This window comes from Physcomitrium patens, chromosome 25 (assembly GCF_059467195.1).
Source record: "Physcomitrium patens ecotype Gransden chromosome 25, ASM5946719v1, whole genome shotgun sequence".
In the NCBI taxonomy this organism is placed as follows: Eukaryota; Viridiplantae; Streptophyta; class Bryopsida; order Funariales; family Funariaceae; genus Physcomitrium; species Physcomitrium patens.
Genome location: NC_143434.1, coordinates 7,642,901 through 7,714,829, shown reverse-complemented (window position 1 = coordinate 7,714,829; position 71,929 = coordinate 7,642,901). Strand labels below are relative to the sequence as shown.

At 34.8% G+C, this 71,929-nt stretch overlaps 6 protein-coding genes across 25 annotated transcripts in view; 4 read left to right on the top strand and 2 right to left on the bottom strand.

Moving 5' to 3' along the window:
• Positions 1-28,849: 28,849 nt before the first annotated feature.
• Positions 28,850-32,870, top strand: LOC112277502 (uncharacterized). 4 transcript variants are annotated; one of them, XM_024509929.3, is made up of 5 exons: positions 28,850-29,179; positions 30,053-30,695; positions 31,000-31,356; positions 31,608-31,920; positions 32,112-32,870. In XM_024509929.3, exons 2-5 carry the CDS (start codon positions 30,318-30,320, stop codon positions 32,279-32,281), a joined length of 1,218 nt encoding a protein of 405 aa, XP_024365697.1. In that variant the 5' UTR covers positions 28,850-29,179; positions 30,053-30,317; the 3' UTR covers positions 32,282-32,870. The 4 variants fall into 4 exon arrangements, with proteins under 4 accessions (XP_024365697.1, XP_024365696.1, XP_024365698.1 ...); XM_024509928.3 differs by having other exon boundaries at positions 28,850-29,283; XM_024509930.3 differs by having other exon boundaries at positions 28,850-29,333.
• Positions 32,871-36,806: 3,936 nt separating this feature from the next.
• Positions 36,807-41,200, top strand: LOC112277501 (uncharacterized). The gene is made up of 7 exons (XM_024509926.3): positions 36,807-37,811; positions 38,434-38,693; positions 39,063-39,168; positions 39,296-39,426; positions 39,665-39,756; positions 40,193-40,290; positions 40,643-41,200. Exons 1-7 carry the CDS (start codon positions 37,350-37,352, stop codon positions 40,811-40,813), a joined length of 1,320 nt encoding a protein of 439 aa, XP_024365694.1. The 5' UTR covers positions 36,807-37,349; the 3' UTR covers positions 40,814-41,200.
• Positions 41,201-41,531: 331 nt separating this feature from the next.
• LOC112277499 (uncharacterized) lies at positions 41,532-49,823 on the top strand. 9 transcript variants are annotated; one of them, XM_090247669.1, is made up of 18 exons: positions 41,532-41,972; positions 42,270-42,375; positions 42,580-42,751; positions 43,049-43,183; positions 43,406-43,700; positions 43,818-43,974; positions 44,280-44,510; positions 44,904-45,240; positions 45,493-45,740; positions 45,850-46,141; positions 46,340-46,359; positions 46,908-46,923; positions 47,143-47,176; positions 47,360-47,685; positions 48,016-48,029; positions 48,173-48,275; positions 48,481-49,219; positions 49,454-49,823. In XM_090247669.1, the coding sequence occupies exons 2-18, from the start codon at positions 42,334-42,336 to the stop codon at positions 49,593-49,595; spliced, it is 3,303 nt and encodes a 1,100-aa protein (XP_090103795.1). In that variant the 5' UTR covers positions 41,532-41,972; positions 42,270-42,333; the 3' UTR covers positions 49,596-49,823. The 9 variants fall into 9 exon arrangements, with proteins under 9 accessions (XP_090103795.1, XP_090103802.1, XP_090103794.1 ...); XM_090247676.1 differs by lacking the exon at positions 42,270-42,375 and adding an exon at positions 42,394-42,444 and having other exon boundaries at positions 41,533-41,972; XM_090247668.1 differs by having other exon boundaries at positions 41,533-41,972; positions 42,334-42,375.
• Positions 49,824-52,012: 2,189 nt separating this feature from the next.
• Positions 52,013-54,747, top strand: LOC112277284 (uncharacterized). 2 transcript variants are annotated; one of them, XM_024509416.3, is made up of 2 exons: positions 52,013-53,952; positions 54,064-54,747. In XM_024509416.3, the coding sequence occupies exon 1, from the start codon at positions 53,052-53,054 to the stop codon at positions 53,940-53,942; it is 891 nt and encodes a 296-aa protein (XP_024365184.1). In that variant the 5' UTR covers positions 52,013-53,051; the 3' UTR covers positions 53,943-53,952; positions 54,064-54,747. The 2 variants fall into 2 exon arrangements, with proteins under 2 accessions (XP_024365184.1, XP_024365185.1); XM_024509417.3 differs by having other exon boundaries at positions 54,054-54,747.
• A 9,055-nt stretch (positions 54,748-63,802) lies between these two features.
• LOC112277377 (RNA-binding motif protein 25) lies at positions 63,803-70,421 on the bottom strand. 5 transcript variants are annotated; one of them, XM_073531339.2, is made up of 9 exons: positions 69,370-70,421; positions 69,167-69,210; positions 68,347-68,657; positions 67,910-68,062; positions 67,001-67,284; positions 66,619-66,752; positions 65,642-66,337; positions 64,739-65,409; positions 63,803-64,379 (listed from the first exon to the last, which is right to left on the bottom strand). In XM_073531339.2, exons 3-9 carry the CDS (start codon positions 68,599-68,601, stop codon positions 64,119-64,121), a joined length of 2,454 nt encoding a protein of 817 aa, XP_073387440.1. In that variant the 5' UTR covers positions 68,602-68,657; positions 69,167-69,210; positions 69,370-70,421; the 3' UTR covers positions 63,803-64,118. The 5 variants fall into 5 exon arrangements, with proteins under 5 accessions (XP_073387440.1, XP_024365355.1, XP_024365356.1 ...); XM_024509587.2 differs by having other exon boundaries at positions 69,141-69,210; positions 69,370-69,475; XM_024509588.2 differs by having other exon boundaries at positions 68,347-68,636; positions 69,141-69,210; positions 69,370-69,475.
• A 1,256-nt stretch (positions 70,422-71,677) lies between these two features.
• LOC112277145 (uncharacterized) overlaps positions 71,678-71,929 on the bottom strand; it is a 4,349-nt gene continuing 4,097 nt past the window's right edge. For all 4 annotated transcript variants that reach the window (XM_090247576.1, XM_024509166.3, XM_024509167.3 and 1 more), the window contains exon 9: positions 71,678-71,929. This exon is cut by the window's right edge and continues 666 nt beyond it. The gene's annotated coding sequence lies outside the window, so the exon portion shown is untranslated.

The window sequence follows — 71,929 nt, the reverse complement described above, 5'->3', positions numbered from 1 at the left end:
ATTTACATGGGATCTACCATGGATCCTTCTAAAAAGCTTAGGATAGTTATTTAGGTAGAGCCTACCATAAAACCTTTTAGAAGGAATTTAAGGCAGTTATCTAAGTAAGGTCCATTATCTATAAACATTCTAGAAAGTCCATGGTAGTAGAACAAAGTACAAATAACACTGGCCAGGGCCTTTTGGAGCATTTAGTTAGATATGTCTTTAGAACATTTTTCTTAATACAATTGGATTTTTTATTAATCTTCCTATTTTTTTCTATTTTGTTCTAATTTTGATTACTTAGTTTTATCTTGTGTTTCCTAATCAATTTAATTTTATTCAATTTTTTTCTAATTTAGTTTGTCATACCTTGTGATGAGATTTTATGTTGCTGTAGATTAGAAAGATTTTAGACACTTAAAATAGACCGGTCCTATTTCACCATAGAAGATAATAAATATCTAATAAATCTTAATTTAATTACATCAAGATCAAAAAAATAAAATATATATATACATATATATATATATATATATATATACATATATATATATATATATATATATCAAGAACATAAATAATAATAAAATTCTAAAAAAATAATATACTTTAGCAGCATTAAAAATAAATAAATAAATAAAATAATGATAAGATAGAAACTATAATGACTTTTTTGAAATAAAAGAATACTTGAGATTTTTAAACAAAGACAACATAAGAAAATCATTGATAAAAATAAGAAAGGCCTTATTTCTTTGCTCTATATATACTATCTAAATAAAAAGCTATATTACAATATTTTATAAATCATTTGGTATATGTTTAATTTAAAAGATATTTTTTTAACTTGCAAATTAATTTTTTTTTACTTATGCACCATATAGCCAATTTCTAGTATAAATGACTAATATGTATAATATATTACTCAACATGTAAAAAAATTAATCAACATAGGCAATACATGGCAAATTTATTAGCTAAGTTTTTAACCTATCAATCACTTATTAATACTTATAAAATCAAATCCACATCTATGAAGCTTTTAAGAGGATTTTCTATAAGATGTTATCAAATTTAATTAGTTTTATTTCTATCTAATTTTCTTATTATTTTAATTACTAATACTAATTTTTATATTTGTAACATTATTTTTTCTTATAGGAACAAATTCCATGAACATCAATAACTACATGTTGAAAAAGTCTAAGATACAATAAATTATATTAGATACATATTTTTATTTTTATTTTCTTTAAAAGTATTTGATAGATATTTTAATTATTTATAATATTATATATTAATATAATAAGACCACCATATTATTTAATCATTGTTGAAGCCTTTATAACTTCCTTCAAATAAAAAATTTAGAACACCATTAATAATAATTTATACCTCTAATAATATCACATAATATTAAAAATCTCTTCTAAAGTTGTGATACCAAATTTTTTGTACCTTGCCATTTATTTAAAGATGAATAAGTTATTCTTAAAGATCTTCATTCTTAATATAATATCTTGAAGATTGTGACAATCTTAATACCTCATCATATAACTTCAAAAAATAATAATTCTTAAGTTAAATCTACCAGATATTATTTTTTTATCCTTTTAATGCTACGAATATAAAAAAAAAATCACAAATAAAGATAAAATATAGAATATAATCTTCATTGAACGAACTTTTCTTTATAGCAAAAGAATTTTTGACTCTTCATCTTTGTATGATGGATATTCTTGATGTCAAGCATTAATTTTCTTTATTGTATTTATAAGATTCATAGATGGCTTCTTTGTATATTAAATAATATCATATTTGTACTAATATATAAAATATTTTAACCTATTTTGACATTGCCTTGAATCTAAGATCTCTTCTATCTTAATTTCTTAATTAGTATGTAGTTTTGTTGAATGAAGTAGCATCTATCTTCTTTTTGATATATCAACTATCTTGTATGGCTTAAAAAGAACTTATACTTTTAAAAAGTCAAGAGTATGAAATTGTGAATGATAATTATAATTAACATAAAAAGATGATTGTTGAATAGAAGAATGTATTGTGTTATTATAGGCAAACTTTGCCAATGGTAAAAAAATTTCAATTATTATAATAATAATTGATGGTATATCTCAAATATTACTTTAATATTTTATTTATATATTTTATTTTTCAATTAATTTTTAAATGGTAATTAATGGTGTATCTCAAATACTACTCTAATAATTAATTCATATATTTTGTTTGTTAATCAATTTGGAAATAAAAGTCCAAAGATAATTTTACATCCACCTTCAATATCTTTAAAAGTATTTTTCAAAACCTTGATATAAATTAAATCCTTTTATTCAATATAATATTCTTTGACAATCTATAATAACAATAATTATTATTTAAAAAGAATTTAGTTATTTTTTTACTTATAATAGTTTTTATACATGGTACAAGATATATTATTTTAATAAAATAATCTATTATTACAAACATGCAATCATAAAAGAAGTCTATTAGGTCAATGACAACAAATTTTTTATCTTAAATATTACATGATGGTACAAAGTCTTTGATTATTTTTTAAGTTTAAAGCCACTAAAAATCTCTTGATATTAAATTCAAGGTTATATTATATCAAAAATATTTGCTATGTAGAAAAATAAGATAAGCTTTAAGAGCTTATAATTATACTTTATATTTAGAAAATCATTTTTTTAAATAAATAATATGTTCTTTGAATTCATACTTAAAAATATCATGAAGTTTAAAAGATTTATTTTTGATATTATATATAAGAAGTTTTAAAGGATTATTTGATTGAATTTTATTGAAAAATATTGAATTAATAGTCAATATTGATTTAATTTCTTGAAGATGAAATAGTTCTAGTTTTAAAAGAATCTTTTGTTATTGATCAAAATTTACATTTTTTTTCTTAAGATTTATCATAAGATCATTATTTAAAATGATATATTCTAAAAATTCAAATTAAGTTATATAAAATATATACTTTTTATTTTGACTTATAATCATATATCTTTAAGTTTTATAACATACAATATATATGAAGTTCATATTCTTTTGTATTTTTAGAATAGATTAAAATATTAAGATAAAAATATAAAAAAAGTCATCTAAAATTTTCAAAAAACATCATTCATTAAATGATGAAAAATAGTTGGGACATTTGTAAGTCCAAAAGTTATGACATTATATTTTAAATTTCCATATATAATTTAAAATATAGTTTATTATTTAACTCCTTCTTTAATGTATATAATGTTGTATACTCCTTAAATATTTGGAAAAATATATGAATTTTTTTCTTCAAAAATTTCTTTATAATTTTAATATTAGCTTAAAAATTTTCTTAAAAGTTTTTTATTATTAAAAATAGATGTGACCTAAATAACAAAAGATAATCATTTTTTTTGTAATATACATAAAAGTTCAAATACCTAAAAATAAGGATTTAATTATACTAGACTTTTGACTTTCTATTTAGTTAGTAATAGTCTTAGATATGCTACAGAAAAAATCAAGATTATAAGAAATCTAATATATCCAAGGATTATAGTTTTTTAGCTACAATAAACCTAAAATAATTAAATTAGAAAGATATCTAATAATCTTAAATATGACTAAGTTATTATAACCATATATTATTATATTTTTATAGATAATATTTTTAAAAGATAATAGACAATCACTTATGATTTTTATATATATAGACTTAGTTTTTTTTATTAAAAATTTACTATGTTTTTTTAACAAATTCTTCATCTAAAAAAAAGTTAGGCTTTTTGAATCTATTAAGCTATAGGTTTTATAATTTTTTATTTTAAATTAATATTTGAAGAAAAAAAAGTTTTTTTATTAGGTATTACTCAATGTTTCAATTACAAGGTCTACATCATAGTTGGGTAAAAATAATTAATATATTATTTTATTGGAATTTAAGTTCTTTATTTTAAAATTAATTTGCATCTCTAGATAATATTGAGCAATGTGTTTAGGCTTTTCATTGTATTAGCATAATTATTTTTAATAAAATTTGGTTTTTTTTGCTTGGTGAAAAGTTTAAAATATATTTCATTAATTTTTATAGGTTTAATATTGATAAATAAAATTTTAAAAACTTAGAAATTATTGTCATAACTTCATTTGTTTTTTTCTAATCAATTTTTTGTTCTTAGTGCCTTTCAAAAAGTCAATGGTTGCATATAATAGTTTAAACAATAAATTGTTTTAATGAGCATACTTTTAATATTGTCAATAATGAATCTTTGATATTATCTTTTAATCTATATTAAAATTGATTGATGAGGGCTTTATCATTCTAATCTATGTTGTAAACAATACTTTGGAATTTAAAAATATAGATGGTAGCTAATTAAGACTCTTATTATAAAAATAAGTGTTTTGTTTCTACTATAATTTTTTAATAATTTTCTTTAAATGTGATTGTAAACATTTTTAGGAATAAATTTAAAACATATAAGAGTTGTAAATATTTTTTTATCAAATGTAAAAACCAAAAAATTCACTTCTAAATAAAAGTGCCTCTATATATCTAACTTGAGGAAATCTATCAAAATATTGAAAAACTTAAAACCTTAAATAAAACTTGACTTGTCGTAGAAAATCCTAAATATTTTGATCTTGCTCCATTGAACTTTTCTTATACACTAATTATTGTTTCTTTCAAACTTGTAGTACTAATATTTTTTGTATTCATTTATGAAGTTGATCTACTTCTTTCAACTATATAATTTTTTGCATAGACACTAAATCTCATTTTTATTCTCTTTTATAGGAGATAAATAATACTTCTATGGTTGAAATTGGTAATATATGAAATTTTTTGTCATAAGAGTGTTGATAAGTTTGTGAAGATTTGCAAAACTTCATCAAGTTTGTAAAGATCTTGTCAAACTTTCAAAGATATGAATTACAACAAAAATTAAAAGAATCAATAAACTTTGAAGTTTTTAAATGATAGAAGTAGACAAATCAAACATAGATATAAGATAGAAAATAGAATGACTATTACTGAATCTATTGATACTAGAGATTTTTTAACTAAAATAAGAACATAAAAAAAACATTGATAAGAGAGAAAATAGCCTTATTTTTTATTTTTTATATGCTATCTAATTAAAGAATTATGTAGAAATATTCTATAGATTATTTGACACATGTACAACTTATAAGACAAATGTCTAACTCAAAAGACAAGTTTTCAACATGTGTTCTATATAGCCAACTTATACTGTCAATATATACAATATGTAGCCAAGTTGTAAAATAAGTGGTCAACATGTGCAACATATAACCAACTTATTAGCCAAGTATTCAACCTACCAATTATCTACAAACACTTCAAAGTCAAATTGCATCAATAAAGCTTCTAAGAAGTTTTTCCACAAGATATAAACAAATTTATCTACTTCTATTAATTTCTATCTAATTCATTTTATCTTACTAGGATTAATGTATTTGTGACAATTAATGACAATAAGAGTCTTAAAGTAGTATTTACTAGCAATATCAATACTAACATATAACATGTAATGCATCAAAGTAATAGAAAATTGAAAAGATCTAGCAATGTTAATAAAAAGACATCTAAAAATAAAGAAGTAAGTATTTGGATCTTAAGGTTTGCCAATCAACATGCCTCATTAAACTAATTTGATAATATTAAGTTGAAAAGGGCTGATGAATCTTTTGTATAATTTACCAAAGCATTTGAAGCTTCAATAGGCTTGGAATTTGTCATTGTGAATTTTTCAAATGTTGTAAAGACAATTCATTCGAAGGCTATTATAGATAAGGAATATTCAGTCTTTATGAAAAATTGGACATGAAATTTGTGTATGTTACTTCCAAAACATCAACTAACAAAGTGTAAGTAGATTTTTTAAAAAATAATCAAATAAAATAAAAATAAATAATTGATAAAAAAATTATAAAATAATATTCATAAGTTATTATTAGTCATTATAATAAGATATTTTTACTTTTTGATAAGCTTGATTTAATATAAAACATAAAAACAAAATTTAATAATAGCTGAAGAAGATATGGAAATAATTTGATTTAACATGAAGACAAAAAATTTAAATAATAATTTAATTGAATCTATTTACATAATTTAACCAAAAAATATATATATATGAAGGTAAAACATTTGGCATGCTTGCAAAAAAAACAAATTATATAGATTAAAATAACCATCTTGAATTTTAAATAAAAATTGTGATGAATTACTTAAAAAATATGGATTATTTTCAACTTTTGTTGATTCTTGTATAAAGTTGTAACATCAATATCATATAATATTTTTTACTAATTTTATCAATAATGATTTGGATTATGTCATTGAACATTCAAATTTATATTTTAAGATAATCTATCTTTAAAAATATTTGGATGTAATTTACAACAAAGAAGATCACTAAAGAGGATTTAAATTTTTTTAAGATAAAACTACAAGAAAAATATTTTTATATCAGTATATATATATATGAGATTATAAAGAAATGTGGACAAAGAAATATTCACCTAATGCATACTCTATGTGATCCAAATGTCAAGATAAGTATAATAAATGTAAAGTATTTTGTATTTGAATAGGTATTATAGCAAGGTGGTAAAATGATTAATATTTGCAATAATCTATTTTCGGCCAAACATTCTATATGCCATGAGTAGTACTACAGATATTTTACTCTAATTTTTTTATTAAACATTAAAAAATTATAAAGTATATTTTTAGATATCTTAAAAGTATTCAAAATTATGGATTGTATTTTGAAGGAGTATACAATTTTCTATTAAATGCCCTTGCAAGATTTTGTCATATAAACTATACCACTATTATTGACAATAAAAAATCAAAGAGTAGATTTGTATTTTTTCTAAATTGTGGCTCAATTATTTAGATCTAATATTATATAAGTATGCATTTTTATTTTTATAATTCAATCAAAATATGTATTAGCTTTCAAAACTATTAAAAATAATTTCTTAAATTTAAATATGAATAAATAAAGTGCAATGAAATTCATTAAGAACATAGTGTTTTATTATTGCATGAAGCTTATTCATGTCCAATATTATTTTTTATATAATAAGTTTTAGACTAGAAAACTCGATCTTTAATATATATATATATATATATATATATATATATATATATATAAGTAATTAAAAAATATATTTATTAAGGCCATTCCTTTTGAAAAGTTTAATAGGATGAGAGTCTTAATAGAATTAATTTGTTGTAAATAGTATGTAGTTTAGATAGACGTATCATTAGTAATAAATTATAATAATTATTGGAAACTAATATAAGATCAAATTTTTACATTAATCAAAATTTATCAATAGCTATAAGTAGATTTATAGTTATTTAACATTTATCATAAAATGCCAAATAAGATCTGACATTAGTCAAATCATATATTAACTCATCAAATTTGAATTTTTGATTCTATTATAAAGAGTCTATTACTAGCTAAGTATTGATTTGTATTTAAGTATAATCTTTTGCTAACTCTATGTGTATACATTTTTCTTGTAGATGAATTTTATGAAGGGTTTTAAAAATCCCATTAATTCAAAGTACAAGTTTTAAAATATATATGTATTAAGATATTTAAAGTATAATATAAGTATATATTGAATATAGATGTCTTATAGATTATGTTTTAAAATATTTAAATTATTGCATTATAAGCAATCATGTTGTTTATAAAGTTATGAACCATATTACTTAATTCTTAAAATATAGTCTAAAAGATGTACATACATATATAAGGAATGTAAAAAATTAATATCAATATTAAACTTTAGAAACAATCTCAAATATCTATTGATTGGAAGGAAATGAAATAAGTCATAAAAGAAATATCATATTACTTAAAATTTATTCAAGTAACATAATTTATATTAGATTTATTTTTTTATCAAACTAGGCTTTAGTACATTAATAAAAGAAGATATTAAATTTTATTTATTAATTTTTAATTTAAGCAAAAAATGTAAGTACTAATACAATAATATGTGATAAATTAAAATTATAAATATCATAATGGAATTCTAAAGACTAAGATAGTATTTTTTATTATTTGGAATCATCTAAAATGTACTTGTATTGCACCAAGAATATATTATTATAAACGTAATATAAAAAAATAAAGACTCAAAATATGTTATTTAGAACTAAAACTATTTACAGTGTGGAAGAGTTTCATTCTAAGTAAAGAGTCTTATATATATATATATATAATTCCACATGTGGATTGATTAAAGCAAGGTTCAGATGGATTTGCAGGTTCATGCGAGGTAGTGTTTCACATTAACCAGTACTGGAAGATCTAAAATACCAAGATTTTTCATTAAAGGTAGCAGACTTATGAAACACGACTTAATCTTATAATTTGAACTTTCCTGTATTGCGAACGCGCACCTCAGTCTATCCCTGCAGTTGTTCTATACCTGTCTGACGGGAATGTTGACATGAAATTTTAGCTGTTGGTGATGTAGGTAGAGCTCAGTTATACTGAGACCAGATCCACGGAGCAGTAAGGTGCATTTCAACTTCCGTTGAGGTCATGATTGGCTGGAATTCGAACGAAAGATAACATGCTGTTGGGTGAAGCAAATATAACGTAAAAGTGCATCATATATCTCCAACTGCAGGTTCAGTGATAAAGATTAAACGAACTTCACCAGATCTGAGATGGATGATGATATATGATATGCTCATGCACACAGACGCTGCACTGTTCAGCTCTGAAATGAGCTTCAAGTCGAGATAAGTGAGGGGTTAGCTCCTCCAACTTGCAAAACAAAGTCGCTGGTTCCATTGTTTACACCAGGGAGAGACACAAGGACCCAAAAGCAGTGTTAACAACACCTTCAAGTGGAGAATCAAGCAACATTCTCAGGGCTCAGCTCCTCATCACGCACACCACCGTCCTCACCAGATCTCTGATGGCCTAAACTTCACGCGTCTAGACAATCCAGAGGTTCCTACGAGGATGTCCAACTTGAATTTTTCACTGCAGCGAACAGTCACAAGTTGAACTCCAGACAGTTCTTGCTTCATTAAGAACCACTCCGATTATCTTCACTAAGATCTGTGGCGAGTAGTAAAAGTATATGATGACCTCAATGAAAGGCAATAATGTGCACAGATTATCTCCCTGATTCTACCACGCATATTCTGGAATGACCCAGCAAAACCTTTGTGTGAGTCGCATGATGTCTCGTGCGTATGGATTCAGTTCGGCATATTGTGATCACACAAAGTCAAGCTCCTCGGTAGGCAAGACAGCTTCTATACTTGGAAGAGGATCCAAAGTCATTGAACCATGCTTACCCAACCCTTTTATTAATCGGATGCCAGTGTGCCGTCATGTCCTTGTCAACTTCCTGGAATCTATGGTGCTAATCCCTCAAGGTAGAAGGGTATCATGTTTACAATATGATTGAAAACCACATGATGTACGGAGAATAAATTGAGAATGGTGATCAACACATAAATTGCATAAGTTTGGATCTATCAACTTTTGCACCAGCCTGTAAAAGGCTGTAAAAATCTGTGTTTAGAGAAGAAATCTCTCTACAATCGACAATGAAGAGTGTAGTTATCACTGATTTTTTCATTTGGTGGCGTATTTGGAAACCCAAAGGAAGTATTGAAGAACTGAATTTTCTATGGAACTCAACCCACAAGATTCCAAATATAGTTCAAGTGTCAAACTAAACGATAGAGTTGCCATATTCTGAACAAATTGTTGATGTTGAATGCAAATAACAGAACTCATCTCAATTCAAAGCTAGGAAATATGTGACACTTTTAGCATTGTTTCAGCACATGATCCCCATGTGTACATAGACCTAGAACATTACAAAGCACAATTGCCTCCCATTCTAGATTTTCTTTTTTCATCTTGAATAAGGCTGCAAAAGGAGGCCATTCAAGTGGAGACCTGTGTGTGTGTACTTTGCTCTTATGAGTGCACTAGGCCTGGAGCTCACAGCCCAGATGTCATAGAAATGAGTTTGGCAGGCAGCCTTTGAGTTGCAAACATTCAGGGTTCAGTCCATGCTGCAGTCCTTGCCATGACCAGCACTGCAGTAATCCAGTTTGACTTCAAGTCAACCTGGCCAAATGTCAGCCCCCTCTTCTAGTACAACAACTAAATATCTTTTTATTATGGACACAATAGGCATGAGCCCATCTGAGCATTGATATTGCATCCAGTGGGATAAGGAGTCTCTGAGTATGTAGAACTAATTCACTGATCAGAGGAGGCCAGAAGTGCTACATTTTGCATGAGCAAAGTGGCCCAGGTGTTGATGTTTGTCCACATCAAACGTGTTGTCTACTACACAAAATTTCCATAAATTTTGTCACAACAGGTAAAGCACAACTAAGCACCATTTACTGGTCAACAATCAGGCTGTCACTGTGCAAAGCAGGGTGGAAAAACAGTCCAAATCCCACTGTATACAGACACTGTGATGGTGAAGGGTGAGCAGAAATGAGGATCTACTGCCACTAGGCTGCTAGTGGAGATTCAATCCCATTGCAAAAAGGGAAGAAAAAACAAAAAACACATGCACATATATATGTATAAATTCTCATAATGTTGCAGACACTTGGCCCATCGCACAACCCATTCCAGCACAATCAATGCAAGCAATGCCTACACCCCAGAGCACAAAAAAGGGCAAAGAGGGGAACAGGGTGAGATAGAAATTGTGCGGAATAGCAGCAATAACATCAACATCAATTTGACCATATTTTTGCTCTCATGTGGAGAGTGATGTATGGTGCTGAGACAAGCAGCAGACAACATGCTGGTAAATCAGAGGAGTTGGGGCTTTTTGGATACCTCAGGGATAACATGTGACTGAGTCACTAAGGGCATGAAGGGGGTGATGTGATGAGGAGAATAGTGGCATGGGGCTCAGGGGGGTGGCTTGGATATTGCCTCTGGGTTGAAAATCCTCCTTGCTTCTCTCCCTCTTCCTCCCCCTCCTCTTCCTCCTCCTCAGTGCCATACAGAATGTTTGAAAATTGACCATGGCTACTTTCAAATTTAAAGCTGTTCAGGAGTGTGTACCCAGTCAGAGCCTACACATGAAACCCTGCTCCCTGTGGATTCAATGCTGGTACCGACAGGTCATCCATCAATCAGATCCATGTGCCAGACTTTTTTGTAAGGCAAAGAAAACAATTGAGAGGAAGACAGGGGGCTTAACCCTTGTGTTCCCTTGGGTGGCAAGTTGGCTATTGGCAAAGGGCTCACCTCCACCTGGCAAAGCAACATACACACTTATGTGCTTATGGGTATTCATGTATGTATGTATGTATGTATGAGACAAAGAGTGTCTCTTTTACAAGTTGGATGAGAGCCATAGGAACATGCCACGAATGAGGACACAGTGTTGTGGCTAATGCTCTTGATGAACCATGGAGGCTTGTGAATCATTTTCTCACACACTTTGTATACAATAGGTCCATGGACCAGATGCCCTCTCAGTGGAGTGCCTGTGGATGGTTAAGCAGAGGTCAATTGCAAACCCTGCCCAGTGGTACCTGAGGATAGTGCACTGGGACACTTCCTGACTCCACCAGGAGCCTCCACAACTATTCCTCCTCCTCCTTTTCCTTTTCCATTTCCAATTTTGCCAGACATGTACCCAACTTGCACTCTGTCCCTTTTTCTTTTTTTTTCCTAACTTTTTATTTTTTATTTTTTACTCCATCTGTTTGTCATCCATGCATGTCTACAAGCAAATATAGGTGTCAGGCAGCTGCCTTAGATTTGAGAACGACTCGAAAATATGTAACCAACTGTTGGGAGTTCTTAAAATACTAGTTGGAAAGATACAGGGTTAGGATTTTGGGGTTTAGAATTTTCTATAAAATCAAAGTAAAATTAAAATAAAAACAAACATATATATATATATATACATATATATAGAATCCGTACCAAGCAATTAAATGGAATTAAGAGTTTGAGATGTATTAAAATGTTATGGTGAAGAGAACCATTTGAAATTTCCATTCATCTAGTAACAGGTATCAGTTGGGTATCTATTTGGCTATGGCCCTCCACCTTCTCCTGGACTTCACTGCCAGCCCTGTTTGTTTGATGACCAGAAAGGAGGAGGAGATGGCAGTGGGGTTGGCACTGGCATGGAAAAATGTAGCATCCATGTGTGAAATCATACTACAACCCACTCAGCTTTTTCGCAAATGGGGCAAATGGTTTTGCCTGTTAGAGGTGAGGGGATATGGCCACTATGGAGCTCCTGAGGTGCTCTTCAATGAGAGCCTCCACAGACAGAAGCTGGAAGAAAACAACTGCCAGTGCCCTTGATCCCTTGATTTTCAACCATAGCATTGAATCTCAACATTGCTGTGATCTTACTTCTTGCAGGTTGTAACATCCTACATTCCAACTGATGAAATTCACACTCATCTTCTTTCTGCTTCTTTTTCCTAACTTTTAACAAAAAGAAAAGAAAAGAAATAATTTATGAATGTGTTAAGAAGGGGGTGTGTAAGTAGACCCATGCTTGTACTAAATAGACCCACCCTTGATAAAGAATATGATCATCATGATGAATGTGGTTGGGTTTTATTGGTTGCAGATCCCATAGTGGAGAAATGAATCTAGAGGTTTTTATTCTTTTCATGATGGTTAGGATGGGTGGGTCAATTTAGTAAAAACTCAGATCTATTTATCAATCCCCATTGATAATTACTTTAATTGAAAGTAATATATGTCACACCCCATGCTGGAGTCTATCAACAAGATTGGAATTTCATAGCTGGGATTTCAACTCTGATCTGGTAGTTGAAGATCATTCCCAACTCCAAACCCTAATATTTCAAGTGCAGCATCCATCTATTTTTTGAATTTTGTGCAAGTTCATAAAGAGGGGATCCAATTAGCAGCAGCTGTTTGAGAAGTTCAGATTTGGCCTGGAATTGGATATTTTGCATGTATGCTGCTAAGATATTTCAAACGAGGGTGTGATGATGTGGAGCCATAATGGAATGGTGACGTGGCATATTGGACTGAGCTGGTGGAGTCTTATCTGGTCAGGTCTACTTTGCAGGGTTGCCACTCAATGAAGTGGCATTTCATCATCAATACTTGATATATGCAAAAAAAAAGTCGAATCTGCAATTTGACCATGGTTTCCAGTTTTTGTAGTTATGTGCCAAAGGGCTGCTACATGCTCACAGTTGTGGGTCTTTTATGTAACATTAGCACTGTAGCATATATTTAATATCCATAGTTTTCCATGTCATATTTGTTACATATAATACTTTTGGATTGATAGAAACAAAGAGATTAATTTAAAGTCATCAACAAAACAAGGTTTATTGTAATTTAAAAAATGTCCTTAATTCGACATTGACTGAATCAAATGCTAAAATCGTTTTTGGTTATATTCACTTTCACAATAAATGAGTAGGATCTGTTCTCAAGTTTGCATTTCTAAAATTACTTTTCAAAACACCCTCTGATACTCTACGCAACTTCCTAAGTTTTTTTTACATATCATTCCACATCTTGTATATGATTCCATACATATAATATTAAAAACAAAAAAAACAAAAAAAAAAAACAAAAAACAAAACAAAACACACACACACACGTAATGAAATTGACACTCTTTGGTTGCATAAGAAGGCCACAAATATGACGTGTGCATTAGAAAGAGCATTAATTATTTAATTTTTCAGGAAAAATATCTTTTTGATTAAAGCTTAAATCAAAGTTCATCACACGAGCTTCTAATGTTTTTTTTTTAAATAATGTAATTTCAGTTTAAACATCCAAAGTCTTAGAATTTTGTATCCTTATTGATTTATTGATTTCCTCTCACAAACCTTTTATGATGAATTCTTCTGTATCTTTCTATTTATTTTATGTAGTTTCTTTTTTAATTTTCTACATCATTTAGATAAAATAAAGTTACTCAAACTAATCCTCTAAAACAAATTAAACATATCTTTATAAAATCCTTGTTACTATGTGTGTGTGTATATATATATATATATATATATTTATATATTGTTAGAAATAAAATATAAAATAGGAGAACACTGTGATCTTAGAAAAATCAAATCTATATTTGATATTTTATAAAATTGTAGTACATTGAACTATTTTTAATATATTTCAACTAAAAAACCAATACAATGATAAAAAATTGTTCTAAAATAATATTTTAATATCATATATATATATATATATATATATATGTGTGTGTGTGTGTGTGTGTGTGTGTTGATAAATAATTATATTTAGTGAAAAAACAAATATTTCACGTTTATTGAAAAACATATTTTTATTAAAGTTTAAGAAAATATAAAATATAATAAAATCTTGAAAAAATATTTTAAAAAAGTAATTTTGAATTTTTTGTTACATTTTTTTTTCTTTAAATATATATAATATTTTAGTTGCAATTTTTTATAGAAGTAAAAAATATCTTTTACAAATGACATTAACAACAACTTGTGCAACAAGTTAATGGAGACTTGAAATGAAAATCTGAAGAACTTTATATATAAAATAGAATAAAAAAATAACAAAGTTAAAACAAATAGAACAACAATATGATGCTTTTATCAATATCATTTATAATTTAAAAATTATAATAGCTATTTAATGACTTAAATAAATTTTATTATATTATATTTTTTAATTATATTAAATATATTAGCATTATTTTTTCTCTTTTAGTTTTTACGCAAAACTATTATACTATGTCAATGATCATTTCATAAGTTGCAATATCTTATAAACCATTTATAAAAAAAGATGTGTGAAATAAAATTTGAGATTAAAATTTAAAGAATTCTATTCATTATTCTATATACTACCATATTATAATACGAAATTTAATAATAATACAAGAATTATAAAATTTATTGCGGCTATATATATATATTTATTTATTTATTTATTTATTTAAAGCATAATAGTAATAGATTTTTTGTAAAAAATGTATCTGTTTTTGCAAATATAAAGAAAAACAACATCAATAATCATCATGGAATTTATTGCAAAGTAGAGATTTGATATTAAAGACATACAAAGAAGATTTTAGAACCTTTGAAGAATCTTCAATATCGTCATAGATCTTTCTACAACAATCTAATAATGTTATAATGGTATGTGATAGGTAGCTTAGAAATTAAGCTACATTAGATGGCACTCTAGAAGACTTCTTAAATACCTTAGGAATCAAGCCATGTAATTTAACTTTGACCACAAGTCTTTTGAAGAAGCTTACTGAGAGGTTTCTTGAAACTTAGTTGACAGGTCATCCACTAGCTTGTTTGGTAGTATATAAGAGGCTTGAATTCTAAGCCTTAGGTCTTGCAAGTAATATAAGTAGAGTCAAGAATGAGGTTCATTTTACTCTTGTCAACTTATCTCTTGAGTTCGTTGTTCTTGTGGCCTCTAAACTTTCTTAGTTTTTACATTAACCTTTGAATATTGTATTTTGATATTAATTCCTTTTTTATGTATAAATCTTAGTCTTTAGTATTTAAAACTATTTCTTATCGATTGAGGTTTTAAGTGTGTATCTATTAATAGTTGAAAACATAGATATATAAGATTTTTATGAATAACATGAACTACTATTTGTTTCAGTTGTAATTTTTTTTATATTAGATAGAAAAATATTAGTAAATAAAAATATATCATTTTTTTCTTTTATGTATGTAAAATAATGTTAAATAATAATAAAATTAACTTACTAAGAATATTTTAGTAAAATAACTAATATTTTAAAGTTGCTACAAGATATGTATATATATAAATAGTATCTTTCCATTAACTATAAAAAATTAAAAAATATTTAATTTAATTATATATTATATAAATTTATATATCTATTATTTATAAAATAAAATAATTAAATTAAAATAAACTTATTATAAGATGATAGTAGATTATAATATTATTAAGATTAAATAGGTAATTATTATATAATTTTATGTTAATTTGAATTAATATATAAATCATAAGTAATTTCAATCATAGATATTTTTAAACCATTGAATATGGACTTTTAGAAAAATTATACATATTTTAATATAATTTTTTTAAATATATATATATATATAAACATTTAAAATCTATATCTTAATCATCACATAATATTAAAACAAGGATGTGTATATATAAACATATAAATGTATACATATATATTAGTATAAGTGACAAAGAATTTTATAATAATCATTTGCTATAAAACTTATATTAAAAAAATTAAGACGTTTTTTTTGTAGTATAAAACTAAGGCTCTATTGAAGACTTTAAAAAAAATATAGTATTTTTTAAATCTAATATGTTTTGTATAGAAATTTTCTAAATAGTATATAAAATTTTAGAATCCTATAGAAGTATCCACTATTTTATAAAGCCTTGTAATCTATATAATAAAGAATCTTGGTTATAACATAAAACAAATAGATGAAAAAAAAACCTTTTCATTGGCCAAAATCATGCAAATTCTATGATGTCCTTTCAAAATTGTTTGTTGTCATTTACAGTTATATATTGTATTTTTTTAATACACCTCTTTAAATAGATTTAAGATTCTTTATCTGAAGATAGCAAAGCCAAAAATACCAGAATAAATATAACTTATTATAATATTTTCTCAAATTAGCCATTTAAGTTGTTGAAATATATAAAAATTGTCTTTGCCAACAAAATGGAAGTAATGTACATAATTATTTTTTTTCTTTTTTTATAAAAACATTATTTAGTTATTTTAGATTGATTTTGTTAAGATTTTTCCATTTTTAACTTAGAAGATTAAAATGTGAAAATTGTTTTTCATCTAAAACCATAAATTTTTGCTTATCAGTAATATATATATATATATATATATATATATATATATCTAAGAAGTCTTTAAAAACATTAAAGGGTTTTGTAAGATATTAAAAGTATATACATTTTGTGTATTCAAAACATATATGTTATCTTTCAAAATATACAATACATGATTTTACATATATCTAAAATTTCTTATAGTTCTTGAATTAATTTTAATAAAGAGCTTAACTTTATATAAATCTATGTATGGATTAATTTATTTCCAAAAATCCACAAATATCATTGCATGGTTTTACAAAAATTTCTTAAACATATTATCAAAACGTTTTAAATATTAAATTAATATTTTTGTTTACTACATATTTTATAAATTAACTTTATAATTTATAAAATAACATAAATAAATTTTAGTGGTATAATAAAAGACTTATGTTTGATTCAAAAACTGATAAATAAAATATTTTTAATATTCCTAACAAATTATATATTATAATCACGTTATTTCATTCACAGCAGATCCTGAATATAAACAAAGAATTTTCTATCCGTTTTTTATTTTATTTTATTTTATTTTATTTTTCGTATTAATCTTATTATTCATACTAGTAAAATTTTCTCTTTAAATAAAGTTTTGCTTTAATTTAGTAAAAACACCACAAATTTCATTTTTTTTCAAATTAGACCCAACACTTGATACAAAACTTGTAATAAGTTTCTCTACCTACAAAATGTTAGTAAATATTATTTACTAAAATTTGATGCCAACTTTCTACTTAAAGTTTATAGAAATACAAATAAACTAGAAGTAGAACAATACTAGATAGCATATATGAATATATAAACAATTAAAAATGATATAATGTAATAAAAAAAATTGGTGTACATATTAATATTTTTAAATAATATTATAAAACGAATAAAAATTCTATAAAACTTGGTGTAAATATTATTAACTTCATAGATGTAATAAGTAAAAATATATACTCTCAAGTTATGTTCGAATCAAGTTCATTTTACATAGTCAAAAGAGATGATTTATAATTTATACAGAACATAAACAATCTATTACTCTAAAAACATCAAATTAGAACAATAAAATAAAATAAATATATATATATATATATATATATATATATTGAACAACTAAATTTGTATTTGAATTTATTTTGTGGGATTATGAACTATTCATAATAGCAAAAAAAAAGTGTGTTAAAAGTAAAAGATGGCTGTGATCAGTTTTGCTCTTTATAATTTGTTAAATATTTAAGAAGTTAATTTAAAAAGTACCTGCAACTTTAAATAAGTTTTATTTTTCAACTACTGATATTTTGAGATTTAAAGCAAGTTTAAACATTTCCAATTTATTCAATTGAGATGTAATGATTCAGATTAGTTATTATCTTTAATGAAAAGTAATCATAAATATTTATTCTAAACATCTCTAAATATTGACATAAATGCCAATAAATACTTACACATCTCAAGTAACGAAGTGATATCTTAAAGACAACCATTTTGAGACTAAATTCCAAACAATAGCCAATGCAACTTTGATAAATGATTGTTCATGTAATTTCTAGCAACCAAATAAGGGACATGATTACTAAGTAACCTTTATCATACTGTAATTTTTAACTAATTGTATTTTTGAAAATATATAAACATATATTTTTATTATTCCTTATTATATATAGTTGGAAAATAAATATAAATATTTTTAAATTTTTGTATTTAAAATTTAAATTAGTAAATATTATAAATGTACGTACTAATATTATAAGTACTAGTTAACTTTACTTCATAAATTTTATTTGGAAACCATTAAGAAAAATAAAAATAAAAGTAAAAATCTTAAGATATATTACAAAAAAAGAAAGAAAACTTTTCAAATACAAATTGAATCTTTAGGTGTGCCATGTTGTTATAAAAAATCCAAAAAGTAGGCTTTTACCAGAGAGCTACCATTGAAGAATCTCATAACTCAAGCAAATAAACTATAATCTATATGGTTCTTAAAAAGGTTTTGTATACCTTTATTATTTATGAGTATGCATAGAGGCAAGACGATGATCACACTTAGTCTTGTAAATCTATTTTTTATACTTTAAACTTAGTTCTAAATTATTTATATTTATATGATTCACAATAGCTATTAAATATCTATTTACTCTACAAAGCATATTTCTTTTATTATACATCTTTCATTCCAAACTATATATATATATATATATATATATATATATATATATATACAAATGTGCAAATACATCTCTTTTAGAGATAAAAATTAAAATATGTTTTAAAATAGTTATTTTTTTGGTGCATTGTTCTTGTAAATTAACATAAATTTAAAGAGAGATTGAATTATTTTGTAGATATTCATAATAATATAATCAAATTTATTTACAAAAATATGAGCTAATTCTTTATAAAAATATAGACTTAAATTATCACATTGATTGCTTTATAAATGCAACATTTATAAAATTAGTTCATTATACAATTAAATTTTGATTTATTTAAAATATCTGATGTTGAAATTCAAATTATTAAAATTATTATCTTATAAATTGTGATTTAATATTAAAAAAAAAATATAACTATTATTTGATTGTGATCTTTAAAAGCTAGTATAATTTTATATAAAAAAGTAAAATATTTTTCTATTAACTTGGTAATTATAAAAATTATAGATATTAATACAATATATTGATTTTTAAAATACAAGTTATTTAAAGCTTACTTAGATATGAATAAACTTTTGGATTAAGTTTTAATTTCAAAAAAAAGTACATTTTTGTTGTAGTTTAAATCTAATATTTATACATGTATTCTCTGAAACAAAAATTACACCTTTATACTCTGTTGGTTGTGATAATGAAAAATCTACATAGAGAAAATAATGTACTTGTTAAAATTACTCAAAGAACTGATGTAAACGTATATTTTATGTTAATATAAATTAAATTATTTTTAGTAACTTCATATATATATATATATATATATATACACACACACATATAAACACACAAACCTATATATATATATATATATATATATAGTCTTTTGGGTTTTTTTTTTTTTTTTTTTTTAATGTAATATTAAAAAAAAATGACTATTAACATTTTAAATCAAAGAATATGTATAGAGAGACAGATTTTATATTATTTAACAAAGATAAGTTGGTAAGTATCTTTTATATGTTTAGTTCTGTAAACTACTAACCAGTTATTACATGTTAAAACTATGAATACTAATATGCTTTATTAGTCAAAGTAAAATTAGTTTATTTTATTACATATACCCTCATTTAGCAATTTAGGATGTATGGTATCAATAAAATATTTTAAAAAAATAAGTAAATGATTTCTTTTATTCAATTTTTTTTTAATGGTTTATGTATTCTATAAATTATATAATTTAAAGTAAGTGGTATAGATCTTATATGATAATATGTATAAACTAACAACAAAAAATAAAAAATAATTACAGTGGGAAAAAGGCTATAATAATTTTACTATAATTTTTTATTTTTTTGGTAAAAATTAGATTATAATTTATTTATTTATTATGTCTATATTTTTTAATAAATATTTAATAAAATATTATCAAATTTATAAAATTTAATAGATGTATGTACAACGTATTTAAAAACAAATTAAATAATTACAAAAGCTGTTAAATAGAGAGGCGCTAAATATCTATTGAACATGGTTTGACTATTAAATATTATTACAACTTCTATTAGCTGAAAATTTAATATCAATTACTTAATATTTTGTTTTTTCTTTGAAATCTTTTAGAAGATATTAGCATCTCTTAAAAAGCAATCACTACTTGTTCATACTGATATTTTTTGTAACCTAAACTTAATATATACAAATTCATATACCATTGTATATTTACACAAAGATGATTTTTTAACAAACAGATATTTTTGTTTCATGTTAATATTTGATAAAAAAACGTAGCAAGATTTGATAAGACCAATATAATAATAACATTAGAAATTATTTAAGCACTTTGTCATGGAATTCTAAAAATAACGTTTTAATATTTACAATAGAGTTTTTTAATTTTATAACTATAGAAAATATTTGTGTGAATAGTATATTGACAAAAATATGGTTATTGATTTATTGAATATTTCAAAATGTAAATAAAATGAAATATAATCACAATTATTAAAATATATAATCATAAAATAAAATATTTGTAAAAATAAATATATTTTAAAACCCTCCATATGATATTGTAAAAGTGCATCATACTCAAACATCTTTAATATACTTTTAGATTCAAGGCACCTCGTAGTTTGTAAATATCATATTTATTTTTGGAATACAGCTTTTTGGATGTTTAAAAAAAGTATGCCTTCTAACACACATCTTTTAATGTTCAAAGCAAAAGACTTGTTTTGCAAGCAGCCATAGCAATGCTGCTTCAGCTTTCACTTATGTCAAAATTTCAATATCCCCCAATTTCAAATATTAAATTTACCATGCTCCCATACTGGAATTTCTTAATCTGATGAATGTTGTTATTATCAAAAACACATCTTAATAACCATCTTCTCTACACCCTGATAAACAATCGAATCTCAGTGGGAAGAAGGATAATTCAAATATATATATATATATATATATAAATAAATCTTTAGCAAGGAAATAGATGTAAAATTAAAATTAAAATGGTGTTATTCTCGTCCGCTTGTGTTCGACCAGTAATGTTATTTGACTTTGAAAACACTGCATGTATGTACACGCGTATACATACGTATTTTTTATTTTTAATTGATGTATTGCGTTAACACCACATCGACGACCAGGACCCCAAGCAAAATTGCACTCGCCGCACGAGAAAACCAAACAAAAGGCGAGATCGGAGCGAAGGGTTTTCGCATACAGTGAAGGTGGCGGAATGCTTTGCTTTGTCTGGCCCCTTGGCTCCCAGTGAGATACAGAAGAACTCGCTTTCGGTTTGACTTCCTCCAATTTCCCGCTCACTTTGCGAATCCGGCAGCCGTGCAATTTAGCTTGACTAATGCTGTACTGACTGCTGATACTCGCTCGCTCTCTGTCCACCGAAATTCCTACAGCCGAATGCGACGCACGGAACACTACCAACATGAGCTCTCTACTCAATTTGGCCTGTTCCGCCGGAACCCACAAACGGCGATCGCTCAAACGCGCAGTCGTGACCACGTGTTTTCAAACTGCGTAACAAAAGAAAGTCAAAACCAATATTTGGCCTGGTTCTCGGCGTCTGGCAAGAAATCCACGGCGGAGGTGAGCAACGAGAACGAGAGAGAGGACGAGAAGCGGGCACTCGGAAGGGGGTGGTCTCCGTTCAGCGAAGCCCGAATACAGCAATGCGCACTGAAATCTCCCTTCTCAGCAACAACACTGTACACAAGGCAAACACGGAAATGATCGTGGCGTGGGAGATGCTCCCCCCTGATTCCCTTCCGGTGGAAAAGCTCCCCAGCTAATTTCTCGTCGCTCCCTCCATGATCGACGGTGGAGATGGCCCGGGGCTCGGGCGGAATGTCATGGATTCTGCCACGTGGAGAATTCTGGGGTGGGGCACGCCACAGAGGCCGCCAAGGATGCTCGGAGTGGCTCTCTGTTCCGGATCGCGGATTCGGGGAAGGTGCGACGGGCCGCACGCGCACGCACGAAATTCCGCACCCCACTGCCCGTTTTAGATATCCCCTACCCCACTGGGGGATGCGCGCCTTGTGCTGCCCGTGATTGGCCTGCCCGGGCCCATTTCAACCTGGGCTCGGCTCCGACGAATGTGGATGACAATCGTCAGTAACACCCTGACATTGGTGGTGAAAAGCAATGCTTGAAACAAATGGGTACACAATTCCATGGGAGCACGTCTATGATATTAATGTGAATAATAATATAAAAATATATATATTCTTTGTTCATATTACTTTCATCTCTTTTGTGCTTTTTCAATGGCTGTAATGCAAAATCAACTGTAATGCAGTTAAAAATGCCACTTTTGACATGTGTTACGGACTTTTCAGACAATATAGTTACATTTTTTATATCATTGGATTCTTTCGAAATTCCCAGGAATTGCTAGGTAGAATGTGTGTGTATGCATACATATTAATACACAATTGGAATCCTAATGCAATGCACAAGTCACTATTTTGAATGCCTTCAAAAAAATCAATTGACACAAAACATGGTGTGATTCTTGCATTGTTAACTTCGATGATTTTTGAAAAGCATAATGACAAAAGAGAAGGTTTTTAGAATGTATGAGCTGTATTGTGTTTTTAGCAACTACCTTGAAAGCAGTTAAAACGATTTGTGAAATGCACAAATGTTTTAAATTTTAAAAAATTCACCTCAAAAGACCAAATAAACATTGTATTCAATCACAATAAAAAGGTTTTGAAAGCCAGGGGATACTAATTCTGATGCAAGTCATTGTCACAACATAATAATTGTAGTTTCTTCATTAAAATTAGCATCAACATTGTTTTAAACCATATACACTCTCTTCTCCTCCACACACACAACCCCCCCCCCCCCTTAATATTTGTTTGTTTTGTTTGTTTGAGCCATAAATACAATGACCACAATACATAACAATTGCTATGTAGTTCCAACAGCATGCTGATACTGAATCTGATAGAATTTCAACAGTGAGAGATGTGGGTAAAGATGGTGTATATGTTGTCTTCCCTGTAAGAATAATAATATTAATAATAATAATTGATCTTTCTCAAAAAAAGAAAACAAACAAACAAACAAACAAACAAACAAACATGTAAATAAACTGCAAAATTCAAAGTTTATCTAAGTTTGTTGAGCCAAGAAACCAGCTGTGACAGTGGCTTACTGTATTGAGCAACTTCTAAAACAAGCCTTGATGACCCAGAGCAAGCATCAAAGTTAACAAATAATGTAACATGTACTAACATCTTCAAATAGAATTGTAGTAAAATGCTTAGCATAGGCAGATTGCAATATGTTTTTACTTGGTGTTCTTAAGAAAAATCAGACAAAACATGTAATTATTTGTAGGAGAAAATACAAATAATGCTTGACATGAAAATGCACCAGATCAGCACCAAAAAAATAAAAATGACATATGTACAGCACTTTGAATACTGAAATCATTTCTACACCATTGGCAAATTTCCATAGTGTATGAAGTAATGTTTTTATATATATATATATATATATATAATGAATCATAATGCAGTTATGTGTAAGAATGAATTCCTACTTGTTTCTCTAAATAATGCATTGTAGTTGATTTTTCAATGCACCCCTAATTTGATTTCACTCAAAAAGCATATAAAAGATCCTGACCATGCAACAGAATGCATTAAATGATACAAACCCTAAAACATTACAGCATGCATTCATTTTGTTATGTTACAACTGCAATGTACTCTTGTAACCATCACTTAACATCACTCACAACAGTTGAATAAAATATATAATTGACTAACTGATTGAATTTATTTTTTTATATTTTATTCCTTGTCATTTTGGTTGATTAAAGTGTCATTATGGAGTCTTCAAGCAGCTACTCACAAGTCAAGTTATGTTGTTATTATACATGATTTTTGCTTGGATGGAATTCATTTTGGTAAACTTAATCTAAACAGAATTTATACAACTTCAAAACTCATAAAGTATTGTAAAAATTAAACAGTATTGATGATTATTCTAATGTAAGATGTATCTTAAACCATTTTTATTTACTGCACTACATATAGTATGCTTGATTCATATGTCAAGATGTGGGACTTGGTATACAAACCTTAATACTAATGTTCAAAACCAAGTTTGAAGCTAACATGCATTGTATTGTTGTATCATATTCAAATGACATGGTTTTTATTTTATTTTATCACATTTCTGAACTAACAATATTCAAACTGCAGTTAAAAAATACATATTAATGACATGGTTAGATTTTTCAATAAAGAATAACTTTTAGGATGATTTCAAAGTCTGCAAGAATTGCTCAATGAGTTGTGTGTCTGTAAAAACATATGTTGAGAATAATCATAAATTCATGAGATGTGAAGTATATTAGATAAAGAATGTGTGGTTTAATGACTGGGAATTTCCATCTTATCCAAGTTGTTTACTTTGTCTACTTGTACTACCAGTATAGTAGTAAATTAACTTTTAACATATTACCCAAAAAAGTATGTTTGGTAATATATTTAACTGTGAGAAGGATGAACCAGTCAAAAAACTTATTTATTTAATCTTAAACTAAACTAATAAAGAAAATTTGGTTAGAACGAAATGAAATCTACTCTGACGTGAGATGATTTCATTTTAACCCATTAAAATATTTGTAAATTTTCTTATTAATTTTCCTACGGTATTTCAAACTTTGTTTCTAAAACAACATTTATCCAGTACCCAGCTTGGTAAATGCAACATCAAATTTCTTCTTCCCAATCCACGAATTTCGCAATAAATAACAATAATAATAAATAGCTGTATCTTCCAATCAACTTTAATCAAAGCAATCACATTGCTTCGAGGTAAAAAGAAAAAAGAAGTTAAATTCATGTGTTCAGAGTGTTCAATGGTAAGAAAAACACCGACCATTTGAATATGGACAAATCCAGGGCTCCAATGAAGTGCACCCAAGCCCTAACCCTAAACAACAACAAAACATCCTGCCCTCGGATCCACGCATAGCCAACCAATGCCAATCCAGCGTAGCAAAAGCCCTCCCAATGATAGCTGAGCTGGACAAAAGCAAAATGACACGCTGGCAAATCATGTTAAGGGTGGGTGAGGTGGGGAAGTAGGAAAAAGACATGGAATATGGGTGGACGCTCTGGATCGCGGGCGGAGGATGGAGAAGGCACCCGGCCCTCGCATCTCAGTCAGCCCTTTTCCGTGGGGAGGGATGGAGTCCACGTCATCATCGTCATCAAGTGTACAACCCTGCGGGGGCCACTGGGGATCCCCATGTCCCTCCTCCAATGGATGGATGTCCCTTCCTGACATCGAACTGTTCTTAAGCTCACTCAAAGTGTGGATTATACCCCCATTGGATGTATCTCATCCTTTCCGTTTTCATCCATGTGAGCACTTTAGATAATGAGTCGTTTGTTGATTCTATGATGGAATTTTGACCCGGATTGAATCTCTCCACAAAAATTCATAAATGTGAAATTAAAATAAACATGCGGACAAAAAGATAGAATGTTGTTAGTTAAGTCGTGCTTTATTATTAATATTTTTTTATTGGCAATATGTGGTTATGCTAAAGGCTTGCGTATATGTATGTATGTATGTGTGTATTTTTTTAAATGGAAAATAAAGTTAAAATTTCAAAACTATCATGCATTTTGTTGAAAGTGAAGTGTTCTTTACCATAGGAACATTACGTATAATAAAATCACATAAAAAATCTCATGTAATTGGATCATGAGGTTTTGTATTGAATGAAAAATTAATAACATTGAGTCTATTTCTTTCCTTATTTCCATCATTGGTTTTTGAATAGTTGAACAAGTAACAATAAATATGTGTAAAAAAAAAGCCATCATGAGCACACTCTGATTTCTTTGGTCTACAGGTTTGATTGTGAATGTAAAGCACTTCAGTGTAAATTCAGGCACTTGAATTCCAGTTGACACTTAAATGTCACATCTTTGATGTTTCTGAGAGTGGATCATCAAACTTTAACTTTACTGAGAAGAAAAAACAGGTTTTCTTACCTTTTATATCTTACTTTTTGTTGTTTGTTTGTTAAAATTGTCTGTATATTCTCTATTTTTTTATTTTCAGAACTCGTTTAAAAAGCTGTCATTTATTCATACACATTACAAATATTTGTAGTGAAAAAAAAAATAAAAAAAATACCCAGTGTTGGTTTAAACTAACCAGGCATAGTGATTATTTCATATTTTACAACTCATAGATCAATACTCAAAACACACTCCATGACTTGACTGGACCTTGTTTGATAAACCATGTGAAAAAAAATTGTAGATTGAAAAAAAAACATTTTATTTAAACCAAGCTATCACTACAAGTCTCTCACTTACTCTCATGTACAAACTGAAATAATAAAAAAATATACAACAAGACACAAACATTTCCAGAAGTTATGAGATCTAAGAAAAAAATGACATTTATTTTGTTACGCTCACAAAGCACATTGCAACAGTATTTTATCTAGATTACACACTAAATCTAACAGTATCAATATCACATCACATTGTCTCATCCAAAAGAAAGTATCCATCACAGCATGTCATTTAAAAGGATATGTTCTGATCAAATTGGGCATGCAAAGAGGAAATTTAGATGTGGAGTGTGGAGCCAACTTATCTGATTCTAACTCCACCCTACCCTAGAGGACAAAACAAAGATCTTACAGTTTGTCAAGTGGAGGCAATATAGTCAAGGATTCCACAGAAAAAGGAAGAAAAGAGAAAAGCACTATCTGGTGGGTGTGTCCATCACCCTTGTGTTCACGAATGACCTAAATCTCAGCCTCCACTCAGCCAGCCGGCCCTAGCTACTGATTCTCACACTATCTCATAATGAAGGAAGTTCCAGACACTTTTCAAGCTGTGAAGAAGCTGCCAGCATTACCAATAAAAGCATAATAAAGTTTAAAAGTGAATTGGATCATTTATAATGTTTTGTTCCCATGCAAGGAGGTAGGAAAGTAGTACCCAATGCTCAGACCAGAGAGTGGTTCATGGTGACAGAGGAAAAACTAGGTGTCTACCCATGGAAGCAAGGGTTAATGAGGCTCTCCCTTTATTCACTACCACCTTACAGAAGATCTAGAGACATGGGTTTGTGGATGATGACTACTGAGCCTTTGGCATAACTAACATGTTACAGCTGGGTGGGGGGGGGGGATTCAGCATCATCTCTTTGCCTTGAGCCAATGGCACATTTGGCATCCTTATTGTAGAGTCAGTGTCACTTGGTTATTCTGTTTTTCCACACATCGGCTTCTTGCTTTGTATAGCCTGTGGCATGGATCAGATATGGACTTGTTCCAATTTGCTTGGGGTCCAATAGCAGCATAACCATGAGGTGGGGAGGGAAGCCCTTAATTTCTGCTCTCCTTAATTAGATGTCAGTAAAATTGGGTGAGTGCTATCAAAACTGGCTCATGATCTTGGTAGTGAAGATATTTTTCCCCCATTCTAGTCAGTAGGATTGGGTGGAGGAAAAGGAGTCAATTGACCAAATGGATTGACTCCATTGGGAGATGAAAATCCCAGTTTCCCATGCCCAGCACTAGAGATGGGTCAAAGATGAGAAGAGATGTTTTTGTTTGTTTGTTTAGTTTAGTTTAGTTTATGTATTTACTTATTTATTTATTTATATTATTTATGGTTATGTGCATGCATGTGTCCTCTTTACCCTCCCCCAGGTACAACATAAGTTGAGGCCACACAAAATAATGAAGAGCCATATCTTCAACACAGTGAAAGTTACTGCAGTCACTTCACATCAGCAGGCAAAATAATTTGGCAGCAGATGGTACTGCTGCTGTGCAACTGGACGTGTGAAAGAGACAAAGACCTGTGGAACACATTACTGAACCCCCAGGGTTGTGGAGAAAAAACAACACAGAAGAAGAAAGAAAGAAAGAAAGAAAGAAAGAAGCTCACACTGGTTACAGGGAACTAGTCCACGTTTATCCTTCATAATTCAAATGTTTCTGAAAAACCTGTGTGTGCTGGGATGTACATACCTACGGTGAGGGCGAGAGACAGGGCCGAGGAGGAGGAAAGTTCGCGGGTAGCACGCAAAAATAAAATTGCGGCCCTCGGGCATCGCGCACGTCGCTTTATTGAGGGGGATGATGGCGTTGCCGGGGGATCCACTTGGGGAGCCGTGGCCGCCAACTGAAATGAATACCACAAAAACCTAGTTTACTGAATACGATAAGATAATGCGGGTGCGCACAAGGCAGTATGTGTCCTGGATCTTTTTTACCGCTTTCGAGGCGCCATCACCAGTTTCCATCGCGCTTCAAAGTCGGAGCCGCGGCGTTGAAGTGGGATCCCTTGCCTGCTATCTTGCACTGTTTCACCTCCCTCCCTTCTTCCCCTCACTCACCTCCTTCCCGCCCTTGTCTCTGGGCCTCTCCTCTGTCATCCGCAGATTTCCTGCCGATCCTCTGGCGCTCCCTTGACAGTCTTCTGCCTGCAGTAGCGCGGAGGGGCTCCTCCTCTGCCACTCTGGTTTACTTGGACCTTGGCTCTCGCTGTCATAACCATCTTCATCAAGTTTCTGGCGACGGTGTGTGCCAGTACTGGACGCTTTTTTGTGCTTATTTGCTCTCGCGCTGCTTGCAACTGAGTTTCTCAGGAGTGCGTGGTGGTAGAGCTTGTAGACGTTTGCAGGCAAGACCTCGGGACCTGCATTGTCGCGCTTAGGAGAGCGCGGGTTGTATGTATGTTTTCTTGTGCATGAGTTCTGTGAGTCTGTTTGTGAGGAGCTAGCTGCGCGTGAGTTCGTGATTGCGCGTCTCCACATCGGTAGAGGAGAACTGTTTATCGTCCGTATTGTGTGTGTTTTTTGGAGTGGTCGAGTTCAGTTCTGAATATGTAGTTAGTGTACTCCTGTCTGTTCGTACCTGGAGGTCTCGGAATCTTGTAAGCTTCACATTGCGGTTTGTTATGGTCCTCATCTTAAGCATCTGGATTATCTGCACTTAGTGTATGTAGCGCTGACACTTTTCTTTAAGAGTATGCAAATGAAAATTTTCAACGAGGAGAATGCAAGTATTGCGAGTACACTGGGTGATTCGACACCCTTTGAGAATGCACGAGTTCGTTGCACGCTCTTCTACTTCGTTAGAATTTGCTTAAGTACCTTCCGAGTAGTGTATTTTTCATTTCGTGGTGCTTGTTTATCGATCTGATAGTTTGAACAGTATCCGTCTAATATACTGGGCTCGCGCTACAGATGCGCAGTTACTGCCTAGCACACCACATGCTGTTCTTAACTTGGAACCACTATCTCATCCTTGAATATATTCGACCATGGGATGAAGCCAAAGAACCGTTTGGTCACTGCTCCTGACTTGATTAGTTTTCATATTTTAGGTGTCGTGGTTGAGTTCTTTTATGTTGGACAACACTAATATTTGGTTGTTTTTGTAACTTGCAGTTGATGGTATCGTGTGGTGAGCCTGCGGAAGATCATTTTGGCGAATGTTTTTGGAGCCAAACACTGTTACCCTGAATGTAATGTGATGCATGGACTATGTGTACAAATCGACCATGCTATTATAAGATCTTGAACTTTTACGCTCACTGACTACGGACCACATCGTGCCCCCTTTTCGATTTTAGTGCATTGTTCACAAGTGAAGTAAATCGATCTAGATTGCTCTTATCCACATCTCTCGTGGTTTTTGAGAGAACAATATACAATGGCGTTTGAGGTAGCTCGAGTGCATGGGCTCATAAGCTCAAGGGTTGGTGACGATGGAGTGTCAAACGGATTCCGAAATGAAGGTGCTTCTATGGAAGCAGTGTACTCCTATCCACACGAATGGAGCGCACCGGGGTTTATCCCCAACCCCCACAATACACCTGATATACCTTTCAATTATGGGCGATATCGTAATCGATGGGAAGCTAATTGCTTTCCTCAGGAGTCGTCCTCACCTTGCTCCACTGAATTTGAAAGTGACGAAGAGGATGAATTTTTTCATGGTCTAGCTCAACAAATTGCGCATTCGACGTTCGACGAGGAAATCAATACAAGCAGACCAGTCGGGTTTCAACCACGAAGCGGATACCCTGAGGTTTGAAACGTACCCGGTGTCGATTTCAGTGAGACGAGTTTCGAGTTTTCTTAAACCATGAATAAGATGATAAGCATCACTTCACTCATACAATGTTTAACACATCCTGTGGCTATCTTGATCGGAAGCCGGTTGGTGATATTTGGTGTCAAATCGCAAACTCGTCAGTGTCTAAATTGCATAGAATCTGTTCTCAACTTACTGATGATTTCTCTCAACGGGCTCTTTGTTTCTGAGCTTATTGTCATGTTAGACACATGTGTCAGCAATGAATTCACATTCTGAGTCTTTCATAACTTCGCAGGGTCGAATGTCGCCTTCCAACTTGCACAACGGAAGCTGGTCAACTGGATCATTGCTCTCTGGCAGCCGAAGTAGCTCTAACGATTCTTCTAGAGTGTCATCTCAAGTTTCTTCGCCTTCGTCTGCGCCTTCATCTGGATATCAAGATGCCTGGGAAACTCTGTACGCTGCAGCTGGAGAGATTGTTCGGTTGAAGATGAGTGAGGAAGATGTTGAGAAATCATACCAGTCCAGGGTTGGAAACCCTACCATGCGGGCTCACTTGCCTCAACAAACTCGACCAGCAGGACAGACGGCGGGAAGAAATCTACCTCTCTATGCTCGCAGGAAGGACTGGAGTTCCATGTCTAACAATTATGTAATGGCTCGTAACCTTAATATCTGTGCAATTGAACTCCTCATGGTGCTTAATCAAATTATTGAACGAGGCATGGTAGATGTCGGGGGAACGTGTAGTATGTTTCTAGGACAACCCATGTCATGTTCCGAATCATTATGTCTGACAAGAGATGGTCTCAACCGTCTGGTCTGGAACATTCCGCGCCATCCAATTTCGTGATTTCACAATGATACTCTGGTATTGACGTTCATGAAATGTTTGTAAATCAGGCTATGCAGAACTGGGGCATAAAACCTGAAGCAAGCCACGCCATTGCAAGTCGAAGTCAGCCTCATCGCGCAGGATACCACCATCACCAGCAGTCGTGTTTTCCTGACGGTCAACGTGACAATAGTACTTACAACCATCCAGGAAAGCATGTGGATAACAAACTTATGCAAAATAGTCGTCAAACTGCCGTGAATGGGGGATCTGGCGTACGTGTCGTTTTCCTAGGTTCAAGCACTGGTCGCGAGTCAGGAACTGGAGTATTTCTACCCCGTGTGTTTGATCAAAGGAAGGCAGCTTCAGCGAGACAGAATGGTGAGTGCCAATCTATTGCCTGCCAGCATTGTCGACTTCTAGTGCTATGGGTGATGTTATTTCATGAATCAAATGATCATATTGTTAGGCGTTTTATTTTTCTCTTCGTTTCTTCGTCGGAATTATGTCACATTACAGTGGTTTCTTTCAAAATTCTGACACTCCTAATTAACTTTTATTGCGTTCTGCAGAGAACAACTCTAACACCTCTCCTGGGCACGGTCGTGCTGTTAATTCTCATCGGCATGCCAAGTCTCCCAGAGAAGGAGTGTGGCCTACTTTGCAGCAAAGCAGTAATCGGGCTGGTGTACGCCAACCCGTGGTTCACGAGCCTCGTCTTCCATCAGAATGGACCTACTAGCGATCATTATTTCATCAAGCATCCCGGCTTTTAGTGGCAATGAGGATTGCATGCGTTATTCATCAGCATTTACATATTTCATCACGCACCGAGCCGTTGGTGGCAATGAGGGTCGCCAGCTTCATTATACATGAATTCTACACAAGGTTCGGGAGAAAATTATCCTGAGCAACACCGAGCAGTAGTTTTGCGGTAATTATCGATTTTGTCATGGGCCTTCCAACTTCCTTGTGAAGGTGCTAAGCACTGTAAAGTACTAGAATCTGACCAGGCTTGGAGTCTGCTGTACAATAGTCAAGATAACTGCGAAGGAAAATTTGTCCCTTCATAGGCGGAATTTTTTCAATACCACTACTGGAACTTATCAAATAAGGGGAACCCCTCTGTAGGGAACATCGTTATCTTCGCGAATAATTTGATCGATCAATAAACAATACCGTCAGATATTATTCTAGGATATTCTGACTGGCTACGTAGTGAAGTTACAATTTAGTTTTAGTTTGACTTAGAATGTTGCTACAGAGCTGTGTACGTGAAGAGCACATCATGTTGCAGGTTAAAAATCAGGAGCGTGTACTTCCACGAGGAACATCTCGACTTCTGTCTCTCTGTGCCAGCGTGCTTGATGTGGCTTGTTTGCTTCAAACCCAGTTTCGATAAATGCATATAGGTCGCCATGCATCTGTCAGTCTGCAGACACTCGTTCCGTTCCATAAATTTCAATCTTCAATCAATCTGAAAACATGCTGTATCCGATCATAATATCTTTACGTGTCTAAAATGTTTTTGGAAATCTGCAACACCCAGTTTATATAATATCGGGAGCGCACAATCAGAAAGCATACGTTATTCCCAATGTCCAAAAATCTGTTTACAAATCACCTCCTCTTGTCTTCGTAGTAAACACACTTTTGCTGGATAAAACATAGACGATAGAAGTTGAGACCCACTCTACAAATACCAAACTGTTCACTTCTGGATTACTCTACAATATCACCGCAATTGTGCACAAACTTCATTCTGTTGGAGTATTGTTGGGTAACATGACTAACAATTCTGAAAGTGAGATGAGAGGAAGATTACACTCGTCTTGTCCACACAGAACTATTGCACTCAAAATTGATCAAAACTGTTGGGCTGATTGTAAGTAATCTAGTCCAAAACTTTAACAAGTTAAATACAAAATTTATTGCACTCTAGATGACAAACTTTTGACATAGGAGAGCAGGAGCTACAATGTTAAAGTCATAGTATTGCAAGTCATAGTATTGCAATATTCTTTCATGCTTTTGAAGCATTACTTGTCTTATTGCTGTGTTTTGTTTTTCTCTGTACATGTCCAACAATTTGGTGTGTAATGTTTCTGTTGCCACCACAACTTGTCATCTACCACATGACACCATGGATTTTCCTAATGCCACTAAAATTTGTCCTAAACTTGAGCTGCACACCACTAGGCATTTTTTTGAAGTATTGATGTTGTTATCAAAGTTGATTACATGGCTCATGACTTTTGTTGACTATGGTTGACCACTGTTTATAAGGAGAAGAGTGGATGGATCAGGTGCATTAAGATATGTATTACAGCAATATTTGAAAGAATTGTACTAAATCATGAAAAGAGTGTGCATTGCCCACATGGCATCTAAGATGTATCTATCTTGCTTACTGCCATTCATCTTGCTACTTTTACAAGTGCATCCATCACACTAAATGCCATTCATCTCACTATTTTTTTAAGATGCATCCATTCCAATTGGTGCTATTCATCCATGTTGGCATCTATATGATATTCCTACACAACACCTAATGCTCAACAATACAAGTAATTTTAGTTCAAGAATTTCATCATGTTTTTTTTGCCAACTCAAACATCAATATTTCCATTAGTCTCTTGCACAACAAGCCATTGCATGTGCACAAATTGCTCAAATTTCAACAAGTAGAATGCCAAATCTTGTAAATTTGCTTCTACATGAGAGAAATTCTTTACGTAGGTGACCCATCTATTGCTCTCTAAATAAACATTAATCAACAACAACAATTTAGAGTTACACATTAGTAAAATTAGCTTTGGTAACAATACTAGTTGTTAAGCAAAGTGCCTTGTGGTTTTTATCTCAAGTTTAGGACAACTTGTAGTAGCATTAGTAGAAACCATGTTGTCATATAGTGGATGGTATTTGTGGTGGCAACAACAAAAATTAGAGTAGCAATAGCAACATCCCATAAATATTATTGGAATATAATATTAAGTTAAGAAAATAAATAAATTATATATATATATATATATATATATTATTAACTTAATATTATATTTCTATTATATAATTTTTTATTGTAATAAACTTTAAATAAAATAAAATATATTATAATTATATATATAATATATATTTTTAAATTAGATTTATGTAACTCAAATCATAGATATATTTAAATTAATAATTGATATATTTAAATCAAATAAGAATTATATGAGATATTTGAATAATTATAATAGTTTGAATTTAATTTTTTACTTAAATTTTTAGATAGTTTTTTTGGCATTATCTTGACTTTTGATGATTTTTAGCATTATAATTATAATATGCAACTACCAAATATATTTATTATAAAATATTATTTTATATATACATAATAAAATGTATTAAGTGCATTAACTATTTAGATATATTTTCATAGTAAAATATTTATTTTTTATGGTTATCAATGCATTATAACTTCAAATTTTGACAACATATGTTAAAAAGGTATTATTATACTTAATAATATGTATCTATATATCAATTATAATATAATGTCAAGTAATATTGTTATGTGTGTGTTTATATATATATATATATAAAAAGTTCATAGAATTTTTTATTAAACATAATTTTCATTATTTTTTATTATTAAATTAAATAAATTATATAATTTTATTTTAAAATTATTACAATTTGTTAATGATTTCAAAAAATATTAAAATTATAGCATGAAGAACAAAAGATGTATAATTTGATGTAATTTAAATTATATATATATATATATATAAAATTTTAAGAGCAAGAAGTAACTTTAAATTAAAACAAAACTTATATTCTATAATAGAAATTATGAATTTTTTTCTTTATCATTTTATTTAATGATATTTGTTTTTAATTTGTATTTAATTTATTTTTACATTTGAATTCAAATATAAATTTTTATTCAAATACAAAATAAGATAAAAAAAAAAACTATGATAAATTTGGATAACTAAGTGGCATAATTCTTTAATAGTGCTAAAGCTTTGGAATTGCATACATTTTATTTTATGTAATTAACAATCAAACAACTTGTTACATTTGAATAAAAAGAGAAGAATTCAATACTCTAATGTTTTTAAAGTTATAATATAAAAATTACATTTTAGAAAGTTTTATAAGTTCTTTAAAACTAAATTGAATGATTACGTATATATACATATATATATATATATATATAGAGCCAAAATCTCAACATCACTATAATCTAGCAACAATAGATGAAGTTACACAATTGCATGCAATGAACAAGGAATGTGGCTATGTTGTCTAATAAGTTCATGCTTGAGTTTTGTTAGTGCATGGAGCATCAAGAGTGACAAAGCAAGGAGTGTGGCTATGTTGTTTAATAAGTTCATGCTTGAGTTTTGTTATTGCATGGAGCATCAAGAGTGACAAAGCAAAAGATTACTCATCAAAGTGTTTGCTCAGTAAAAAATCATACTACAGATGTATCATGCAGGGACCTAGCCTTTTTTTTTTTTTTTTTTTTTTTTAAATTTTGTTTTTTATTCATGATGGTCAAGATTTAGTAAAAACTTGGGTCTATTTAACATTCTCATATGTGTGGGTATATATATATATATATATATATATATATCTATATACTCATATACACATACATAAAAATAATTAAGTTTCAAAGCATTGTTACAAATAAAATATATTACAATTAATATTTTCCCATTTCCTATTGGAAATATAAGGTGGGGGATGATGATAACTCGAGAACGGGAACATGGGAACTGGGAACAGCTGGATCCCAGTTCGAACCGCATGAGTGGATCGCAAGTTGGATCGGGATGATGGTGAGGACGTGGACTTGCCCACCCATAACCACCAAAAATGTCCCCCGTAACCGCGGAAGCGGCAGAGCGCGGTCGCGTCAGGCAGCCGCGATGCGTCTCAAAGACGCTAACGCGCGCGTCTGAGTTAGCGTCAGAGTCAGCGGTAGTGGCGAAGGGGGAAACGGCAGAGGGTGGGAGCAGGTGGGAATGGGGAGGGAGACGTGGGGGGAGAGGCGGAGGACTTGCCTTGCTTAACAGTCGCTGCGCTCCACTTTTCTACGCAAAATTCTCCTGTCGCGCTTTCATCTTGTTTTAATTTTTGAACCAATATTTACTTGCTTCAAAGTTAATCTTTGTTTGTTTTTTCCTTCTTCTCTCTTCCCCAATCTGCTACGCTTCGGGCTGAAACCTGTCAAGTACGGCGTCAGTTTGATGTTTCTGGCCCCCTTTCTCTCTGTCTTCGAGTCTGCCTTGATTCTTTCTGGCCGCGGGTGACCTTGTCTTGGAATGAATTTGTTGCTGCTGATCATGCAGTGCTAGTGACGGGCGCCGCGCTTCGTGACGCTTATGCGGAATTACTCTACTAAATCGAGTGTAGTAGGCGTAGAAGGAGCTAAGTTACTGTAGATGCGGATCGTGTTTTTAGTCGCTCTTCTCGTTGGTTCTCTGCTACAAAGTTGAAGCTTGGTCGCACGGCGTACTTTGTTTTCAGGGCATTTTGGTGCCGAGTAAGGGCAGATAAATGACAGGATAGGGTTGGATCAGGAAGGAAACGGAGAATCCAAATCTAGGGTTTGGAAATTTGATCTTTTTCATCCCAGTCGTGACGCGTTCCAGGAACTGGTTCGGTTTCTGACTGAATTTGAGATACATTCGACGAGCAACTGGTTGCCGATATTGCCTCACACCTGCGGCAGCGAAGGTTGATCGTGCTGAACGGAGGAGAAAAGGCTTTTTTGGAGTTTTATTTCTGAAGAGAATCCTTCATTGAGAGCAATGGCGGACTGGCAGTGGCAGGAAGCTCTGCAGTCTATTATCATCGGTATTGTTTTTGCTTACATGTGTGGCAGACTCTTCACGCTTATATCATCCATCCGTGATCAGAAATTTCGACTTGAGCGGGGTGGCCAGGACACTGCGACTCCTCTCCTTTCGACGACCTTTGACGAACAGGAATATGCTCCTGCAGCCGAGCTTAATGTTCCTTACGCTCCTATTGAGGAGGAATTGGATGCTGACGATGGAGGGGACGAACAAGAGGTTCAAGGCTATGATTCTTCCTCTTCATCTGACTATGAGGACCATCGTTCTCGAGATATTCATGTCACTGATGCTGCAGGGCAATCAAAGGTCGCATTTGAGAATGATGAGAACAAACCTAAGGATACTATTGATGTCAAAGCGCCAGATTTGAAATCGGATGATAGGGTTGCTGTTTCCAGCAGTGACCCTTTGACAGTAAGCCTGCTGCTCATATTTTGATTGTTGCATCCACTTTCCAGTATCTTCTCTTCTGAACTTGTCTTTCAGTTTTTATTTTATTTTATTTTGAACATCATTTATACCGCACTCCTACGTGATTGATTTGGGCACTACCCTCTATCGGCAGTTAACACTTGCGAAAATGTTGTTGTAATCGAGCAAGGTTCCAATAGGTTAACACTATCTTATTACGGAGTTTACGTCATAATTTGTGCGGTCAGTTTGTTTCAAATGATTCTTACTTAGCAAATACCCGTCACCCGGACTGACTTATTGTCGCTACTTGCAAACTTTCCGATTCATGGGTTCTACCCTACGAATACTGTAAAGCCCTAGAATTGATAAAGGGAATCGGAATCTTTCACTGTTGAAGACACTAATCTATATGAACAATTTGGAACATGCAAGTGCCGAAGAACTTTACAAACTGCAAAATATGATTCTTACTTTTTGGATCAACTTCTCAAAGCTAAACCTGCACCTGTACTTGGTTCTGTTTTGAAACCCCTGTTCGACAATTGGTATCAATATTGGTGTAGTAATTTGGTGAATTGCTTTGGTGGTAACTCTAAATTGCTTGTTTTCTTTTCCGTTCTAGGTGAGTGAGGAGCGTGAAGATGCGGCAAAAGAATCCGAGGAAGGGAATGAAACAGACGATTGGGAAGGTGTGGAAAGTACTGAGCTTGAGGAGCTCTTTGGAGCTGCTTCTACGTATGTCGCATCTTTGGTCAGTATCCCAGGTGTCAAGCCGTCAAGTGAAGCGATGCTGCAATTATACGCACATTACAAAATAGCTACGGAAGGGCCTTGTTCTACCTCTCAGCCATCAGCTTTTCAACCTTCTGCCCGCGCCAAATGGTATACCACTTGATCTTTGTCCTTGTAAGTTAGGTTGATCTAATGTGATGTACTTTTAGGAAGTCAATGTTGCTTGCTCGAATGACTTGCAGTACTAGTTCTTGTTTATCAACTTGATTTAGTAAATCATTGAAACAATTATCCTGGGTTTTAGATTTTGTTAATCAAAATGATTACATCGCAGTACTATGCTTCGACATTTATGAGAATATGGAAATCTTGTTCGGATTTGCTTGAGCTTAACCCATCTAAGATCACAGATTTATGTAAAGGGTACAGTAGAGTAAGCTGTGACATAGGTTACAATCGCAGGCATTAAGAGCGGATTATAAATTGGACGACCGTTGTGGTACCATCTATTTGTGCAAGGAATGCATGGCAGAAGCTTGGAAACATGCCTCAAGAGGAAGCTATGCAAAAATATGTCGGTATTTTGACTGCGATTGATCCCACTTGGCATCAGGGCCAACGAAAGGTAACAATTCGGACTTTGCTTCTCCTTGTTATTCTTCCATCCTTTTGAGTTTTGGCGTTGAATTCATGAATTTATGTTGATGTATCCTGTCCATGTTCTCTCTAAAATATAGTGGGCGTTGATGCAGAATAAAGATCCACTTGTGGAATCCACAGAGGAGCTCGGAAGAAACTCTTCCCAAGCTAGCAATAAGAAGATGGGACCCGGCCCAGTTTTCAGCTCTCTAGTCGGGAATGAGGATGGTGGAGAAGAGGCAAGGTATTATTTCTCCGTGACGATCTTGGATATCCCATGAAGCATGCTGCTCCTTGTGGCGCCACTTTCATTATATTTTCATCGATGTAAATTGTATTTTAGTACATTGTGCGTTAGTCTAGTCTGTAAATACATCTTGAGTATCTTCTTATGGTTGCTAAGGTACTAAGTAGTGTCCTCGCCTTGGTTCATATTTGTGCCCTGGTTATTCTGTCTTATTTGTGGTTGTTTTGTATTGCAGCACCATGGATCCACTGCATGCATATGCTAGGGATGGGGATATAGAAAGTATTGCCAAACTTCTCGATCAGGGCAGTAACATTAATGTGAAGGGTATATTTTTATTCCTTGAGCTTGTCCTTGAGATGATTTAGTACAATTACATTTTTGGTTGACTTAGATATTTTTTCACTTTTTACATTTTCCTTTACACTCTGTGCTCTTCTTGTTTGTCCTTTTTAATTTTTTTTCGATAATTTCGATAATTTATTGTAAGGGGTAATGTAGAACCTTACGTCAAGTGTGGAGATTCATGTCATTATATCTTTAAGTGAATGGACCATAATATCATATGTTGGTCGGTTGATTATTTGCCTGTCATTTAATTTTATTGAAGGAATACTTGAACGTTTTTGGTCTATCTGCTACTATTGGAAATGGTATAGCTCTTGAAATTTTTTCTTCATGTGCCATACTTGATCCATGTTTGTTTGAAAATTTTAAAGTTCGCTATCTAACGGCTAGTGGAACACTTTCGTTGTGAATGCAGACAGTGATGGTCGTACGCCTTTAATTTGGGCTGTAGATCGTGGTAATTTGCGTGCTGTGGAAATTCTTGTAGCAAAGGGTGCGGAAATTTATGCAAAGGTGTGTTTCCAAACTACACAATTTTTTTCCCTTGGGAAACTCTCACCAAATCTGAAGCATGTATATGTTACGTTGTTTGCTATGTATTAGTTATGGATCGTGTCCCGCATGTTATGAAAAATTAGGATTCTCAATTTCAAGTTCATGTACACCGTAACGCATAGCTTGAGGGAGAGTGTGCTCTGAAGATAAGGATATTACCAGGAGCAGCAATACCCTTGGTAGCGTTCTTAAAGTTCCCAGTCGTTCATCTTGTGGAAAAGGATAGTTTCATTGTATCGTCATATCCATAAACGTTAGCTTGTTTGTTTTTTTGTTCTATTTTTGAAGTTTTTATCATGCTATTTTGCAGGATTTAGAGGGACAGACAGCATTACATTACGCAACAGTATGCGAGCTGGAAGAAGTTGCTAAGTACCTGTTCGAGCATGGAGCTGATATGAATTTGCCTGACAATGAAGGGAACACGCCACTTAGTCAGTGTCCTGGACATTGGCAGTGGGTGCAGCGTGCTGCAGGCTAGTGTTGGACGTCATTTTGACCCCAATTCTATTCGATCTTTGAATCATCTTTGTTGAAGAGCGTCTATGTACAGAACATAAAACCCACACTGCTCTTGCGACTGTCTGCTGGTGCAGGGTAGCAGCCAGTTCTTGCAGGTTCTGCTGCTACTTCTGGGCATGAATGACATGTTGAGCGTTTCTCTCATAATTGATATAACTTGCAGTTAATCTTTTGTCTACATGTGACAGTTCCTCATGTAACAGTTCTCTCCATGTTGCACATTCGTTTGTAATCGTGACCTGAATAATCTGCCTCTCTTTACTACTGTAGTGACACTGATGTGAATCATGCATTATTCACACAGCATGTAACTCTGAAATATCAAAGTGGAATACTGTTTACGAAACTCGGTGCTAATTTCATTGTAACCTGCACTCTGATTTGCTTTTTCTAGTGTGCCTCATTTGTCATTGTTGATGAAGTATACAAAGCTTGCAACGTGATAAGACCTCCTATTCATGACCTTTGTTGTGGCTGTCAAAGCATAAATAAGCATAGAAGCCTACCACTCTAACCACTTAATGCATCCAACGTCTAATTTGATACATCAAGCTGTCACACTAAAATAGTTCCTTTGTCATAATGTCTTTATGACGAAGGCGAGAGCAATAACAAAGCAATATTCAGGTCTGAGATGCTCCATGCAGGTGTAAACGATAACGGGGAAGAAGCAAAATACCATAAAGAGTACTCACCCAACCTCCAGATTCAGATTTGGAATGTGAATGACTGCTTTAACAATCGGTTTCCTTGGTGCCAGTACTCTCAGTTTCATAGTTTAAAATCTTAACAAACTTTGTTAGTTCGATAAGCGTCGTTTTAATGAAAGATAGAATGAACAGAAAAATAGATCTTTAGTGGTAGTGAATTGAAATAACCTCCCCCTTCAAATCGATTTTGATCGGAACAATGACCCTGAAAGCTGGACTCAACAAGGGTTTAGGGTTTAAGGGCGTTCGTTGTCTACAGCCTTAAAGTCCCAATCTAGGAAAGAGTTTGGCGGTCGTTAGCTTTCCTCACCACGGGATCATTCGCCCTTGCATTTTTCTATTGTGAGGTTGTGGTCGGCTAGATGACAATGTAACGTGCATTCATGAATCAATCAACATTGTAACCAGGTATGGAACCAAGTTAATATTTTCAACGATTCGTAGTTTGGGTCGTGGGCAATGCCGTCGATGTTGAGCTTCATAGCGAAGGTGCTTGCGTTCAACGTGAGTTTTCGTTGTTTGGGTTGCCTTTAGATGGTGTAGTGGTCAATGGGGGAAGCAAGGAAGGCAGAGCGATACTTTTTGTTCACTATCGTAATTCGATTGTTTGAATTCTCCTTTCTGGGTACGATATTTAAGGATATGGTGCATGAATGGACTTGGATCTGAGAGAATTTTAGTTTACTTATATGTGATCTTTTTCAGGGCAGTTAGAACGTATGCATGGTTTCTTTGTTCGGTAGCTGATGTATTTCTCTCTACGCTTCAGATGAAGACAAACACTCCTCATCAAATTGACTTTGCCCTTCATGTATGTACGTTCTTGAAGCCTTGAACCTGTGGCGAGACTATCGACGTGTTGCAAGCGTCTTCAATCAACGTGAAGAATGGATTTGAACTCGTGCTTTTAATTGGTTTCTCATTGTGCTTTGAATTATTCTGTCAATGAAAATAACACGTTCAGGAGTAGAAGTCTACGTTTAAGACGATACTGTTCAATTGTTGGTCGATTCAGAGTGGTTTATATATGGCGGAGAATGCGCTACAAGAGGCCGCAGAGAAAGCTTTGGTGGACCTGGTGAAGGTCAGGCAAATGGAGGTGGAGAGGCTGGAGCGAGAGCTGGATGCACTTCGGGCCCACTACTCCTACCTCTTTAAAAGCTTCTCGGTTCCCACGTTTCCTTGCGGTATTTCACCTCATAATCTCATTATCAGCTGCGTTCTGGTCAATGTCGTTGTAAAAATTTCTATGGTATTCGTTTTGTTGACTGGTATTCTGTCTTGTGTGGTACACTGAGATTCGAAAGTGGTATTTTATCGAGTTCTTATTGTGCAGCTACGGGGATGATGTTCAAGCTGGTATATGCATGTCCTGGATCGTTGCTACAATCAAGACCTGTAGTGTAGCCATAGCAAGTCTTTTAGTTCTGGTTGCATACATCACCTCATATATCCTACAATCGGGTGTCCTGGCTATCTTTCAGGTCATGAAGTCAGTGAGCCATTTGAAATTGCCATCGAAATATATGATTATCCTAACGGGAACGATGCTTCGAAGTCTGGCAACAATAGTCTTCCATATTCTAGTGAGCCAGATAGTGGTGGGGCTCTAATATTCTGTATGTATTTTATGTGAATTTTATGTGAATATTTTAACTTATGCATAAGACTGCTTAGGTATAGAATATTTCGAAGGGAGTTTTTCAGGAAGTGGATCTTACTTTTCTGAAGAATGTATAAGTCACGTGACCTTCCTGTGTGTGTGTATGTTTGAGGTTGTGAATTTTGTGAATTTTTCGTTTACCATGCATATGACATACGTTGTTCTTTGTGGAGTGTAGCAAGAATTACGAAGCAACTCGAGTCACCATCATCAACACACGAATATGTTGCTACGATAGCAGATGAAGCAAATAAGAAGAAAGAAGTCGTGTTGATATGTCCTGCTAGACACTTGATACCTACCCAGATCCTATCATCTTCCACGTCTGGTTCTAGTTCAAAGGGGGTTAGAAACGTTATGGACTGGGCTTACGGTGATGATACAGACTTATTAGAAGACGGGGTTCGCAGGGAGAAACTGGGAGTGCAATCTCCGAGGAAGTCAGCACCAAATCCTACTGAAATTTCCACAAAGTGATCATCTCTACTTTTGATCTATCGGCTTCAAATCAAGGTTTAAGCACTGTTTTATTATGTTGCTATTTATTTAATTTGTTCGTCTCTCATTTTTGTCTGTGTCTTGGGAATTAGGACTGTTGAGAAGAAGCCCAACACTGACCGCAGTAGTAATGACAACTATGATTTATCGAATGAAGAATCACCTAGCGATGAAGACGCAGCGACTGGATCCGAAGAATCCAGTAGTGAGTTCAATGACATTAAAGCTGGTTCCACAAGATATATCAAGGTGGGCATGTGACAGATTTGAGGGATTTTGGTGGGTAGAGTCTGCGAAAGAAGCTAAGTGTTATGTTTACCACCTGAAATGTATAGTAACTGTCTACTGATTTATCTCAAAAAGTTGATACTATAATCGCGGGTCTATTATGGAAGTTGTTGACTCCTCTGGCGCAATTTACTTCACAGTTTTTTCGAGAGTGGAGGAGAATCTATTTTCTCACTGTAGACTAGCAACCTGGGATTGGAATTAAGGGCTTTCGGTGCAATTTATGTCAGTTTTTTTCGACTAAATTGAGGCTTGAATGTTTTTAGCCTGCAGACTCCGATTCAGAGGAGGTGAGTTCGCCTTCTTCCAGTAGTGCCTCGGAGAGCTTAACGAAGCAAGAGCTCAGTCCATTGACAATTAAGAAAGTTATGTCTGAAGAGATAGCAAGAATTACATGGCAGCCGAAGTCCAAGGCTCCTTCAAGTAGTTCTGAGGAAAGTGAAGAATCCTCGAGCAGCAGTGATGACTGTACTAGCAAGAACAGACGGCATGCTCATGTAAGTGCACAAAGTTTTAATTCAACGTCACTCAAATTTTAATATTTTGGTTGATGCTGATCTCAGCGCCTTCTTTCACGTCTTAATGCTTGTTTTGTCTCCATTCCTTGTTCTCACATGTGGAAATCTATAGTTTTTTGCTGAGCTTGATGGATGTTTAGTTACTTCATCAATGGAAAGTTCTTTTGACAATCAGACTTGTAATTTCAATCATATTCTTTTTAATTGCTACCTAGATTGTTAGATGCTTTGACTTTGTTGTGATTTAGTTTTCCGTTCAACTGCTACATTCTTTTGGTTTTTGTTAGTATAGGATGTTGATTCGAACCTTGTTAATCATCCTGAAGTGACCAGTTCGATATCTTCATACCAAATACTCTTTTACATTTTCAGATTGAGAGAGCATCTTTGGGACGAGCTAGGGAACCCAATGTGTCCAAAGCTGCATCAACATTATGTTTATCATCGGATGCTTCCCCAGAAGACCATTTTGACTGGATGGCTTTAGGCCTCCAGGGTCCTTGGCTGCCTCTAGCTTCAGACGATAAATCTCTTGGAGCTTCTACAGTGAAAGATCAGCTACCATTGCCACTAAAGTTTCCATCAATTGCATCATATGTTTCCATGTTTCAGAAGTTGGTAGGTGAAGAAGTAAAAGCGGTACTTCTTAGTGACTGGGAACGTTTCAAAGCAGAACAGGATTCGAGTTCTCAGGCTTTGACAGAATCACGTACGTTCTCTCCCACTTGGTGTAGAAATATTTTTCCAGTGAGACTCATTATTTACTGAATTCTATTGTAATCTTTAGCAATGCTGGACACCAATAACAATGCAAAGACACCAATAAAAGTTTATACCTGCATTCCCCAGCAATGCTGGAGTCAGTTCTCTAAAGATATGCTTATTAAGAAATGTTAATTACATTGTGTAGCTTTCCTACATTGTGGTTTACTAATGTGCAGTAAATGAATATTCCTCTCAGAGGATTCTAGGGCACAGTCATCAAGATGGCAAATGAGAAGCATGGTTCAGACAATGGGTGATCCATTTCACTATTTCGAAGCTCAATGGATGGAGGGTCCAAATGTAAATTTTGATGTTGGAGAGTTTCTGTGTATAACCCTACCAGAAACAAAAGAAGTCAAGGCTGTTGCAATTGTCCATTATCAAGGTCGTAATCAAGCTCCCCTATTGAGAACACGAGTTCCCTGGGGCTCTTCTTTAGGCAAGGTAATCTATTTTTCAAGTGGAAGTTTATCAGCATTTGGGACCATATAAGTATGTACTTGGTTTGGAGTCTAACATGTGACTAACATGTGGTTCATCTTGGTGTCTGCAGTGTGTTCTATTAAGGCTGTGTAACATGGTGTCTTTACGCCGCATGTACCTGGCAGTTTCAACAATATCAGATATCTTTAGTCCTATGCAGCAGCAGATCTTGGATCCACTTGCAAATATCAAGTTCCTGAGACCTCAAACAACGCTTGGGGATACTGTAGATGGTGATACTAGGATAGAGTTGAGTTTTGAATTTCTGAGAACTTTCAATGATCGCAAGCGTTTGAACACTTCGCAGCTGTTGTCTATTTCTTGCCTTCTACATATGCGGCAGGGTTTTCAACTTGTACAAGGTTGGTCTTGTGTTGTATATGATTTTTTTGTATGCATGTTTTTAAGTAGATAACGATGATACTCACATAAGATATACTAGTAATATTCGTTCGATTGTTCTTCTGTTTCGCGTCTTGAAATCTAGTCTTTCCTTGGGCGCCTCTTTATTAACTGTCTTTTCTTTGTTTGATCTTTCACTGTTATTGATGTCTTTGCAGGTCCACCTGGAACTGGGAAGGTATGTTCAGTTATCCCTTATCTATTTCTAAATATGCCATACGTGCAAGCGATGAGACTACATAATCCTGCCCACCAGGGGAGAGAAGATATGTGAGCATTGCTCGGAGATTTAGTTTCGGAAGTAACTTGGTAAATTTTAAGTCAACCGGAAAATTACTAGAAGCTAACGTTCTACACCATAGGTTGATAGGACCGCTAGGAAAGAATCATTACCAAATAATTTGGAATAATCGTTTCTGGTACAAATCTACATCTTGTGCCATTACACCTCTTGCCTTGTTCATGGAGCCCCACCCTATTCCATCTCACCTTGATTATCACCTAACCTTGTTCACGTAATACTATTCTGCTCCGAGTACACTTGTGGTTCCAAGGTTGTCAGAGGTTATGTTGAATGTTATATTGGTTGAAAATATAACGATCTGTATGTAGCTATTTGTGCCCTCATTGCCTGTAATATTTGGTCTCTTCTGATTTTGTCTGAAGTCTCACTTACCTGTCAGATTCTAACTTCTACTGAATATGTGGCCATCTCCGAACTTGCAGACATCGACTATTATTGGTAGGTGTCAACTGCGTGTAGGCCGTCCTAAATGTTATTAATATTATCATCACTACACAAAGTACCTATTTCTTAAACTTAGCTTGATTATCCCACTGAATTCTCGCATTTCAGAGTAGCAGAACATAATATTGTCAACCTTATGTAGTGCTTTCGCTCTGTGAGATATTTCTCGTGTCTTATGTGCTAATTCAGGGTGCTTGTATGCTGGGGTAATAGGGATGGTATCATCGTTACTAATCGAAGAGCCGAGGTAAGATCATATGGTCTGCTTTGGTAATTACTTATATTACATTCGATACTCACAGTTTTACTAAGTTTGGTGCATTAAGTGAGCTGTGGCTAGTAAAAATGTGTTTCTGCGATATTTTCTAAAGGTGAAAGTTTTGATTATGTACTTATGATTCTAAACTGTCGCGATTCTGTGTCTGAACAGTGTCAGGATATTGGTATGTGCCCCTTCCAATGCGGCCCTGGATGAGGTAGCAGCTCGTCTTGTAAATCGTATGTTGGATAAGTCTGGGGATTTTTACAGCCCCGTGGATGGAGCCATTGTCCGTTTCGGGTCAAAGAGAGTCATTCACCCTCTTGTGCACTCGATATCCCTTGATACTTTATGTGCTCGGATCCCGTCAAGTTCTCATCGCTCTAAGTCCTGGGTGGATCTTCTGGATGGAGCAAGCGTTGTTTGTGCAACTCTGAGTGGTTGCGGGAACACAACTTTTGATGAATTGGAAAACAAGTTTGATGTCATTATTGTTGGTAAGTTGAGTCAACTCTGTGTTCTTGGTACATATAATGGTTAGAACCAATCTTTTCTTAAGCTTTGATTGGTCGAGAAATTAACTTGCCGAGGATTAGTTTATGAACAATTTGTAGAGATGTTTTATGATAGGTTTGAAGGATGAACAGCTGATGCTGGAATTCACATGTGTGCATCATACTTTTTGGTAAGAAAGTAAATCTTAGTTATTGGCAATTTGTTGCGAAATCACAAACACTGCAATTTTCATGTTGATAACACTACACCATCCACAAAGTCTCATCGACCTTTTGCTTGTTATGTGTGTCGTGCATGCGATTCGTCCTAAGATGAAGCAGCTCAGGTATGTTATGATTACCGCTGAACTCATGGTCCTAGTATGCTCCAATGGTTTACGATATTAATTAGGTAGATTTGGCATGGGTTGAATAGAATGTTTGGCAAGTTTCATTTAGCATTATGTTTCACTTATTATTTCGATTGCAGGCAGTCGAGGCAGAGGTAGTCATAGCACTAAAACGGGTCAGAGGCAGGTGTGTGATGGTGGGCGATCCGCGACAATTGCCTGCGACTGTTTTTCAACGACCCAGTTATGATGCTTAACATCTTTCTCAACAAAAATATACGTGTTACTTGCTCATATTGGTCAAGAGCAGTGTTGTAGCCTGCAGATTGGGGTAGTGCTGAGAAAGGCATTCTTTGAAGCATAGACAGTGATTTTGGAGTACACTATTGTGTTAGAGATGATGATGATTTCTTGATGGCCAATCGAACTTATCTGCTTCTACTTTTAGGTGCGGCGTATGGACGTAGTTTGTTTGAGCGGTTCGAGGAGGGAGGTGTTCCTGTCCTTGTGCTCAATACCCAGTACCGAATGCACCCAAGCATTTGCTTGTATCCCTCTCGGCAGTTCTATGGAGGTGCTCTGAAAGACTCAGTTCGGGTCAGCAGCATGCAGTCCATTTTCACTGATGAAGTATGTGTGGGGGGTATCATTATACGAGGATGTAGGTTCAAGCTAGGGCACTACTGCTTCATGGATGTTGGTTGGGGAACTGAGCGAGAAGAACTTGTAGGGCACTCACGAGCGAACTTTGAAGAAGCACTTGTAGTGTGCAATGTGGTTGAAAGTGTAGTTAAAGGTTTGATTTCGGGCCTCAAACCTAATGTAGGAGTGATAACGCCTTACATTGCTCAAAGAGGAGTAATCGAAGGCCAGCTCGCGAGGCGTGGTATTGACTCCACTGCTTGTGAAGTTAATACTGTGGACGGGTTTCAAGGAAGGGAGAAGGATGTGATTGTGCTGTCTTGTGTTCGAGCAATGGCAGATCGTGGGCTGGGATTTGTATCAGATGAGAGACGAATGAACGTCGCTTTGACAAGGGCAAAGTATTCACTTATCGTTGTTGGGCATGCGGAGACACTGCAAAAATGGAGTCCCACATGGGGTTCACTAATCGACGACGCTCAGCAGCGTGGTTGCTACCAGGTTCTCACAAACAAGAGAAACCAAGATACGTCTTCAAGAAACTGGTGAGATCCTGATTATCACTCCACATTTTTGAACCATGTAAGACACTGGAAATGATTGATCATTTTCCTCATATCGTTCGGACTGTTGAAAAGGCCGATTCTTAGTGAATGCTCTAATCTGCATTGAATGCTCGAGCCTGCGGAAGCGAATTAGTTCCAAGTTCAGGTTCTGGTCAAGGTTATGTCATACATATTTGAATAAATACAGTATCTAAGTAGCATGTGAACTTGCAGGAGGCAAAATCACCCTCAGAAGGACTTTTGTGGTTCAATGGAGATAGACATTAAATGCCAGCACTCAAGAAAAAGAGGTTCAAATTGTACAGAAGAACGGTTGCAGAAGAAGATGGGCTATACAAAGCCAATAGCAAGCTAATGTAAAGCAGGATTGTAGTAACGTTGGATCTTGAAGAGCCTGGGAAAGCAAGAGGTTGATACCAATGATACTGGCAAAGATATGGTTAAGCATCATGTATTGCTTGTGACGTGACTAAACATGTAAGCTAGAAATTTAAGACGGTGATGAGTTGTCTTCCCAAAAGATGTGCAAGACAATATTGGATTTTTATAACTCTAATAAAGATTCATATTTTTGTTCACTTCATTAATTTATTCATGCATTTGATTCTGCTAGAACAAATGAAAAACATTGTAAAAGTTATGATTTGTTCTATCCATGTCTGTAATTGTTCAATCCGAATAGAGTCAAAACGTAAATCTTTGTTGGCAAAATATTAGCGCTTAATATATTTTATCATTAATTAAGATAACATATTTGCTATTTTCATGCACACTATTAAATGATAACCACATATGTTATATTTTAGTGTTTTATTCTTTAAATTAATGGTTCTTTTTGGAGCTAAATTTATCTCTCATACACACATACATTTTTTTATATACATACATACATACATACATCCAGAAATAACACATAAAACAAAATATTCATAGTTGCACTTTATACCGAATTGACAACATTAAACTAAAAATAAAGTTAAAGATACATTGTAAGTAAAAATAATAACAATAATAACAATGCACTTGCCAAAAAAATTGAATATTTAAGATCATTATATATACATATATGTTTTAAAATTTTCTTTATTTCGATTGTTTTTGTGATTATATCACAAACAAAAAAATTGAAAATAAAATAAGTAATGAGATTTTGTTATACAATATTTGAAAAAAAAAAGAGAATGCATGATCAAAGAAGGAATTCTATAAGATTTTAATATAAATTATTAAATAATTTGTAATTATATATATACATATGTTTCAATGCCTCAAAGTAATCAAAATTTGAAAAACATAATAATACACTTTGCTTAGTTGCTATAATTTTCAAATTAAGATAAATTTAGAAGATATATATATATATATATATATACATACACACACACAAAATAACTCCAGGAAGGATATAAACATACACTAAAAAAAAAGAGAGCAATTTCTTTTCAGTGGTCCGACCTGCAATGTTTTCAACCTGAACATAAATTAGAATCCATTAGAAATAGCTTTGAAAAGCAACAAATTACCTGAAACTCATAAGAACTATTCATGTGCCCAAATACACATGTGTCTGTTCTCTACATAATAAATCAAAGCAGAGAAAGAAAAAAATAAAGGTCCAAAATCACGCAGAATGTTAGCTTTCTTCATGATCAGAAATTACAAGCAATGTTTTATATGTTTATTTAACCTATCAATCCATCAATCAATCAGTCAATCAATATACCTTTCTACCTCTGTACCTATCTACCTCAATTCTTTCATGTTCCCTGTCACACTTTGCCTGAATGTATTCTATTGAGGAGATGCATTTCTGCGGATATTTGTGAAAACCTGCATATCCTCGAGAGTAAAGTTAATACACATTCTCGGTGATTCTACAAATGTGATCAGGCTTGCCACCCACTGCATCGTGTGCCCAACACACTTCATATCCAGACTCATCGATGCTGTGCATGGAATCCGGGTTAGATTTCGAAACCAAGTCTGAGATGGTGCCAACCACGAAAGTGTGCATATGAGACAAAAAAAGCAACAGTTGCTCACTGCATGGAACTAGTCAAAACCATGACCGACAACCAGCCCTGGTTTTCTGGTTGTCCCAGGCGTCGACGAGGAAGCAGCGATGAATTCTCCTCCTTCGAGCTCCTCCGATACATGCTGGAAGCTGCATCAAACCACTGGGCTTATTGCCGAAGATTAGCAATGATCTGTCCTAGTTACGGTTCCCCAGGTGGTGCGTTGAGGACTGGGTGGCCTGGGTTTCGGTGCCGGATTTCCGGATTTCCGGGTCGTGGCGGTGGTCACCCATTTTTCTATTTTAAAGTTTTTATTATGAGAAAGTTTTTCATTTTAAATCATGTTTAGGAATTGCTTTGTTCTGAGGGTAAATTATGTTTTATTTTTCTGGCGGATATGTACGCACTTTTGCTGATTGAAAGGGTGGACGAACTGTGGACCCGGTGGGAATGTAGGAACAGTGTCATGCTGGTGGTTCTGTGGCGGTTTCGGAGCTGATGATGAGAAGATAGAAGGGCTGGAGACAGCTTTACGAGAAGAAAAGAAAAAAATGAAAAAAAAAAAAAAAAAAAAAAAAAAAAAACAGCGCTGGGGCGGGATGATGACTGGGTTTCTTGGGGGTGACGACACTAGCTTCGATTGCAGCTACTGTTTGGTGCCTACGGGTCGGGGATCTAGGCGCGTAGGGTGGGACCTGAGGGTTCGCACTACAAAAAGGTTGAGGTGCAAAGGGAAATAGTTCATTCCATCGTCTGATAATCGTCTCGTGTGAGTCTGCAGAGCTTTCTTCACTGCGGACACCTCGTTCAGCGCTAGCTGCACTACTTGCTCTACGTCATGTATTGATCTAAGTACTAAAACTGCTCCTTTCTCATAGTGCATACAGCGTCCTCTTTGTCCGTTATGTGGTGTGTTAATGATCGGTGAGACCTTCGCGTTCTAGTGATTTTCGTCATCATCGCCCTTTGTAGTTAGGAAGTCGTTGCATTCATGGTAGACCGGTGTCTAACAAGGTGAATCCTATGGGGAGTTCTTACTTTTGCTGAATTTCAACACTGCAGTGAAGCTCCATCACTATCAGGTTCGTCTGTTGAGAGCCTTAGGCTCCCTCTGTGTCTACCATAGCTCACCTGTGGCAAACTCTTCCTGGTAGACTTTCTTACCTTCCGTGTCTGTGCTAGATTTGGTGTCTATCTAGGAAACAACACTAGGATAGTATTCTGAAAGTAGACCAGATATCGTGATGGAAACTGAAAGCCGCCCTTGAAGGTAGGAAGATAACTTGTGTAGCCGCTGAAAAAAATCGAGAGATTTGAAAAAATTGATAATGCAGAGGAGTTCCCATTTGTGGAAGTGAAGTAGATCTATGGATCAGAGATTTTTTTCCACAATCCGTTGTCAAGAACTGTAAAGGCGGAGTGTAATCAAGTCTAGTAGAGTGAGTAAGAAGCTCTGATCTCACGAATATATATATATATATATATATATATATGTATATATGCATAAGTTTCCCTCGAAAGAGCTCCTGCATGCAAATTGCTGAAACGAAGCCATCCAAGATTACAGACTGCATCCAGAAGTAGCTGCAATGCTGAGAGTGCTACCCTAACGGCCAAAGATCTGAGATCCTCACGCGAACCACAAATCATACTGTCTGTCGATTCGCCAGGAAATTCCTCAGCAAGCGTAGTCAGTACGGGACACAGGAAGTTCTCTAGTGACAGGTTAATTTTTTTGATCATAGTGGCTGATAGTTCTTAAACTACTCCAGCGGGTGCTTGAGAAACAGGAAACAATGGCACCGCGTGTGGCAGTGGAGACTCAACAGGGGTTGCAAATACAGTCCATGGGTGTGAGCAAGGATTCGCATGACATTGAGAAACCAGCTTTTTGCGGGAGAGTTCTTGCTCCGATCAGACGCGACATGCAGCCTACCGTGCAAGCTCCAGCCATTCGAGTGATCCACATTTTTTCTCCCAAGATAATCCAAACAGACGTTGCCAACTTCAGGTCAACGGTTCAGAAATTGACGGGGAAGTCACGTAAGAAATCCGGACTAAGAGCTCGAAACAAAACAGCATGCGATACAATTGGTACGAACGGGGACATACAGGTGGCAGGTTATCCCTTAGGTCAAGTTTCTGAGAGCTTCACCGGCCCACTTAGTGACCATGTAGTACTGCAGAGACTTGCTTGCGGTGGCGATCCTCTTGTGCGAAGAGCTAATGTGGACTCCACAACACATAGCTTTAACAACAACAGCACCACGGGCAGCAACGTCGACACAAGTGACTTATCAAGCCCCTCTAACAGTTTCACCTTCCCCTTTCCACAACGCGAGACACCATATTCCTTGAGTGAGATCCCCGCGCCTTTCTTTGGGTCAGACATCAGCCACGCCTGCTCGTACTCTCCCTCTCCCACACATTCGCACTCGCACCCTGCAGTCGGCGCCGCATCGGTCCCCGAAAGCAATGCAATACATATGCCGTCAGCGATGGACAACATGATGTCGACAATGCTAGGCTTCGACGTAGAGATTGGGTCTGACCCGCTGCCATTTTCCGATCACCCCTTTGGATCTCTAACAAGCTCCTCGCCGGGAGGGTTGTATGACATCATGCCCCAGAATTGCAGATCCAGTGTACAACGATCTCTGCAGGGCTCCTTCTTCGAGTCTATTTGATCAATTCCCGGTATGAATCACCACTCCACTACCTAGATCTTTCCCCAACTTTACTTCTAGCCCGTGTGCACTGATAATCCTAAAAACTATTTTTCTTACTTCTGCTGTTAGACAACTGCAGGATGGCAACCCAATTTTGGTACAGATTTAACCGAAGACGTCACCGACAATGCGTCATTCACGTCGAGAAACTGCAGATAATGATCGACCAAGTTCTGCGTCAACTCGTCATTTTAACCAGCATATTTCGCACGATCGGGATCGACTGGTGGCTTTTGTGTAATTCCATCTACAACTTTATATATACACTTGTACCATGCATAGATAGCATCGAGAGTTAGGTATATTTTTTTCAGTTCCTTGCAAGCCATCATCTCGCAGCTGCTATTATTTCTTCCTCGTCGTAGCAACTGTACAGATTCGCCGAAGGACCGCACAACGTCGATGTATCAGGTTGGGTGGTTACATGTATCCCTATTGTCAAGCTTGTCGAAGTGGGTCATCGCCGGGATTCTAGATCTGAGATGGCTTAAAAACTAAGCAGACTCAGTGTTCCCAGTTCATTAGTTATGTTGCAACGTCGGTAACAGCGATCATTCATATTTGTGGAAAAAACTCGGATCATGTTTGGAATGAGGACCCTCCCAGTTTCCTAAGTAGAAGTTTACATTGCTCTGCTTTTTACAAAAAAATTAAATTTATATTATGTTTAGGTCTCCGAATTGTCATGATAGGTAGCACTGATTCATTCAAAATAGATGTGCTTGTTCAAATTGGTATTAATGGCATCCTAATGTTTCTCCAACAGTGCTCACAAGAATAGAAATGGATTGGAGATTGTGTACAAAGGTATCTTGACTGTTTAGAATGTCAGTTTTTTCCAGCATTGAAATACCACTAAATGGAATAATGCATGAGTTGCTAAAGTCGAATCTATGTAAATTTTTATGTTATAAAAATATACCATCTAAACAAATTTTTGATGCATACCACAAGCATGTATCAGCTTTAAGCACTTGTATTTTTGTGCCCAATAGAAAAGCTCCATGCTCTTGCTTGTTTTGTGTTACATTTACATGACTCAAGAATAAAAGTTTTTAATATTTTTTTTTCCCTTAGATACATAACAGCATAAACTATTTAATTCGTTACATTTTTTTAAACAAATGTTATGCAAAAGGTGTAATAGTCAAACCAAGGTTTCATTGTGAAGAAAGTTATAAGCTACAACATTGAGTTTAGTTTATAAAACATAGTAAAGAACAAAGAGTTTAAGCATGTTTACTAAATCTAAATAAAAGTGCTACTACATGAGTAAATTACAATAATATATATATATATATATATATATATATATAGTCTTTATAAAGAAACATACTATTGGGATCTACACACCCTCCCTCCTCCCCCAACTTCTATTCTACCACAGTGTCACAATATTCTCTACATGAACAAATGAATGGATTGATGTATAAAAAGAGTTTGTTGAGGGATGTGTGTCCAACACAACCCGAAATGGGTTGAGTGTTCCCAAGCTCATTCATGGGGGAACAAAAAAAGAGGTTGGGAACAAACACATCCATCACAACCTTTGACTTTTCATCTAGACGAATGAATGAAATATCATTTGACATCCAGAATCCATCCATCCATCCTTCCATTCCTTCCATCCATACCCACAAAGGAGGGGAGAGGAGGGGAGAGTTTTTCAAATTGGGGGGGGGGGGGGGGCTGGCACTTAAGTCCACCAAGTGATGGTGAGTGGAAACCATCCATGGCTTGCAATATATGATACTATACAACGCTATATATATATATATATATATAATGTTGAGTGGGAATGGGGGGGCCGTACTACCCAAACAAACAAACAAGCAAACAAACAAACAACAGGTGGATGGGCACTAATCTGAACTCTGCTACTTAGGACCCAGCACCACTCTACTCTCACACTCTCTGTCCATCCAGTCCCTTCATCTGTATCACCCACTTTCCGTACATCATGGGGCAGGGTGAGGTGCCCTATCTGGGCCCAATTGTCTGCCTCCCATCCAATCACCACCACTTTCCAATAAATGAATAATTAACTAAATAAATAAATCACTATAAAATCTGATCATCCATCTCACCCTTGGATGTTTGAAAATGCATCAGACGAGCTATTGGAATGCATGTCAAAAATACATGCCCAGCTACATGAAAACAACACATAACAACTGAATCATCAATGTATGTTAGGTGTTTAAAATTGTTCTACAGTATGTGAGCTTAAACTTGCAAGTTTTATTTTATTTTATTTTAAATTACATGAATTACATAACAAAATTAATGGTCTAAATATATTGGCTAATATGAATCAAAATGGTTGTTGTGGATTTTTGGATGTTACAAGAATAAGTTGTGGGTGCAATAGTTAACCAAAATAAAACATGGTTTGAAGTTAACAGTTGAAAGTGGAGGGATCTCATTTTGACAACAAAGAAATGCTAAAATTTTTGAAAATATGTCATTGTTTGCTCAGGGTTTTGTGAGTCAATGGTGCACCATGGAACAATAACTATGTTATAACAATGCACCTAAGACGTAACTGATTCTTTTGGCATTGTATTTCTTTGCTACACAATGGGGTTATGAGGACCTAAGAGACAATGAACCCAAGCTTCTCTTTTATTCATTTGAGTACAAAACGTTACAGTGTTTTGCCTAACCACAACTTCCAAAAATGCAACAAGCAATCATGCTAGTCTTATTCACAATTGAACATTTGATTTAGGAAGAAGTGAGAGAGGGCCATAAATGTCCCTTCATTGGTTCTTATAATGCCTAAAATGTTTCTTAATCACAGCTTCTATCCTAACTCTTTGATGGTGCTACAACTAGTTGCATTTCTATCCCATCTTCTTTACCATATTATTATCCTTCCATGTTGCGATATTTGTTGAAGATTGTTAACACCATCCAAGGTTTTGACAGTCGTTAATGGACATTAATGTACTCTGCAAATTACTAATCATTGGAACAAGTATATTTTATGTATGTCAAAGAAAAGAAAGAAAAAGAAAAGTCATCCAAAATAAATTTAAAGAAAAACTTTAAAAATGAATATGACAGACACAAAACCAGGCCCGTTCCACTCTCCACTGTGACAGTGTGGCAGGGCAGGGCACGACCCCCCTCCTGACTGGGATCATTCTGTAGGACAGTTCTCAACCTCGACACTGCCTACCTGAGTTCCACCTCCCTCAGCATGTGTGGAAAGGACTTCGCTTCATGTTTGTTGAGAGAGAGGGAGGGCAAACAAACAGGTGATGAAACAGTCCTGGTGCCAGCGTGGAGGAGGCGGTTTCATTGCAGAGTGGGGAGAGAGCAAGAAAAGGGCGGGGCGATGGGACCCAGGACCCCCAGATTCTAGAGGAACGGGGGCAAATCGAGTATGGGGGGGGAGGGCTGGAGGAACGGTGGGTCCAGTTCGGCATGGGGGCTACCGAACCGCCCAAGGACTCTATCTCTAGCCCACGGGCAGTCTCTCTCTTGTCCATTCATTCCCCTGGTGCCCCAAAACATCCCATCCGCCGTGCCATTGGCTTCGGGTTCGGGGCTCAGCCTCGGACAGTCCAGCTCAGCAGGAGCACATGGCCACACCCTCTCTCCTCTGTCTTCCTCGTGTGTGCCTTACCAACGCCAAATGCCTCCTCGTTTGGGATCCCGTTTGGGCTCCGAATTCAAGGATGAATGTGATTTGTCTGGATGGATGGATGGATGCGATGGTCTGGCCTTAGGTGACTTGGCTGGCATGGTCTTGTAATTAATAGTGTTGCTTTATATAGTATTTATTTACTTATTTATTATTATTATTTCGTGGAGAGGTTAGGTGTAGATGTGTATAAGTGATCAAAGTGGGGCTTTATACTTTCACTTTAATAAAGGGAGAACATAAGAAATCACAACTTCTTCTTTTTTATAATTCTTTCATTGCTGAAATTTAGAGACTTCTCAATTCAACCAATCCCAAGAATCAAAAAAATATTGACCTCTCACTTTCTCCCCCCTTAAGTAAAAAAAATTCCTTATTAAAGTTCTTTGAGACTGTAGCATCAATATTTAATATATATATATATATATATATATCCAAGTTTCTTGTTATGTGTAAAACATAGATTCCAGATGTTGTCAATTGATAGTTTTAATTTTAAAAATTTTAATATATATATATATATATTTTTTTTCATTTTTATTATATAAGTTTTACATTGATGGTTTTAACCCAATTGATATTAATTTTGTGTTATTAGTGTGACGGTAGAAATTATGTTTTTTTATAGCTAGGAAATTAAAAATTGAGGTTAATATCTGAATGTCAAGTAAATCTAACACTTATAATGAGCAGGACTTATTGAATGTATTTTGAAAATTTATGGTTTATTGATTTATATATATATATATATATATATATATATAATTTTAAGAAATAAAATAACATTAACATGGAAACATGTACAATCAACATGCAAGATTGATCTTATATGTAATGTACAATGAATTAAAAAAATGCTATCACAAAACATTAAAATCCTTCTTGCTACTGTTAAACCCCTTTTTTCCTTTAATAATACAAAAAATTCAATTATAATTTATGACAAAATCTTAATACGATGTTACAAATATAATTTCATCATCCATAATGTATTAATTCAGTTTTCTATTAAATACAAATTGGAGAGATACCTACTCAACAAAATCAATTTATTAATTTGTTTCATATTAAATTTATTTCACCAAATTCATCATTGAAAAAAATTGTCTAAATTTTGTAGAAATTATGAGCTGATAATATTTTAATATCATTTTACCACTAATTAATATATTGGAAAACCACTCGAACTAAAATTTCAAAAATGATTTTGAATTCTCAAATATATATATATATATATATATATATATATATATAAATATAAAACTAAAAAAAATTATATTAAATTTGAAGAAGCACTAAAATTTTATGTAATTTCTGTTTCACTTCCAAATTTTATGTTCATGGTTTAAAACATTTAAAACATTCACAATATTTTCCTTCAATAAAAAAACACATGTTGATTACCTACTTGAGGTAGATTGACACCTTGTCTTTTATAAACACATACAGATGTAACAGTTTAATTCTTTGAACATTTGAAACTTATTGTTTTTTTTTTTTAACTTTATAGGCCAAAGAGCCACATATCATAAAGTTAAAAGATAAATCATGAAGTGAAACATCTACACAAAAAAGCCCTTTTGGAGTTGGTGTTATTCATTTTTGAAGTGTTCTTGCAATGGCAATTCAAGAACTTGTCTACAAAAAAATCCTTATAGACATAAAATATATTTTGAATCCATCGACATCTTATCATGCAACTTGTCCTTTACGTATAAGGCACTTCACATTATATTGTTAAGATTAAGATTTTTCAAATTTTTTATTTTTTACCTCCCCCCCCCCTCCAAGAAATTCATCTTAGATTACAACATTATAAATGTGTTTGTCTTTCCAACCCATCTAAAGTATAGAAAAATAACTTACCTTAGAGAGCAAATAAAAAGGATTGACTTTTCCCATTGATAGAGATCGGTACCAACATGGACATTGCCTTGTCGAGTGATTTAACAAACTTCAATTCTTTTTCATATTTTGAAGGGAGAGTTGGATGAGTTTGTGGGGGTATGCCCATTGACAAATCCAAGCTTTGCTGACATGGCAGCATATCTCCCTTGGTTCTAAATTGTGGTTGTGTGTCAATTCTAACACATTTGTTGGGATCCATTACTTGTGAACCCTATGTGAGAAAAGTTTATTATTTTCACAATATAAAGATGGATGATGATTTATTTTTATTTTTATTTTTTTAATTTCCCAAAACTTTTGGAAGGTTGTAAGGATCATGGATGTTAATATGGATGAATTTATTTATTTTGAGGAATGAGATAGTTCAACATTTAAATTATCCAATGGTTTTTCATGTGGTATGACGTAGAGTATAACATGTTATGTGATAACACGTTGAAAGTAATCAATGAATTTTTTTTTTTTTTTTTTTTTTTCTTCAGTAAAATATTTATTAATTCATATAAACATACTTGTGTGTTCATCCCGCTCATCTTGTATAATTATAATCTTGTGAGAGATTTAAGAATTGGATGAAGCTCGTCAACTGAACAAATAAAAGGTATCAATTTACAATATTTGAATATATATATACACACACACACACATACATGTATGTACGCATGAGTGAATTATCAACTTTAAAACGTTTTCTAGGGCACTGAATCCACCGAGATGGAAAGAGTTAATATTAAAATTAAACTGGGAAACTGGGTAGTATGAAGCTGCTCTAACCTTGAAACGAGATTCCTGCTATTTAAAACTAGTTGCCCTTTAAGTTGGATTTTGGAGTGGAAACAATCCTGTTCTATAAGAACAAAAACCCGTCAATAAAACTGCACCTAATGACCCAACTTATACACCAGAAAATGGTAGAGATCAGCCATACTACATCGTAGAGAGCGAAACTAAATCACTGACTCGGAAGTCACGGATTTCAATCTCAGTGGTGAGAACTCAAGGTTCTCTGAAACTCATGGAAACATCAGACTTTCGGAGTTCATTTGTGTTACTCACATCTCGATGCCGAGGCATATTTTTGCAGAAACAGTGGTGCGTTCTACTTGCACTATCGCTGATCCCAGTTCTTCCGAATTGAAGATTGATCCAACGCGTGGCGAATGTCTAGATTGATTCACCACACTACTCAAAAGCGCTACTTCGGAACATTAATCTACTGACTGGTTCAGTTCATGTTACGACGCAGGGCCTCGTTACAGTGGCACTGCTGAAAATCTAAGAAGACTTGCAGTTCACCAGGCCCAAACGTAGCATCCAAAACGCATTCAAATACTCATGGTGCGACAGGGTTGAACTAGTTATGACAATGTGTGGTTTTTCTGACCACACCGTTTGTAGCAGGGAGTAGATGCAAAGGCCATTTTAACTAGACATGCAGTGACCCAGTAGAGTCTAGAAGGATCTGAAGTGCACTGCAACCTCAGTTCGCATTTGTGCACATGCGAGGTGGGAGAAGTTCATCGACACAAAGTGTCATCACTGTGGGAATGAGAGGCATCACGGGTTGTGGAATAGATAGTAACACACCAAGCTAAAGCTGATGCTGAATGCAGATGGCAACTATTGAAAGTATACCGCCGCATGAGGTGGGCGTTTTTGTAATCTCTTGTGGTGAGAATGGACACCAACTTTTTGCATCGAAACTGGGGACTCCGTTGCATCGCATTGATGCCACATGTGTTTGTGTGTGTATATATATATATATATAAGAATGAGTAAGTGCGTATGTATGTGTGGTTGAGATTGATTCATAAATGCAGTAAAATATGCAATTTTGTTTTGTTTTTTGTACTGTTGTGACCACGAATATGTATGCACAAGTATAGAACGATACATGTACATATATATTTCTTCTGTATTACTGAATTGCACATAATTAAATACAAAGCTTGTTTAATTTTTTTAACTATAGATATATACATATATATGGATTAAAAGAAACTTTTAAAATAACATAATAAACTTATGGTAGTTGTAAAAGAATGCATATACATGGATTTCAAAAATTGTTACAAATTCATGTTATATATTTTTTTGAATAAAGGTTAAAATTTTATTTTACAATAGGTTTTATAATATCCATTTCAAAGGATAAAGTTATTGGTCCAAAGACAAAGAAGAAAAAAAAAGAGACAGAGTTATTTTATATTTTAAAATATATTACAACTTTCTTGAAACTGAAATTTGAATTAAACAATATTTAATTTTTTGCCAAATTTTATATCATTTGAATTGGCCCAAACTGTTAAGATCAAAATCTACCACTACTTATCATTTTAAATTTTGTATACATACATATATATATATATATATATATTCATATTTTCTCTTGTAACCATTGGAAAACCATAAACCTTCCAACTTAGGGCTTGTTGATCCATATTTTTCTTATCAACAATAATCATTATTTTCAAAACTATGAACAATTTTAATTTTATTAAACAGGTTTCAAAGTCAAATATGTTAGAAACAAAAAAACACATTGCAAAAAGATTAGATGCTAATGAAATCTCATGTAAGAAATTTATACAACATTTTAAAATGTAAGAATTTCCAGAATATTTATTGTGTGATTTTGCAATACAAAGCATGAAATTTAACCTTAAAGATAACAACATTCCTTCATGTGTGAATCAATAATCCAAAGTATATCAAGACAAGTACAAAGAAAAAATTAACCCCCATCTAAAACCTCATGTTAGTTATAATTGCATCATTGTAGTGCACACAATGGATTTAATTGACTAATGTTTTTGATAGCTTAAGCTTTAACCAATATCATTATTTCACAGAAATTTAAACTTTTGATACATAGTACTTTTCAGATAAAAGGATTTTTAACACAATTCTTTCAACATTATATATTGCCTACAAAAATTAATTTCTGTTACATAATTTGTAAAAGAAATTACAATCATGATGAAATGCAATAAATTATCAAATGTGGGTGATTGAACTATTAATATGATGATAATAATAACAAAATCGCGAGGGATTAGTGCATGTTTTAAACACCCCACACCACAAAGCCCTTTCATGCACAGAGAATGAAAGGCGAAGCACCGAAATTTCATCCATCCATATCCGACACCGACACCCCACCGACACAACGGCGTGGTCGGCACCACGGTCACGGTACCGACACGTCTTTCTCGCCTCATCACCCTCGCGATTGACGACGCATCCAATCGTGATCCATCTCGTAAAATTACCCCCTCTCACTCCTTCGCCGAAAATCTCATCACGCAGTCGCGCTTGGTTGTGTTGATTTTGGTTAAAAAAAGAAGCTTCTTTTGGTGATTTTGGGGTCACTTCTGTGTTGCGGCGCGCTTGGCTACAGTAAATCGCAGATTTGGGTGGAGAAATAGCGAGGAGTGATCACTAGTGGGTTCAAGAATTCGTCCACTTCCGAATCGCTCTAGTCGATTCTACCAGAATGCGCCCTTTTCTTCGCAATGTGACTAAGGGATTTAGGGTTTGCTGGGCACCCGGGCTGCCGTGGTGGGCGTGGAAGCGCGCGTCTGGTGGTGTTCATTCCAATCTATGATGATCTGCAAGGAGTTTTATGACTGGGGATGTTTTAGGGTGCGATATGATCTAGGGCAGCCAGCACCTTCAGCTGAGGTTTGGGGTGAGGTTTCACGAGAACCGGGGCTCAATGCTTTTAAAACTTTGACTAAATACCTACAATGTAGATAATTGTATATATATATCTATATATATATACACGTCTTCTGTGATATTATTTTTCATTTTATTTTATTTTTTGTTCTACTCCATCTTATAGCCATTAATTAAGCTCTGACGTTTATGTTTAAGCTCTGAAGTTGTCACTTCTTTCATTAAAATTACACATTTAAATTTTTATTTGTGTGATTTTCAAATTATATTTGCAGCATGAAAAAGTAATTTCTTTTCTATCTTGATGTATGTAAGTACATTATCTGAAACACAGCTACATAAATTTCATCTAACGCACACTGCATCTGATCTGTAAGTATTGTATATTTCTATAATTGTGAACAAAAAGAAAATATTCAAAAACACGCTTAAAATACTAGAATTCACCCTCAAGTGTGACACAAAAGTAGTAATCACACTTTGCTAGTATAATCACAATTTGCTTAACACACATTAGTGAAGCTGTTAAATATCAAACAGCAATTCAATAGCTAACACATGCGTCGGTACTCTTGAGTGCAATACAACGTTAGATCCTAAATTGAGAAAGAATGAGAACTGTACATATAAAGTTCTGATACAGCAGGAAGCAACCAAGCATAAAAAATCCACAATGGATATGCTTGAATTGGACTAATACACAAAAATCATCTATTACCAGTTCAATGAATAATAGTTGATGCATTTGCCAAGTAGCCATAAAAACATATCCAGACATCTAAAAGGACAGAATCATGAAATCAGTTGAAACTTTACCTCTCAACCATTGGTATTAATATGAACCTCAACTAAACTGAACGAAATGTGACAGATAATTGTAAAGACGATTACCATTAACCTTGAGATTTGTTCCTCCATGAAGCTAGACCAGTTTCGACTCGTCGAACCTCAAAGATAAGCATGCGCCACATCTTCAATACGAACATCTCAGCCTCATCATCAAGAATAGCCTCCAGAAGCTCCAACATAGTAGCAGCTGAAACATGTTTCCTAGTGCTACTCACAATGAAATCCACCAGCGTGTTCTCCTCTTCACCGAGAAACTCTGTGATCTTTTTTGAAATCCAAGGTCGCATCCTTTCATGGAGGTCATGCTGTCACAGGAACACCATACAATTGTAAATGACCACTCAGAAAAGCAGACGTCCACTGCGTATTACAATGGGCCATGCGATGTTCCTTCTCAGACCCACATTACCACAGTTGCTTTCCAGAAATCCAGACACCATACTCTCTTGAAGCCTAGACATGGATCGAGATTATGTATGAAATTGCGCAGTGTCAATATTTCATGAGCAAGTCCAAGAATAAGCCCGTTGCAACTGTGAAAGACCAAACTCTAGCATTCAATTTCAAATATTTCCTTCACATGAAACACAGCTTTACAAACAGATAACTTGTCCATCAGTCCTTGCACGATCATGTTACCAAAAAAGCTGGTTGAGAAATATACCGAGTCATAAATATTCCAATCCACGGGAAAATTGAAGAGTTCTTCTTTGGTCTTGGGGATTGTATCGATCAGCTGCTTGGCATCCAGAATCTTTTTGGATTCTGGAGCCTTAGTCTCTGCCTTAGAGGAACGCTCACGCTCACGCTCACGTTCCCGTTCTTTATCCTTCTCACGATCACGATCACGATCCTTTTCTTTCTCCCTATCTCTTTCCCTATCCCGATCCCGGTCTCGGTCCCGTTCTTTCTCCTTACGAGACCTATCTCGATCACTAGTCCTATCTCTGGACCTTCTAGATCCATCTTTGTCATTCTCATCCTTCCCTGAAGACAAGGATAAACTCTTGGCAAACTCTGCAGCAGCTGCTAGATTGTGAGCTAGACCACCACTTGCAGGAGGAGGGGCCGGAGCAGATGGGACGGTTGCAACAACTTGCATTTCCTCTGCAGAATAGTCTATGGGAACTAGTGTACGCAGCTTACTAGCATCAGCTGTGGCATCCTCGTCTTCTTCAGTAAACACAGAGGGTACTGCAGTACGCCTTCCCGACCCCATCAAGCCAAATCCAAGCTTGCGAGGAGCAGGACTACTGCTGGGCTTCACATCAGTGACAGCTGCAGCTGAACTGTCCTCTCTTCCAACGGAGTAAACACCATTGCCAGCAGTCTTTTCTGCTTGCACAAAAAACACACGTAAGATTGATGAGAAACTATTTCCAGGCAAAGTGTAAATATTTGCAAATGTATCCATGCTTGAAACACGCTTCTATCACGTCTAAAATACAGGAGGTGACAATAACATATTGAGCTACACAAAGAATCCCGAACAGATCTTACAATGTGATTTAAATCTGACACCACCTTCATAATCAAGATAGAAGAAATATAAAGTACAATCACTTACTATGATCCGCTTCTTCTTCTTCTTCTGAATCACTATCGAACATTGACACGACATGCGCAGGTGAGGCAGGTAAAAGTACGGGCTCCTCGACATAATCAATTGATGGAACAGGTTTATCACCAACATCCATGTCATTCTCATCGTTGGCAACAACTGCATGCTCAGGACTGGGTTTGTGTCGTTTAACAAGCTCAGCAGAGGCTTCCTCTTCTAGCTCCCTGATTCGATCGGCCTCATCTTCTTCGTATTCTCTATGGCGGCGTTTACGCTTTTCGTCGTACGCAGCACTTCGATACCGAGGTTTCCGCCGATCTTCATCGTCGCTCTCTTCCTCCTGTTCCTTGATCACCCTGCGTCTCTCTCTTTCCCGATCTTTCTCCCGTTCTTTTTCATATAACCGCTGTCTCTCCTTATCCCGCTCTCTGCTCTCCCATTCCCTTTCACGTTCTTCGTACAAGCGTTCTGCTTCCCGCACTCTGTTCTCTCGATCCCGATCTCGGCGTAGACGCTCACGTTCACGCTCCCGCTCATAACGCTCCACTTCTCGTTCTTTATCACGCTCCAATTCACGCTCCCTGTCACGCTCTGAGCCCCGCTCACTGCGCCTACTTCGATCAACAGAACTTGCTTCTACATCCGCACTGCTCTGCTTTTGTTCGCTTATGGTGTCGTCGTCGTTCCGTCCGCTCACGTTTTCTGCCAGAATGGAAAAGGGTCAAAAGTTACATTCCACCATGTAAAAGATGCGTTCGGAAGAAGGCTATTTAACAGTGGAGGTAACTAACATATGCGCATGTCTATAAAAAGAAAAAACTGATTGTAATTCACAGGTGCTAGTGAAACAAACACACTCACACACACATGCGCATCCTATGATAACAGACAACATTAAGCAATGGGTAAAACCGACAAGCAATCCACACTTAAGCCATCAAAACACTGCCGAAAGCATACGATCCTTCTAATTGAGAGTCTACCACTCTTTTCTCCGTCTGCAGTTGAGTCACCATCTTTGAGAAGTGTTGAGCCATCAGCAACAGAACTGCTCTTTACACTAGTCTCTACAGGAGTAGCCAGAGGTGGAGGTGGAGGTAGTGGTCTCGCTTTAGCCCTGCAGTTAAAAAAAAGAAAGTAAAAAGAAAATAATCAGCGGCAGAGCACACTGCAGAGAGGGATACAAAGGATGGAGCAAGGTTTGAAAAATAAATAAATAATAATAATAATAAATCTTCAACTTGCTGAGATAAAAGGGAATTAAACAAGTAGCTGGCAAGTCCAGGGATACAATTTCACAAGCAGCAATAACCACGCCATAACATGCCTGAATAATAAGCAAAAAAGAGAGATCGGCCAAGAAACCTTTCGGCCAGCATAGCGTTCAGTTTCTGAACAGCTTGATCATCGACTTCCTTGTCAGCATCAGTCACAAGTCCGAATTTTTTAGCATCATCTTCTGGAGTGTTTTCATCTTTCTTGGAATTCACGCCGTTGATTGCTTTCTTGGGTTCCGGCACAACTTCCACTCCAGGTGCAGCCTCCTCTTCTCGGTTAGCTGCCTCCTCTTCCAGTGCGATCCTTTCTCGCTCTTTCTTCTTCGCAACATACCGCTCTAAATATTCCCTTGTTGCTTGATTCACGTTAAGCTGCCAAAATTATACCCTCAAAATCCTTCATCTCATACAAATAGGCATTCGAGAAACAACAAGACAGATGAAGCACCAGACCTGCTTTGTCATTCATTATGTAAGACAGACCCAGCGTAATAAACGAATTCCAGCAATAAAAGGATGTGAGTGGTTACTACTACTATCATTACTATTGTTGTTGTTGTAGCTGCTGCCGTTTTTGCTACTTACTGGTAACGAGGAACTTCAACTAAAGCTCTCAAATGTCATGAAGTTTACAAAAAATAAAAAATAAAAAAATAAAAAAATAAAACTCAATTCTACAATACAACTGAAAGAAGCAAAAAGAGCCTTCTGATGTGCAGGAAGTAAAGATAGCAGAGTGGAAACACTACCACTTCAGGCATGCTTTCATAAAGCAGAAGTCATACAGATAAATTTACAAACTCCACAAAACAAGAGTCAACTTCTTGCAACATACCCTTCTCACAGTGCCAATGACATGCTAGAGCACCATAACCAGCCTCCCTCAAAAAGGTCGGAGTCAATAAATCTGATAAACCAGAAAAATAAGATTCAGAATTATTCAACCGAAGGACTACATGTTTTGTGCAGCATGATGACTCCTAAGGCAGGTGCTTACCACTAGTTCTTGCCCATCCAGAGAATATTTATTGAGAAGGCGGAGAGCTCGCAGCACACCCTCAGCTGACTCAAACTCACAAAAACCAAAGCCTTTAGGAGAGCCAGTAGTAGGGTCTTGGGCACGTTTCCAGCTCTTAATGCCTCCGCATAACTGCAAAAGAAGGACGGTTAAACGTCTAAAAGAAATAGATCATGTTGTGCACAACTAATCAACCGTGCTTGGGAGAATGCGAAGAGTTCAATATTTACAATGAAGATCACATTTCGTTCTTAAGATAAGAATTAGCGCATCCATCATCACCAGCATTGTGTGGATGACCAGGCATTAACTTCCAATGAACAATCCCCATCCCTCACATTTCTCTAAAATAAAATCATTTTCATTTTAGAACAATATCCCAACATATGAAAAGTAACGACTTAAAAAGCATTCACCTCGAGAGTTGCTCGAAGAAAATCATCTTCAACAGTAGAAGAAATTTTTCCAACATAAACAGTTGTGTGAGGCTTTTCAGGTGGAGCAACAATCTGGCCAACACCTTTCGCGCCAAGGTCGTTAAGCAACATTCCAGGCAGTGGCTTCAGCACTGGCGGCATAGGTCGAATCCCAGTTCCAGGAGGCCTTGCCAGCATTATTACTGGAGGTGGCCCTACAGGTGGACGCGCTGGAAATACGGGGGGACGAACCATTTGCGCATAGGGTGGTGCAGAGTACCGGGGTGCACCTGCAGAACCAGAAACAAGAACTGGGGGGAACCGTGTCAGAATGAAGCTTTCCAGATTTGAAAGCTCAGATTTTCGTTTCAGTTTCAGCCTGGTCAACTCAAATTTCCAAAAAACAAAAAGGCGCAAGTCTGGTATACTCACCTAATTCAGGCTCCATTCCAGCAATATTCACAACCCCAAAGTGCAACTCACTGCCACACTCTTACCTTCAACCAGAATCTAAGACAAGAGACGCCCAATTCTATTGGTAATAAACCACAAACTATTCCTAGTTAAGGGCGCTGATGAACCTAGGGGTCTACTAAGTAGACATGAATTGCCAAGAGACATCCCAGTCCTCATGTAACTTCCCAATTGAGAGAGCATGCGATCGGTTTCTATTTATTAATAATTGGTTTATGCGCAGCACCTAAGTAATAGGTGAAGGAAATAAGACGTGCAAGGGATGATGGGATGGCAGACATAATTGCTGTTGCGACTGTTTGATAGGGAATTAAGCATACCACATTAAGACGATGAAGGCTCACACCTGTGGGCGCTCTTTCCCATGTTCACCATGACAACTCGAATGCACTGCTGGAGGAGAAAACAGTCCGTCACCCTCATGCACACATGCCTGTCTTATTCTCTCCCTCACACACTCTTCTGGTGCTCTCTGCGCGTCCACGTTTTCTAAACGTATATCATACAAGCAATCTTTATGAACAACTGATGCAACACACGTTTACCCACCTCCAGGAGGCATAACTGGCGCTGCAGGCTGCCCCGGAGCTAGCCCTTGAGATGGCATAAATCCCGCTGGCGGAGGTGCGTACGGTCTTGGCGGCTGCTGCTGAAGCGGAATACTAAACCCAGGTCGCATCATTGGTTGAGGAGGTACACCTGGAATTCCTCCTTGCCCGGGTTGACCACCTGTGCTACCATATGGGGGATTCATTGCATTGTTCATCTTGCTCTTGATCGCTTTCTCCTCAGCCTCAGAAAAACTATTTCAAGTCTAATACACTGCACGCCCTGTTTATTCCTATCCCTATAGAAAGTTTTTCAAACTTAATTTGAGGAAAACGGAAAAATAATACAAAATAATATAAAATAAAATAAAAAACTAAAAGAAAGATCGACAATTAATCTACAGCGTAAACTCAACGAGCCAAAATTCGAAATCCTGCTCTATCCCTACCCCACGAAAGCCCTAGACCCGGGAACAGAAAACACTACACAGAAAATGTCCTCCCATCTTCAAAACACACAATCCCTAATTCAACTCACAAGCTTTCCCACGGCACGACACCATCGTTCCGTTACTCCACCAAGAGACAAAAAAGAACACCCTAGCAACTAACGCCCGTCATAAGAACGTCCGCCATCATCCCAATACATCACATCTCACAACGACGTCCTGGCACCAAACCTAATTCCAAACCCCGTCTCACCCCTCCACACCGACACTCCCACTTCCACTCTCAAACCCCAACCACAAATATCCGAACCAAAGAACTCGAGTTTCCGATAGAAAGCCAACTGAAGCAAGTCTGAGGGGCGGACAGCCACCTCGACCTGGGGGGTGACGCAAATAACGAAAGACGGAGGCCGAACCGAGAGTTGGCAGGTAATCGTGGTGTATGAGGGGAAGAGGATCAAAGACGAGTGATTGAAGACTAACAGCGACGCCTGCTGAGGTCCCGTAACTTAAGCTCTTTCTCGCGAGAAAGAGCAGATGAATGAAGTGTGAAAAGCAATGAGAGGAGGAGGAGCAGGAGGTTGAAGCTCACGATTGTCGCGCAAGCTTCTTCTTCTTCTGCGTCGTCTTCTTCTTCTTTCTCTTCTTCCTCTTCGTCGTGGCCTTGCTGTTGTTTCGTCCTCGTCGTGTCGTCCTCTTCCTCGGGCAGCGCAGGCAGGTCTAGGGTTTCGATGATACGGCTTTCGTCTTCACGCCGCTTTCCGTCACACTCTGGCTCCGTTCGTCGTCGCCCGTCCATGCACGACGAACGTTTTCGTTTGTGGATGGATGTTGGTCTGGATGTGGATCGATTAATAGATGAGTTCGTTGGTTGATGGATGTGTTTGTGGATGGGATTTGTACTCTCTTGCTTTGTCATGATTGCGGTTCATTTAAATTTTAAAATCATGATTTGGTTGAAGATGTGATGGATGCCATTCTTTGCTTTTAACTTTTAACTTTTATTTTTTGGCATCAATTTTTTCAAGAAATATATCTAAATTAGGTATGGAAAATTAGGAAGATAATTGTTGTCATCACAAAACAAGTTTTTACAACTCTTGTCATTCATGTTCATTATGTGTTGTGATTATTAGTATTTTTAGGGGAATGTTAAATAGACCCAAATTTTTACTAAATTGATCCATTCTAACCATTATGATCTCCAAATTTATTTCTCCACCATTGGATCTGCAACCAATAAAAACTAACCAAATCTATCATGATTACCATATTCTTTATTTAGAGTGGATCTATTTAGTAGAAGCATGGGTCTATTTAACATTCCCCTATTTTTATTACCTTAGAAATTGAATGTTTTGGTGACAGCCTTACAACTTACACATTTTCTTAGTTTGAAACTATTAAATAATTTTCTTATTTCTTATTCCATCCTTAACCATAAATCATTTCAAACATTTTTTTTTTGGATTTTTGTTGGTTTGTTATTAAACTTATTGATGCATTTGTACTTAATTTCAACATTTTGCTTCTTGTGATTTTCAAATAGATATCTGTGTGATATATCATTCAAATGCAAAACACTAATTCAACATGTATTATCTTTCATGTTATTTTATATACACAAACAAACACAAGCGCCCAACAAACTGATGAAGGTGCACAAACCTTCATGGTAAAACTCCTATCACTTGTGCACGGTCAACTTGAAACCACGACGTTCAGCAATGTTAAATGTTTAAGAAATTCCATTTTGAAAATCCAATTTTAAGTAACACTACCTGCTGCAATAGGCACAAGTAAACACCCAGAAGTGGCACAGTAACACTGATGAATTGTGCAAAAGCTGAGGAGGTTCAATAACACAAAGCAAGCAAAGATTCAAGCTTGTGCTTGCAGCTGGATTTCAACCAAGGAGTAAGAGGTATCCATGGAATGTAAGTCAAGTGAAAAGAAAGGGGCAAGTTCCCATATTCATGCTGTTTGAAAGCAATACTACAGTTGAAGAAAGCAAGGCTACAAGGATTCTATATTTAAGCTACTACTTCAAAACACTAAGAGGAGCTCAGAGAAAGTGCGGAGAAACTAGCCAACTTGTGGGGAGTTGGGTCT

Coding starts and splice junctions, on each gene's coding strand:
- LOC112277284 (XM_024509416.3), top strand. CDS start 53,052: ATGGCACCGCGTGTGGCAGTGGAGACTCAACAGGGGTTGCAAATACAG.
- LOC112277501 (XM_024509926.3), top strand. CDS start 37,350: ATGGCGGACTGGCAGTGGCAGGAAGCTCTGCAGTCTATTATCATCGGT. Junction 37,812..38,433: donor CCAGCAGTGACCCTTTGACA/GTAAGCCTGCTG, acceptor TTTCCGTTCTAG/GTGAGTGAGGAGCGTGAAGA. Junction 39,757..40,192: donor CAGTAACATTAATGTGAAGG/GTATATTTTTAT, acceptor TTGTGAATGCAG/ACAGTGATGGTCGTACGCCT.
- LOC112277377 (XM_024509585.3), bottom strand. CDS start 69,586: ATGAACAATGCAATGAATCCCCCATATGGTAGCACAGGTGGTCAACCC. Junction 67,285..67,909: donor TGGATGGGCAAGAACTAGTG/GTAAGCACCTGC, acceptor TAATTTTGGCAG/CTTAACGTGAATCAAGCAAC. Junction 66,338..66,618: donor TGCAGACGGAGAAAAGAGTG/GTAGACTCTCAA, acceptor CCATTCTGGCAG/AAAACGTGAGCGGACGGAAC.
- LOC112277499 (XM_090247669.1), top strand. CDS start 42,334: ATGAAGACAAACACTCCTCATCAAATTGACTTTGCCCTTCAT. Junction 42,376..42,579: donor AAATTGACTTTGCCCTTCAT/GTATGTACGTTC, acceptor TGGTCGATTCAG/AGTGGTTTATATATGGCGGA. Junction 45,241..45,492: donor TCAGGCTTTGACAGAATCAC/GTACGTTCTCTC, acceptor TATTCCTCTCAG/AGGATTCTAGGGCACAGTCA.
- LOC112277502 (XM_024509929.3), top strand. CDS start 30,318: ATGGCGTTTGAGGTAGCTCGAGTGCATGGGCTCATAAGCTCAAGGGTT. Junction 30,696..30,999: donor CACGAAGCGGATACCCTGAG/GTTTGAAACGTA, acceptor ATAACTTCGCAG/GGTCGAATGTCGCCTTCCAA. Junction 31,357..31,607: donor GTTCCATGTCTAACAATTAT/GTAATGGCTCGT, acceptor TTTGTAAATCAG/GCTATGCAGAACTGGGGCAT.